The 72,089-nt window shown below is 41.5% G+C and overlaps 1 long non-coding RNA gene across 1 annotated transcript; it reads left to right on the top strand.

Annotated features, from left to right (window-relative positions):
• Positions 1-22,330: 22,330 nt before the first annotated feature.
• LOC125452314 (uncharacterized) lies at positions 22,331-32,685 on the top strand. Its single transcript, XR_007247526.1, has 3 exons — positions 22,331-22,425; positions 25,744-25,790; positions 32,584-32,685. It is a non-coding gene; the product is annotated as an uncharacterized LOC125452314 (long non-coding RNA).
• The last annotated feature ends 39,404 nt before the right edge of the window (positions 32,686-72,089 follow it).

The following is a 72,089-nucleotide window of genomic DNA, read 5'->3' as shown; positions in this document are numbered from 1 at the left end:
AGGAGATCTGATGGAAATATTCAAAGGAATGAGATGTCTGGAAAGAGCAGATAAGAAGAAAATGCTCCTACTCAAAAAAAACGAATCAAGAATTGTTTAGTAATTAGTAAAAGAAATAAGAATACTATGAGAAAAAATATTTCCACTTCAGTGGTTAAGGCCTGAAAAGCACTGCCAGAAGGTGAGGCAAATTCAGTCAAAACATTTAAACGTTAGGCCTAGTAGTATTATCGCCAGACTATAAATCCAGAAACTCAGTTAATGTTCTAGGGACCTGGGCTCGAATTCCTCCATGGCAGATGGTGGAGTTTGAATTCAATAAAAATAAATCTGGAATTAACAATCTACTGATCACCATTGTCAATTGTTGTCCACCACCAACAGTAGCTCAGCAGCAGTTCTACTGATCGAGCTTAAGATTACAAAGTGTGAAGCTGGATGAACACAGCAGGCCAAGCAGCATCTCAGGAGCACAAAAGCTGACATTTCAGGCCTAGACCCTTCATCGGAGAGGGGCATGGGGTGACGGTTCTGGAATAAATAGGGAGAGAGGGGGAGGCGGACCGAAGATGGAGAGAAAAGAAGATAGGTGGAGAGTAGAGTATAGGTGGGGAGGTAGGGAGGGGATAGGTCAGTCCAGGAAAGACGGACAGGTCAAGGAGGTGGGATGAGGTTAGTAGGTAGGAAATGGAGGTGCGGCTTGGGGTGGGAGGACTGATCGAGCTGCCAGGTCCTAAAAGACATAGTTGCGAGACTGGGTCTGCAGCAGTTGGTGAGTGAGCCAAAAAGAGGGAAGAATATACATGACCTGATGCTTACTAATCTATGACTTGCAGTTGCATCTGTCCATGACAGTATCAGTAAGAGTGGCCACCTCACAGTCTTTTTAGGGATGAAGTCTTGCCATCACATTGACAATAACTTCCATCGTGTTACATGGTACTATCACTGTGCTAAATCCGACAGACTTCAAATAGATCTAGCAATTCAATACTGGGTATCCATGAGGCGCTGTGGGCCATTAACACCAGTAGAATTGTACTCCAGTACAATCTGTAACATCATGGCCTCGCATATCCTCCACTCAGCCATACCATCAAGCAGTGGATCAACTCTGGTTCAATAGAGAGTGCAGGAGGGCATGCCAGGAGTAGCACCAGGGATACCTGAAGATGAGGTCTCAACCTGGTGAAGCCACCAAACAGGGCTGCTTGCATATCAACAACATAAGCAGCAAGTGATAGACAGAGCTAAACAATCCCACAACGCCCACAACCAATGGATCAAATCAAAGTTCTGCAGTCCTGCCACATCCAGTTGTGAATGGTGATGGGCAACAGCTCACTGGAGGAGAAGGTTCCACAAATATCTCCATCCTTAATGATGGAAGAGCCCAGCACATCTGTGCAAAAGATATGGCTGAAGTTTTCACAGAAATCTTCAACCAGAAGTGCCAAGTGGATGTCCCATCTTGGTCTCTTCCAGTGGTCCCCAGCATTACAGATACTAGTCTTCAGCCAAATTGATTTACTCCACATGATATCAAGAAATGGTTGGAGACACTGGACATTGCAAAGGCTATGGGCCCTGACAACATTCCAGCAATAGTACTGAAGGCTTGTGCTCCAGAACCTGCTGCTCCGATAACCAAGCTGTTCCAGTACAGTTACAACACTGGTATCTACCCAACAATGTGGAAAATTGCCCAAATATGTCCTGTACATAAAAAGCAGGACAAATCCAACCTGGCCAATTACCACCCCATCAGTCAACTCTTGATCATTAGTAACGTGATGGAAAGTGCCATCATCAGTGTTATCAAACAGCACCTGCTCAGCAATAGCCTGCTCAGTGATGCCCAGTTTGGGTTCTGCCAGGGCCACTCAGCTCCTGGCCTCACTACAGCCTTGGTTCAAACATGGACAAAAGAGCTGAATCCCCGAGGTGTGGTGACAAAGACAGCCCATAACACCAAGGCTGCATTTGACCAAGTGTAGCATCAAGAAGCCCTAGCAAATCTGGAATCAATGGGTACTAAGGGGCAAACTCAGGAGTTGTACCTGACATATTGGAGGATGGTTGTGGTTGTTGGAGGTCAATCATCTCAGCTCCAGGGCATGTTGGCAACAGTTCCTCAGGGTCCTCGGCCAAACCATCTTCAGCTGCTTCATCGCTGACCTTCCCTACATCGTGAGGTCAGAAGTGGGGATGTTCGTCGATGATTGCGCAATGCTCAGCACCCATTCACAATTCCTCACAATCTGAAGCAGTCTGTGTTCGGATACAACAAGGTCTGGTCAATATCCAGGTTTGAGCTGACAGATGGCAAGTACCATTTTAGTCACACAACTGCCAGGCTATGACCATCACCAATAAGAGGCAATCTAATCACTGTCCCTTGGCATTCATCACTGAGTCTCCCACCATTTTTGCAGCAGCAGTGAGAGCAGTGAGAACAAAGACCAAGGGGCTGCCAGGAGGTAGGTTTCCCATTTAAACACTTACCTCATTCAATCAGCGGCCTCTATTTTTGCAGCAGCTGCGGGAGCGGTGAGAGCGATGACCAGGGGGCTGCTGGGAAGGTAAGTTCTTCATTTCGGCAGTGGAGCTGAGTGGAACCGGTCGAATTGCGCTCTGGGAAGGTGAGTGAACTGATATATTTGAGCAGTCGCTAAACCCGAGACACTACACGTGTTGTGTTTCCCAACCACCCTCCTCCTCTGACCAAAAAAAAAGACTCTGTGGTGCGTTGATAAGAAAAGGATTTTCTTTTTCTTTTCTTTTTATAGTGTGCTGGTAAGTAGAGTGATTGGTATTTTTTCATTTCATTTATCTATTATTCGATATTACAGTAGGACTAAGCTGAGCTTTAGACCAAAAATGGCAGGAGATCCCAGCTCCTCTTGCTCAATGTGGGAGCTCAGGGAGGCAGCTGATGTCCCTGACTCCTACACGTGCCGGAAATGCGTCCAGCTGCAGCTCTTCTTAGACTGCATGATGGCTCTGGAGCTGCGGATGGACTCACTTTGAAGCTTCCACGAGTAAGTCATGGATAGCACATTTAGCAAACTGGTCACACCGCAGATTAGTATTGCCGAGGGAGAAAGGCAATGGGTGACCAAAAGACAGAGAAAAAGCAGGAAGACAGCGTATATGTCCCCTTTGATCATCTCCCTCCAAACGGGTATACCATCTTGGATACTGTTGGGGGTGATGGCTCACCAGGGGAAGGCAGCAGTAGCCAGGTTCATGGAACTGTGGCTGGCTCAGCTGTACAGTGGGCAGGAAAAAGAGTGGAAAGGCTATAGTCATAGGGGACTCGATTGTAAGGGGAGTAGGTAGGCGGTTCTGTGGTCAAAAATGAGACTCCCAAATGGTATTTTGCCTCCCAGGTGGACAGGTCAGGAATGTCTCAAATCAACTGCAGGACATTTTGAAGGAGGAGCATAAACAGCCAGTTGTCGTGGTGCATATAGGCACCAATGGTATAGGTAAAAAACGGGATGAGGTCCTACAAGCAGAAGTTAGGGAGTTAGGAGCCAAGTTAAAAAGTAAGACCTCAGAGGTAGTAATCTCAGGGTTGCTACCAGTGCCACGTGCTAGTCAGAGTAGAAATGAAATAATAGGCAGGATAAGTGAGTGGCTTGAGAGATGCAGGAGGGAGGTGTTCGGATTTTTGGGACATTGGGACCGGTTCTGGGGGAGTTGGGACTATTACAAAGCAGACGGCCTACACCTGGGCAGGACTGGAACAATGTCCCAGGGGCTGCTTTTGCTAACACTTCAGGGGAGGGTTTAAACTAATGTGGCAGGGGGATGGGAACCAAATGAGGAGGTTAGTGGACAGCAAAGAGGTTGTAACTAAAGCCTGTAAGGAACTAGATAATGAAGTCAGTGTGACTTAGGGGAAGAAAAGGCAGAGAGCAGATGATGAACACAAAGGGACAGGAGGTCTGAGGTGCATGGGACTCCATAGTTAGGGGTACAGATAGGAGGTTCTGTGGGAGCAAGAGAGACTCACGGTTGGTGTGTTGCCTCCCAGGTGCCAGGGTGCGTGATGTCTCTGATCGTGTTTTTAGGATCCTTAAGGGGGAGGGGGAGTAGCCCCAAGTCGTGGTCCACATAGGCACCAGCGACATAGGTAGGAAGCGAGATGGGGATTTAAGGAAGAAATTCAGGGAGCTAGGATGGAAGCTTAGAGCTAGGACGAACAGAGTTGTTGTCTCTGGTTTGTTGCCCGTGCCACATGCGAAGTGGGCAAGGAATAGGGAGAGAGAGAGGAGTTGAACACGTGGCTACAGAGATGGTGCAGGAGGGAGGGTTTTGGATTCTTGGATAATTGGGGCTCTTTCTGGGATAGTTGGGACCTCTACAAGCATGATGGTCTTCACCTGAACCAGAGGGGTACCAATATCCTAGGGCGGAATTTCACTAAGGCTATTTGGGTGGGTTTAAACTAATTCAGCAGGGGGATGGGAACCAAAATTGTAGTTCGAATATAGAAAAGGTTGAGAGTAAGGAGGTCCGAAATTAAGTTTCAGGGATGCAAGATGGCACCGGCAGGGAAGAAGTTGGTTTGAAGTGTGTCTACTTCAAGGCCAGGAGCATCCGAAATAAGGTGGGTGAACTAGCAGCATGGGTTGGTACCTGGGACTTCGATGTTGTGGCCATTTCAGAGACATGGATAGGGCAGGGACAGGAATGGTTGTTGCAGGTTCCGGGGTTTAGGTGTTTCAGTAAGAACAGAGAAGATGGTAAAAGAGGGGGTGGTGTGGCATTGTTGGTCAAGGACAGTATTACTGTTGCAGAAAGGATATTTGGGGACTCGTCAACTGAGGTGGTAAGGGTTGAGGTTAGAAACAGGAAAGGAGAGGTCACCCTGTTGGGAGTTTTCCCGACATTGACTGGGATTCACTTAGCTTTAGGAGTTTAGACGGAGGAGAATTTATAAGGAGCATCCAGGAGGGTTTTATGGATCAGTATGGAAATAGTCCAAGTTGGGAAGAGGCCGTACTGGACCTGGTCTTGGGGAATGAACCCAGCCAGGTGTTTGAAGTCTCAGTAGGGGATTACTTTGGGAATAGTGATCACAAGTCCATAAGTTTTACAATACTCGTGGACAAAGTCGAGAGTCTATCTGATAGTAAAGGGGACTGTCGGAGAATGCAGCAGAATATAGATAGATTGGAGAGTTGAACAGAGAAATGGCAGATGAAGTTCCATCTAGGCAAATGCGTTTTGAAAGATCCAATTCAAGAGCAAATTAAACAGTAAATGGAAAAGTCCTGGGGAAAATTGATGCACAGAGAGATCTGGGTGTTCAGGTCCAAAGTACCCTGAAGGTGGCAGTGCAGGTTGATAGAGTGGTCAAGAAGGCATTCGGCATGTTTTCATTCATCGGACGGGGTATTGAGTACAAGAGTTGTCAGGTCATGTTGCAGTTGTATAGGACTTTGGTTCGGCCACATTTAGAGTACTGTGTACAGTTCTGGTCGCCACGTTACCAAAAGGATGTGGATGCTTTGGAGAGGGTGCAGAGGAGGCTCACCAGGATGTTGCCTGGTAGAGAGGGTGCTAGCTATGAAGAGAGGTTGAATAGATTAGGATTATTTAAATTAGAAAGATGGAGGTTGAAGGGGTACCTGGTTGATGTCTACAAAATCATGAGGGGTATAGACAGGGTGGATAGCAAGAAGCTTTATCCCAGAGTGGGGGACTCAATTACTAGGGGTCACAATTTCAACGTGAGAGGAGAACAGTTTAAGGGAGATATGTGTATAAAGTTCTTTACGCAGAGGGTGGTGGGTGCCTGGAATGCGTTGCCAGCGGAGGTGGTAGAGGCAGGCGCGTTAGCTTCATTTAAGATGAATCTAGACAGATATATGAATGGGCAGGGAGCAGTGGATTACAGAACCTTGGAAAACAGGTGACAGCTTTAGATAGACAATCTGGATCGGCGCAGGTTGGAGGGCCGAAGGGCCTGTTCCTGTGCTGTAATTTTCTTTGTTCTTTATCAACATCCTGGGGATTACCATTGACTAAAAACTCAACTGGATTCACCACGTAAACACAGTGGCTTCAACAACAGATCACTAGCTGGGAATACTGCAGTGAGTGACTCATTTCCTGATTTGTCAAAGCCTGTTCACCATCTACAAGACACAAGGCAAGAGTGTTGTAGAATACTCCCCACTTAACTATGTGAGCAGCCTCATCAACACTTAAGAAACTCAACACCATCCAGAACAAAGCAGCCCGCTTGATTGGCACTACATCCCCAAGCATTCACTCCCTCTACCACTGACGCTCAGTAGCAGCAGTGTGTACTACCTACATGATGCACTGCAGAAATTCACCAAAGATCCTCAGACAGCACCTTCCAAACCCACGATAACAAAATGTGAGGCTGGATCAATACAGCAGGCCAAGCAGCATCTCAGGAGCACAAAAGCTGACGTTTTGGGCCTAGACCCTTCATCAGAGTCTGATGAAGGGTCTAGGCCCGAAACGTCAGCTTTTGTGCTCCTGAGATGCTGCTTGGCCTGCTGTGTTCATCCAGTCTCACATTTTGTTGTCTTGGATTCTCCAGCATCTGCAGTTCCCATTATCTCTGATACTATTTTAATCTTCCAAACCCACGACCGCTTCTATCTAGAAGGACAAGGGCAGCAACCTTCCACCTCCCCTCCAAACGGCTCACCATCCTGACTTGGAAATATATCGCCGTTCCTTCACTGTCTCTTGGTCAAAATGCTGGAATTCCCTCCCTAATGGATTGTGGGTCAACCTATAGCAACTGGACTACAGTGGTTCTGGGAGGCAGCTCACCTTCTCAAGGGATCAGTCAGTCAGCAATGCACATGTCCCACAAATGAATTTTAAAAATTTCAAAGGAGAATTGGACAGTTATTTGAAAGGGAGCAATGTGTACATTTATGTGGAGAAGGTAGGTAGCTAGAGCAGATATAACTATTCGGACTGTTCAGTCTGCTCCACCAGTCATTGAGATAATGATCTGACAACTCTCACCACACTTTTCTGCCTTTTTCCCATAACTCTTGATTCCCATATCGATTAAAAATCAGTCTGTTTCAATCTTGAATATATTTAATAACTCAACATCCAGATATTTCTCTGCTTAAGAATCCATAGCTTCACTGTTCTCTGACAGAAGAAACTCCCCTTCATCTCCGTTGTAAATGAGACCACTTACCTTGCAAGTATGTAATCTGGATATAGAAATTGAATTGCAATGCACAGTTCTTCATTCAAACCTGGGACCCTGGTCAAAATCATTTGAATCGCAGATTCAGAAAACCGAGCGCCAATAACAATATGAAAATCAAATTCTTCTTTAAGGTAGGAGTGCTGCCTTTAAATGGAAGCAGCCCAGTCAGAAATCTATACCTATACATACTCCATATGAGAATTGTTGGATTTTCAATTGTACTTAACATAGACTTTCCCATGAAAATAGATCAGGCCACTCTCAAGCATGACGTAGTGGGCAACACCATGCTGCTCATAAAATTACTCCTGCAATCAGCGTTCACCTTTTAAATTTGACATTCTGGAATTATTTGACAAATTTTCGACAGACAAGATCAAAATTTAAATAATATGATTGACTGAGATATGGGATGTTTTCCTACATTAAAAATGCTACTTAAATATTGTTATTACTTTGCTATTTGAAGAAGTTAGTCCCTCAGGATAGTTGCATACTGACCTGTGAATCTGAAGTGAGATGCATTCTGTTAAATATATTGAAAAGGTTGTTGTTAATCCCAGAAACTGAAGCAAATGCAGCCTCGAGTTTGTGAGATATAAATACTTTTCATTCATTCTGTCAAAGAATGCAAATGTCTTTCTGATTGGGTGCAATGAGTAATAAAGTTGAATGAAGTGTGGGCATGTCTTTTTTCCAAAATAGGGCTGCTTAGATCATGAAAAAAACATATTGCCTCAGTGATTCTGCTCAGGACTATAGGACAGAAATTCACAGGCTTTATCCTCATTATGTTAAGCAAGTCCACCAAACAGGTATAATGAGACACTGTCTCTATTTTAATTGCTCCTACTTTGCTAACATGATTCTGCATAAAGGGTAAGGTAATTCCTGGAGAGTGGGCCATTAGGTTTTTGCTTTATGTTGCTTACTTTGATGCAATTTTATTCAAGCCCACAGATTGCACTTCATTGTAAAATAAAGCTGTCTAGAAATAAGCCAAACAATTATCTCATCTCATGTTAGTTCAGACTACCATATCAGATTATTTGCATGCACAACGCAATGGTCTGGCCAAGAGAGAGTTTCATCTTTTCCCAAATTCTAAAATATAACTTGCTGCTGCACCAAGCCCGATATTTCATCTACCTACCTGTTGCAAAAGAACAGTGTGATATTACCCCAACATAGAGCGAGGTAAATCCCTTCTAATGTCTCCCCCATAGGCAGTTCTATTTCTCAGCTAGAAGGTTGAAGGGCTAGAGTTTGCTGAACATTAACCTAGGGATGGTGAATATAATCTGTAACTCATGTACGTAGGACTATTTCCACTCTTGTCATCTGGCTACAATACCTCTGCATATCTAACGTTTTCTGTTTCATTTGTTTTTGACAATTGGTACAGAGGAAATACAGTGTCTTCCTCTCAGGTTAAGTAGTTATATAATGAAAATATTAAATGCAGGCCAATGTCAAACTACTGTTTAGTATTGACAGCTCGGGACATAAATATCAAAATAAAGCAGATAGTTCCCTGCAGCAGTGAATCTGATTCAATAGAGCAAGGTTATCCACATTTTCCTTCAAGTATAATTAAATTGGCTGTCTGTTGTAGAATTTGTTGACTTCTTTTGACATTCCATATTTCTTTTTAAATTGCCAACGCAGCATTGAAGAAGATAATGATGCATTCATCACTGTCAATATATTGGAATGCTTTTCTAGCTTTACACATAACTGAGTCCGTTGAAGCTTTCTATTATCTCTTTTTTGACATTGAAAACAATTGAACGTGTAACAGAAATGCAAAGGGTAGCTCCAATAAATCGCAAAATATGAGGCCTTTCCAGAAATTTACCCCAGTAAGCTTTATAATATGCATTCTTTACCTGACGGTTTTTTTAAATAAACTCGCATATCGTGGAGAAAGAAAAGCCTTTGCTTCAACCACCGAATTGGCTAAATGCTGTTCAAATTTACAACATTTTTTTAAAAATCTCAATCTTCCGGCTAATGTGTTCCATCAGTTAGTTACATTTAAGTAGGTTCCTGCAATGGATGAAATTTGGTTCATTGTGTGCAACAATTGGAAGATCAGGAGAAAACTCCAGGAGTTTTCCGGAGCCGTATTGTCATCTGTCAAAAGCTGATGCAGTAATGTGAAACTAATTATAGGTTACAAGAAAGAGCATAGCTTTCTATTATCCTTCATAGTCCTATTGTTTAGGATGAAAAAGCTTGTGACAATTGTTTCAGAAAAGACTTAACAGTAAATGTGCAACCCGCAGTTAGCGCGGCAATCTGTTCGTTTAGCTAATCAGAATTATTGGGATGAACTCTGACTTTTGGATGGCTGACCCACAGTGAATAATTACATGCCATAGACAATTGAGTCTCTTATAAGATCAACAGGAGAGAGAAATTTATTAACACTCCAATTTAATCTCTTAAGAGATAAAAATTATGAAGCACAGTGGGGTTAATGTAGCAAAGCTAATGGGTCCACCTAAAAATGGGGGCAGGTCACCTCACCATTCTTGCTGGGCACTATTGACTGCTGCAAGTCACACTTGTGATATAGAAGAGAGATGGTGCCAAGGGGATGAGCTCAGGACAGCAGCCTGTAAGTCAATTTATTCTCCTCGTTGTCAAACAAAAAATAATTTTAAGTTTACCTTCTCAGAGCCTCTTTCACTAAATCACCGCTGTAGGAGTTTAGAGAGTACACTATGTCCTAAAATAGCAACTTGGGTTTCATGTAGATTCTAGGTGAGATGTGAGTGACTGCCCTTCAACATCAAGGCAATATTTGACTGAGTATGGCCTCAAGGAGTCCCAGCAAAAATAAAGTCAATGGGAAACAATAGGAAAACTTTCCATTGGTAGGAGTCATATATAGCATAAAGGAAGATGGTTATGGATTTTTCAAGGTCATCATCCCAATTCTAGGACATCGGTGCAGGGATTCCTCAGGATATTGTGCTCTTCATCTGCTTCATCACTGACCTTCATTATATCACATTGTTCGAAGTGTAGGTATTCATTGTGCAATGATCAACATCCAGCGCCATTCACAACACTTCTGATTCTGAAGTAATATGTGTTCATATGAAGCAAGATATGGACAACAATAAAGCTTGGGCTGATAAACAGCAAGTAAATTACATGCCACACAAGTGTCAGGCATCTCCAGCAAAGGAGAATCTAACAATTGCCCCTTGAGGTTCAATGGGATTTGCATCATTGTATAACATCCTAGGGGTTAGCATTGACAGGAACTAAATGGGACCAGCCATTTATTCTTGAACTCCTCTCCTAACAACTCTGTGGGTGTCCCTATGCTACAAGGACTGCTGTGTTTGAAAAGACAGTTCACAAGAACCTTCTCCACAGCAATAAATTGGACAAAAATTGTTGGCTTAGTCAGTGACACGCACATTTTATAAATGAATTTTTAAGAAGTATGTAATTAGGTTGCGAATTGTGTCTTAGAAAATGAAATATTTGGACAAATTTGACACTGGTACCTGAGAAAATAAAAGTGGGTTAATTGTTACCTATTGATAACTTGTATCTTTAGGTTTTTATTGTTGGATACTGCTGAAGCAGCCACCAGAGGATCATAGCTCAATTAGACTGCTGCCAACAAGACTCTTTTCTACTATTTTAGTACTAAAACTAATCAACCAAATTAAGCCAAAATGATGATTGGAAGCCATTGTCAGGCATGGTGACAAAAATTGAAATGGCAAAAGAAATCTTCCAAACAGAAGAAAAAATTTATTTGTCCGGAATTGGAAAAGTTCATTGACTTTGCTTCCAATTTCCACCCTGCCCTCACTTTCACTTGGTCGATCTCTGACTCCTCCCTTCCCTTCCTCAACATTTCTGTTTCCATTTCCAGGGATAGACTGGCCACTAATATCCACTGTAAACCCCCTGACTCCCACATCTACCTGGACTATACATCCTTACACCCTGATTCTTGTAAAGACACCATCTCATTCTTTTCTGAAGAAGGGTCCAGACCCGAAACATCAGCTTTCCTGCTCCTCTGATGCTGCTTGGCCTGCTGTGTTCATCCAGCTCCACATCTTGTTTTCCCATTCTCTCAGTTCGTCTGTCTCTGTCGCGTATGTTCAGACGAGGCCAACTTTGACGAGGGAGACTCCAAAATATCCATCTTCTTCCTCAACCAAGGATTCCCCAGCACCATTGCCGTCGGGGCCATCAACTGGGTTTGACCCATCTCCCACACTTCCACCCCCACCCCCTCTCTTCCCTCCCACGACAGTGATAGGGTTCCCTTTGTCCTCACCTACCATCCCACAAGCATCCACATCCAGAAGATCTTCAGATGCCATTTCCGCCACCTCCAGTGAGATGCCACCACCAAACACATAGTCCACTACCCTCCCTTGTCCGTCTTCTGCAGGGACCATCCCCTTCAGGACACCGTAGTCCACACTCTCTTCAACCCAAACATCACCACAGCCCTACAGCACCTTCCCCTGTAACCAGCGAAGGTGCAACACCTGCCCATTTATGTCCTCCCCTCCGCACCAGTGTCCAAGGATCCAAACATACCTTCTAGGTGAAGCAACACTTCACCTGTACTTTCTAGAATTTAGTATACTCCATTCGTTACTCTCAATGTTGTCACCTCTACACTAGGGAAACAAAGCGTAGACTGGGTGATCACATTACAGAATATCTACATTCATCACAGAATTGCGACAGTGTGGAAACAGGCCCTTCAGCCCAAAAAGTCCACACTGACCCTCGGAGCATCCCACGCCCCTATAACCCTCCTAAGCTACACATCTCTGAACACTACAAGAAATTTAGCATGGCCAATACACCTAGCCTGCACATCTTTGGGCTATGGGAGAAAACCTGGAGGAAGAACCCGCAGACACAGGGACAATGTGCAACCTCCACTTGGAGAGATGCCCGAGGTTGGAATTGAACCTGGGTTCCTAGTGCTGTGAGGCGACAGTGCTAACCACTGGTCATCGTGCTGCCCTAAACCGGCTGGCAAAAAAAAAACCCTGAACTACCGTTGCCTGCCACTTTAAAGTACCATTCTGTTCCAAGGTCAATATCTGTGTCTCTGGCTTGCCACAGTGTTCTAGCGAAACTCAGCACAAGCTGGAGGAACAACACCTCGTTTTCTACTTGGGAACCCTGCAGCCCTCTGGACTCAATATTGAGTTCAATAATTATGAGGCCTAAACTCTCCCATATCCCAGCCCCCTACCACACACACAGGTCTTATTATCACATAACCTGCCATTACACACTGCCTATATTCAGTCACTAATAGACCCCATTAACAATTATGCACCCTCCTGGCCAGATAGTGATCAGCTTCTTTGTTTATCCAAATCTCTTCTCTCTCTTTGGGCTCTATCCTGTTGTTTACTCCCTGCCCCACTCCCCTCCCTATTTTCTACATATAAACTGACGTTTTCCCAGCTACCATCAGTTCTAAGAAAGGGTCAACAGACCGGAAACGTTAACTCTAATTTTTTCTTCACAGGTGCTGCCAGACCTGCTGAGCTTTTCCAGCAACTTCTGATTTTGTTCCTAAGAAACAAAATCGTTAGTTAATAATGCAACCAGGCCTCACCATGACAACTGTCTGCAGAAGGCCTCAAACGGAAAAAATGTGTGTCCCTTCTCTGTGGACACTATGTGGACATAATCACAGAAGACAGGAATCCTCCTTTTGTCATCTTTTAACTGGATGTTAAACAGGTTAACAGCCCCTGCTGAACACTGTAACAACAAAACAATTCAAGCAATCAATAGAAGCCTAGCACAATGTTACCTCAATATTGACACATGGGTGTGAGAAGGCACCCCAGTGGTGTATGTTCTTTCTCGGGACATTTTTAATCAAACTCTTCAGAGTTATTGCAACACAGGTCAGGAGCAGGTGGGACTTGAACTCTGATTTTCTGTCTCAGAGGTAGGGACATTACCATTGCATCACATTGCATCATAAAATCTTCCTTTCCTTTGAACATCAAATTTAGAAATGGAATTGTCCTTTCTATGTGGAGCCTGAGGATCCTTCTGATTGAGTGGCGGATAATACACTATTAAATCTTAGCGAGAAGACGCACTTATCTCAAATTCAAAATATATTTTTCTGTGTAATGGTAATAGGTAACATTTGACTAATTAGGTATACTTACAAAGATTATCAGGAGCAGAGACATCTGTCTCCATTGGGACCTTATACCAGACTCCTTCTCCATCCACGGGCTGTGCGCCATCATCAAACCTTGTAGAGTTTAATGGAGCTTCAAAATTAACTCTTTCGGAACAATTTTCTTAAAAAACACTTACTGCTGTTTTCATGCCAATGTTACAACAATGACACCATTATACTGTTCTTTCTATGTCGCTTTGGGAGTTAGATTGGATTTTTCATAAATCCTGACTTATTGGTCAGAGAAATGAAAGCTGATGTTTGGTGATCTAGTGGCATCTAATTATTAATGACCTATGTTACAAACTGCCATTCTGTGACTAGCAGTCTACTGGCGACGTGTATTGAGTAAGCATGTGGTGGAGAATGCAAGTATGGTTTCAGTATTGGGATATTTTTGACTTCAGCATCATACCTATTTGAATTTCATTGATTTAGAGCTTGTCGTTTGTTAGAAAAAGGATAAATCATGATCTGCCACCCCTTTCCAGTCTGTTGGCTCAGTGAACATATAGATCAGTCTGACATGATCGTTTCATTTTGATTTGAGTTCACCTTGGGGGCAGGGGTTTTTGCAATAATGTTTCTTCTACAAAAAGAAACATCTGAGTCATTTATGTGTTTAAAGAAGGACAGGAAAGAACTTTGGAGCTAGTAAATCCTCATACACAAGGTTGTCAGTGAGAAGGCTCTTAAGAAAAATCATTGGATTTTGCATCTCATAAATTGCATTTGTGATGGGAGGTTACCCAAATGACTTAGAATGAATTATTCTCAGCATGACTGCCTGTACAAAAAATACCAATGACAAAGTTACACATCACAGACTGATAAAAAAAAAACCTGCAAGGTTATTCAGCCTTGAGTTGTTGGCACTGGTGGTCTTGCAGAAGCACATAGAACAAACATAGAGCATAGAAGAGTACAGCGCAGTATCGGCTCTTCGGCCCACAATGTTATCCCGACCTATTATCTTACTAAGGTCAAAAAATTCAGCAATGTAATCAGCTAAACCAGTAAAAAAAATTACAGCATATTTTGCACAATCAACTCAGACACAAACCAAGGTTCCATGATTTCTTGAACTGGTTTGAAAAAAATATCTGTAGTACACAGCCTGACCACAAAGCTGGCCACCCTGTATTAGGGTTCATGGTGAATTTTCACTAATTTCAATCATTACAATAACCTCTTATCTGTTTACTTTGGTACAAGAACACTAAGAGGCAGCTTTTAAAAATTTTCTTTTTCTTTTAATATCCTCTGAAACCGATTATTGTACACCAATGCTGTGTCTCAGTCGGCAGCCCCGTTGCCTCTGTCATAGCAGGCACTGAGTTCGGATGTCACTCAAGAAGCTAAGTACAAAAATGAAGTCTAGCATTTGACTTGACTACTGAAGAAGTGCTACACTGCCAGAAATTTTAGATGAGACTAAGGTTCTGTCTGCCCTCGGGGTGAACTATAAAAAATTCCATGGCATTATTTTGAAAAAGTATTCTGGCAAATGTTTAACTCTCAATCCTCTTTCCCCACCACCACCACACCCCCTCAAAAAAAAGCCGATCTGTTCATTATCACAATGCTGTATGCCAGACCTTGCTATTTACAGTTTGACTGGCACCATTTTCAATATTACAACAATGGAAAAGTTAGGTTACTTACTTGTAGGGAATATTCTGATTGGCAGAGTTACTTTGAAGTGAAACCTGTTTGTAACCATATTACTGAAATTACAGCAGGAAGCCACTCACAAATCTATCACAAAACATTTTCTTCAAGCAATAAAGTAATATTTTACTGGTTTAGTGATCCACAGATGACTTTGAGCAGAAACGTTTTTATTTGTTCAGATTGTGGGTGTTGCTAGCTAGGCTATCGTTTATTTTCTAAATTGTTTTTGAAGAGGTGATTGAGAGCAATCTGCTTGAAACTTTGCAGTCGATTAGGTGTGGGCACACTTAGAGTGCTAGTGATAATGGGAACTGCAGATGCTGGAGAATCCAAGATAACAAAGTGTGGAGCTGGATGAACACAGCAGGCCAAGCAGCATCTCAGGAGCACAAAAGCTGACGTTTCGGGCCTAGACCATTCCTCAGAGAAGGGGATGGGGAGAGGGAACTGGAATAAATAGGGAGAGAGGGAGAGGCGGATCGAAGAGGGAGAGAAAAGAAAATAGGTGGAGAGGAGAGTATAAATGAGGAGGTAGGGAGGGGATAGGTCAGTCCAGGGAAGATGGACAGGTCAAGGAGGTGGCATGAGGTGGTAGGTAGGAAATGGAGGTGCGGCTTGAGGTGGGAGGAAGGGATGGGTGAGAGGAAGAACAGGTTAGGGAAGCAGAGACAGGCTGGGCTACTTTTGGGATGCAGTGGGGGGAGGGGACGAGCTGGGCTGGTTTTGTGATGCAGTGGGGGGACGGGAAGAACTGGGCTGGTTTTGGGATGCAGTGGGGGAAGGGGAGATTTTGAAGCTTGTGAAGTTCACATTGATACCATTGGGCTGCAGGGTTCCCAAGCGGAATATGAGTTGCCGTTCCTGCAACCTTCGGGTGGCATCATTGTGGCACTGCAGGAGGCCCATGATGGACATGTCGTCTGAGGAATGGGAGGGGGAGTTGAAATGGTTCGCGACTGGGAGGTGCAGTTGTTTATTGCGAATCGAGCGGAGCTGTTCTGCTTGGTTTCCCCAATGTAGACGAAGCCACACCGGGTGCAATGGATACAATATACCACATTGGCAGATGTGCAAGTGAACATCTGCTTGATATGGAAGGTCATCTTGGGGCCTGGGATAGGGGTGAGGGAGGAGGTGTGGGGGCAATTGTAGCATTTCCTGTGGTTGCAGGGGAAGGTGCCGGGTGTGGTGGGGTTGGAGGGGAGCGTGGAGCGGACAAGGGAGTTGCGGAGAGAGTGGTTTCTCCGGAAGGCAGACAAGGGTGTACACTTAGAGTGCTGTTCATATGGAAGTTCCTGAATATTGAACAAGTGATTTGGCAGTGAAGGAACCATTCCATGTCAGGATAGTGTGTGTTTTGGGGGGCAGATTGCTGGTGGTTATGTTCCCATGAACCTGCTGCACTTTTCCTTATGGTGCTATTTTAAGCACAATCTGCCCACAATGGGAACTCATGACCTTCAGTTTTTGAATCTATCGCTTGCAATCCCTACTCCATAAAATGAATTTGTCACCTCTTTCACGTATATCCACATCCCTCTTGAAGTAAGAGACAGTCTTCTAATCTTTGTTAGAGCTAATTTATATAAAACAGAATTCGAGAAAATTATTCATTAGGATTCTCCTTTCAAATTTTCTTGAGCAGTGCAAATTAATTTTATTTCCATGTTTTTGTTTAAGTAGTAGAATCCTGAAATTATTGGGCTTCTTGGGACCTAAATTATTTTTGTGGCCTTGTGGGCCTGGAATATGAACCAGATGTTAGACTTGTTTGGATTTGACCCATTTGGACACGATCTTTAAATTTCAATTACAGTAGCCATGGATCAGTTCCCCACCTTGACAGCATTCCTGAGCTCTTTTTTTTGGAATTCCCACCTTTTAAGCTCTGAAAAGACTGCAGTAAAATATATGCCAAATTAGGATCTGATATAATGTTTTTAAGGCTTTCTAAATACCTAAAACCATCACTAGCATGAAACAATTAATTTCTGTAATTGATGTGGTTTCCGTGAGAGTTAAAAATAATTTAAAATAAGTGTCAACTGATTTGGAGAAAGGTTGGGCAGTGTATCCAGGAGCTCCATTTCTCCTTCGTGCTTGCAGCCAAGTCCATTTTCCATGTTATAGAAGTAGCTCCATATGTTTCTAAGTCTGTAAAAGTTGATGCTCTACTTCAAACATTGAGTTAATGTCTACATTGGGCTGGAATATTGTGTATTTTCAATTAACAGGTACAATCCTAAATTTTTGCTAATGCACAGAACTCCAGAATATATTTTTAAAGGATATTATTTTTTACTGGATGTAAATGTCCTGGTGCCCCTTTACATACAGAACATAAACAGTGGTTGAAACATTTTTTTGGATATGTTCAAGTTACATTGAGTTTTTTTTGGAGGGATTTTGCTACAGGGCTAGTGAGCTTATGTTGTTAAACTCACTGCATTAACTACCGACCACATTCCTCTGAGGCCGTCACATCGATTCTGGATCCATTTTACCAGATGCCGTTCCCAGAAAAACCCACCACTCAACGGATATCTGTCAGAAGGTAAGAGTGCTTTGTGCCCCTCTCTTACCCAAACAAGCTTTGTCCTTCACCAAAAATATCATGGCACAGCAACTGCAAACAGACACTGGCCATAACACTTGGCTGCTATGATTAACATGTCTTCGCAAATACTCTCCCATTATCTCAACCCTTTTACTATTTACCCACCAGATCATACACTTTACCTGTCCATAGCTACATCCCATCTAAATACCCTATAACAACTGCCACCCTGTCCTTGATACCTACTATAGACGCACGTTGTCTTTGCCCTGGAGAGAACATCACACACAGGCATGCAATCGGACAAATGCAAGCACAAACTTTTCCTTACAGAAAGCAAAAGGGAACACAAACCAAACCAATGAATGTTGCCCTCACAATGCAAACAAAATTCTAGAATGATGATCATGACTATTTTATTGCCCATGATTGTCTGCTGCACCCAAATCTCATTGATTGGAAGCAGGTAGCAATGAATTCAATTGAATTGAATTAGCTTGATTGTCACATGTACTCAAATGAGCACAGTGAAAAGTTTATAGTTTGTCCAATGATGTCCTGTCTGGCTTGTAGACCCTCATGGAGTTGAGTTCTGTCATAACCTGCAAGCAACTTAAAGCTGCTTGGTAAATAAAAACCAAAAGAACTGCGGATGCTGTAAATCAGGAACAAAAATCAGAAGTTACTCGAAAAGCTCAGCAGGTCTGGCAGCAACTGTGAAGATAAAAATCAGAGTTAACGTTTCGAGTCTGGTGACCCATCCTCAGAACTGATGGTAGCTGGGAAAATGTCACTTCATTTGCAGAAAATAGGGGGGGAAGTGGGGTAGGGAGTAAACGATAGGATAGTGCCTAAAGAGAGGTAAGAGCAGTTGGATAGACAAAGGAGTTGATAACGAACTGGCCAGGAGGGTGCATTCTCATTAATGGGGACTCTTATTGACTAACAGCAGGTAATGTTTAATGGCAGACTATGTGATAGCAAGGCCTGGTGTGTTGGGTAGGGGCCTGGGAAATGGGAGAATTAAGCCCTAAAATTATTGAACGTGATATTGAGTCTGGAGGACTGCACGGTCCCCAAGCGGAAAATGAGGGGTTGTTCTTCCAGCTTGTACTGAGCTTTGCTGGAGCACTGCAGCAAGCCTGAGATAGAGATATTGGCCAGGGAACAGGGCAGTGTGTTAAAGTGACAGGCAACTGGTAACTTAAATCTGCATGCAGAGGGCAATGAAATGGTTATAAGTTAAATGTAATTGGGGTTTGCAAAAAAGCCTACTTCAGTTTTTTAACTGCTCAATGTCCCAGCCTCCAGCAAACACTGAGCCAGCACTTTCACCTCTCAAAATGATACTGACTGTGCCTACGCTGGGTACGGTCCCAACTATTTTCTCAAAGCATTTTGCATCTAGAGAAAGACAAATGATGGCAGGAAACATAGCTGATGGTGGTCACTAAAAACACTAAGCCTTATCCTGTCACCAGAAACTCCATGTCCACCAATCCCTAGCATGGAGATTCTCACATAGAACTTCACCTACAAATGCCCTCCTGTCCCCTGAACCATGGCCTTACGCCTTATCAATGCTCACCCTGCTTCTTTATGTTCCATCTGTAACGACGTGGTGGTGGCGTTCACTGCCACTCCACCACCCCTCCCACTCCCTGACCCCCGACTAAACTGTGAATTAGTTCCCACTAGTTTACCACAAGGTCATTTGGTTGCAAAAGCATGCAGTGTGTTTGCCACGCATTCAACTACCACATGCTGTGGTATAACAAACAGGCTGATTGCACAAAAGGACATGACAATATGACAGTATTGACAGCTTTTAGCTCAGGTTGGAAGTCCAGTGTGCTAACAGGCATAGCATGGCAAGGCCACCATACAGCCTGATCCCTTTGAGAGCGTGTCCATGTGCACGAAGTGTCCTTTCAATGCTAGCTGCTAGTGCACCTAGCAATGCATTTGTGCTTCCTGAGCATCCTGTAAGCACATCGGAGAGGTGCCATGATGGTGGTGGGCACTTGGCCAATGCCAGATGCCAATGTCCAACACAAGTGATGCATGTGGATTATCCCTGAGATGCAGCTTGACATGTACAGCCTGGATGTCTTTTGAAGCAAGCACCAAAATGATTTTACCATTACCATTCTGGTTTACAGGTGGAGTTAACATAGTCTCTAGCTTGTTTGATACAGTTGGCAAGGAAGGAAGGTAAATATTAATCAGATGTGTTGAGTCATTAACAAGATGTTTAACAAACAATAATCCCCTTAATTGGCAATGTGTTGCTGCCTAGTGAGAAAGTTGCTACACCACTTGTCAAAAAATAACGGATGGAGCGAGATACTCCCAATGTCAAGGTCAGCCTTCCCATTTGTTTCTACCAAAAATTGCATAGCACAGTTTTAACACAGCCCATGTCACTCAGGCCCCCATAAGGTTCTACCCATATTGGAAATCAATTGTTTAGGGGGTTCAGTTCGCACAGTTTGCTGAACAACCAGTTTGCAGTAAGTCACCAATATAGCAGCTTTGCTTTACATCTAATAAATGAAATGCATGTTGATGACCAGTTATTTTATCTGAACTCAATTCTTTTTCCTACACTTACAAGATAAATCACCATATCTGTCCAATAACATTGATATTTTAACACTTTTGTGGAATTACCTTTGGCTCTGATTCCAGCATCTGCAGTTCTTGGTATCTCCAGGTGACTAACGGCCCCACTGCAATACTCTTCCAGGATGCCCATCTTGCCACACTGAGTTGACTCTGACTCCAGCATCTGCAGTTCTTGCTGTCTCCTGAATATTGGCCACTTTTAGAATAACGTGTACAAATCTCATCACCTTTCTGTAGGAAGGATATCTTTAAACTTAATACAGTGCAAAAAAGATTTTTAAGGATGTTGCCGAGACTGGAGGGTTTGAGTTATAGGGAGAGGCTAAAAAGGCTAGGGCTTTTCTCCCTGGGGCATCAGAAGCTGAGGGCTGACCTTATACAGCTTTATAAAATCATGAGAACAGCCAAGATCTTTTTTCTTGGGATAGAGGTGTCCAAAACCAGAAGACATAGGTTTAAGGATAATTTTTAAAAGGACCCGAGGGGTAACTTTTTCATGCAGAAGATGGTGCATTTTTGGACCGAGCTGCCAGAGGTGGCAGGTGCAATTTCATCATTTAAAAGGCATCTGGATGGACATATGAATAGGAAGGATTCAGAGCAATATGGACCAAACGCTGGCAAATGGGACAAGGTCACATTGGGATGTCTGGAGGTGACTTGGACCATAGGGTCTGTTTCTGTGCTGTATAACTCCATGCCTAAGTATAATCAATGAATTAATGAATCACTGAAACTTGTTACAAACACATTACAAATTGTTTTATTGGATAGTTACATTTGAAACTGTCACACAAGTTAAAAAGGTTACGCATGACATTCTAGTTCTGCATGGCAATATGCCAATTGGGCCTGGTTACCATTGAGTCTGGGGACCCACGTAAGATCTTGTTAGAAACCAATGCGCCCAGATTTAACACAGCGCAGCTGGCAGCTTACTCTTAGGTTGTCTTATTTAAAAACCCAGGACAGAGAGAGATGGAGATAGAGTCTTAAAGAGAGAGACTGGAACATCTGCTGTTGTGGTCAGCAAAGGGAATAGCTCTGTTTTAGCTACCATATAGAAAGCAAGTGGGAAAGCATTCCTAATTCTATTGCTGCCCATTGCTTTCTCAAGGTTATGTGGCAGCTAACCAAAATCGACCTACCAACAAACTGGCATCATTTTCTTCTGTCCGATAAAGAGAGGCGATATTTAAAATTTGGCACTATTGCATTTGCAGTGAAGAGTGCCGAATGTAAAGCTTTTGCAGACAATATGCCTCCATTGCATCAATGTTTATTTCTGCACTATCAAATAGATAACTTAAATTTTAACAGCTCTGCAGTGGGATTTGAACCTATGCCTCCAACACATTTTCCTGAGCTTCCTTAATTTTTAGGCAGGTGATATTATCGGTATACCATTATAAACCCCAAACAAAAGGAATCATCCTGATACTTTAGTTGCCTACTAAATAATGTTAGTGAATATTGACTTTGGATTCTTTGTTATCATTATAATCTTAAAACATAAAACCCTGTTGTGTGGTCCTTTGGGTTGGTAACCAAGAATTCATTTCTCTGATCAAAACAACTGGGATTCAGTAGAAACATCCCTCTGTGGTCACTCTTAGTTTCACTACTGTTGTATCAATTATACTGTCCATCAGTGTAAGGCTGTTATGATGAATGGAAGTTCTGCTAATGGTTAGGACAGTTTTTATGCACAATTTGACTGAATCGTTCACATCAACTTCCAAGCTAGAGCTAAGCACTACTACACTGACAAGGCATTTGCTTATATCAGTGGAGGTGGAATAAGAGTCAGCTGTTGAATACTGCAGTTATTGTGCAGAATCTGGTATTAATTTAGCCTAAAAAATTGCGGTACAACACAAGCATATATGTTGTTGGATTACATACTTGTTGAGGAATTTCACAGCCACTTATATCTGCCTTGACAAGAAATGCTACTGATATCATACCATGACTAATGGTCATGTGTTCTGAAAACTTCCAGTTAAAGTTTCCTGGCTGTCTGCACTACCCATACAATGGGTAAAGAGACATATAGTTTAGGCATTGTTCCTCAAGTCTACCTTGCAGCATGAAGAAGGAAGAACATAAGTAAAGAAGGTAAAAGAAAATTGACAGTGTTGAAGTATTTGAAAAAACAGTTGGAAATATATTGTGAAACACCTCTTTGAAAAATCTGTTATGACCATGTCACAAGCCCACAAATTTATAAAGGTAAGACATTTTACATTTAAAATGTGGGATGGAATATCAACAATTCACTTTGACAAGATAGACTCCAAGGGGAAGGGTGACCTTCCACATTGTCTGCAAAGCCGTAAAGCTGCCTGAGGTAGGAAGTAGATGCTTGCTGGACAGACCATTAGAAAGGAATTATACTTCTGGAGTGATCCAATTAACGAATCATCAGGATGCAACATCTCATGTGGGTGATTTATAGTCACTTTTCTCTATATGTTTATAGAAACTGAAATACATTATTCAGATTTGTTGTTTATAAATTAAAATTCTGTGAAGAAAACCACTTTATTACAAAATGGTGCAAATTCCCTAGAAACATGCCCTGTTGTGTAACAACTGCTTAACTCATTTGTCTGGACAATTGGCATTGTCACGTGGTTTTGGTCACATGATAGAATCTGACAAGGACAGCCTAAAAGTGGCAGTTTGGCACAAGGATAACAGAGGGAATTCTCTTGCCCAACATATAAAATAGCTCTGCCTGGAAAATCCTGCACAGGCAAATAAGTAGGATTAATTCATTTTATCTGCAGAAATATGTCTTCACTACAGGAGCATAGTCACAAATTTGAGCAGAAAAGCCTGAAGTCTACCATTGCTCAGACTAAGTCACTTTGAATTTACTGCCAGAAGTTTCAACCTCCATTGTCTTCAATCAACTAGAGTCAGACAAATAATAATTCCACTTGCTATTGTGACGATTGATAATAACATCTTTTTTTTCATTATTTAAGAAATCAGAGTGTTTGTTTCAACACTGTGCGCATGAGTAAGTCCATGTTGTTGTGCTTTCATTTTTGTTGTTGAAAAAAATGAATGTTTATTCTTTCTTTTAAGGATGTATACCTTGCCAATGCTCTTGAGAATACAGCACTCCAAGAGTTAAAACAGTTTTCCGCTAAAATCTTACTAAGATGAGTTGACTGATAGAGCTGGGGCAAACTTATCACATATCTCTCCACTGTCTGTGATATTTCAAAGCAAAAGAAGAATTCAAATGGAACCTGTAGTGTTGTGATCAGGCACAACACTAAATCTATTACTTGAGCCTAGAAATGTCTTAAATATCAATTACCTTGATTTAAAAATACGGAAGATTGAAAACTTAAATAAATGAGCCAAAGTAGCTTGATTTATTTCCAAACAGCACAAAGTTTTATTGTTCAGAATTTTCATTACACCAAGAAAGGAATTCCAGAGGTAAGGTGAGAATGACTACCCTTCACATCAAGGCAGCATTTGACTGCATGGCAAGGAGTACCTGCAAAACTGATCAGTGGAGATCCAGTCAAAAATCCTTCATTGCATGGAGTCCTACATGGCACTTTGGAAGATGATTGTGATATTGGATGCCAATCGTCTCAGGGAAAAATTCAAGGGTAAATTATTTTAACCTGCTTCATTTACAACCTGTTCTCTATTATAAAGGTCAGAAGTTTGGATGCTTTTGAATGATTGTAGTGTTCACAGTTCCATTCACAAGTTTTGAAAGAATGAAGTAGTCCATGTCTGCAATTAAAATAATTAGGACATCCTCTCTATCATAATTGGACAACTCCTTACTTGGTAATTATGCCCTCTGTTCCCATACTCTCCAACATGGGGAAACAACCTTTTCTCTGACAAGCCCTCTAAAAACCTTAATTATTTCAATAAGATCTCCTATTATTCTCCGAAACTATTTTGAGGAAAACACCCGCATTCTTGATCTCGGCTCATATGAAAATCCCTCTGTACAGAGAATCATCCTACTGAACCTTCTCTAGTCTGCTTCCAGTAAATCCTGCCTAAGGTAAGGGGACCAAGCATAAAGTAATGACCTTTTCAACAAACAAGAAGCCAACAGCCTCCCCTTGGCATTCAATAGCATTACAGGCATTGATTCTGTCATTATCAACACCTTGGACATCACAGTTGATCTGAAATTCAATTGCATGAGCTATATAAACCCTCTCTGATGAAGGGTCTAGGCTCGAAACGTCAGCTTTTGTGCTCCTGAGATGCTGCTTGGCCTACTGTGTTGATCCAGCCTCACATCTTATTATCTCAGCTATATAAATACCATTGCTTGCCTACCTTCAGAGCAAAAGAGCTCTGAAACCACAGCATGCAATAACCAGGCAGAGGAGATGTACAAGAGTAGCCAGCAGTAACACTCTCAAAATATTTCTGTCTACGGTCTGGGGAATTGTTTTGCCTCAGTTCACAACTTCTCCCGAGAAACTAGTCAAGGGAGGAAATTCATTGTTGTGATATGAGAATCTAATGGTCACTAGCTTACCCATCTTTTCAGGGATACTTACATGCTCATTTTCATGCAGCAATAACAAGACAATTTGCAAATTATAACCAATTACAACCAAATTCCTTGTTTTCCACATCATAAAAAAGTAGTTTCTTGCTGAAATCTACTTATTCTCCAGTAAAAGTTCAATTCTCCATTTATCGCTTTTTCCATCTCAGGAGTTCATACCCACTTAACAGAGAACACAGTGATGGATTAGAATTCTCACTACTGTTTCAACTCACTAGGGTATTGTGCTGGAAATCAAGGTGCACTTTTCCTGGAGTTGTCACAATTGTTAATGCATTTAAAAAATACATTAAGTTTCCCAATTTAGCTGACTTTGACACGCTTAGGTTGATAACCAGTTTTCTGTACTGACCAATAATTGCTATTTATTACAAGTAATTATCCTCTAGCGACAGTTAAACAGTAATAAACTGTTGGCACGTAACATTACTAGTTAAAACTCTAATCCCATTACAAATGCACCCTTACACACACAAACATGCATACACACAAACACAGACAAATAAGCAAGGTTAAATAGTCTTAATAGGTTATAATCAGAGAGAAAAGATGGGCAAGATGGTGTAGTAATCTTTGATGTCCAATACCGTTTTTTGAGATGTTCTTTATGACTTTTCAACTGGCCCACATTTTGCTCCAGATATCTTTCTTTGGCTCTTCCATTTGTAGGTGGGAAACGCACGGCAACAGTTTCCCTTATAAAACGTCTTTACCTTTTCCGTTGGAAGTCACTGTATACAACAAGTGTTTGCTGGAAAGATAAACTAGTTTTCTTTAGGTTTACAGTGACTTTTGGCTGCAGAGAACAGAGAAACTGTTTCCAAACTAACAAAGAACTGAACACGTCTCTCTCTTGTTTCCAGATTCAAGCTGAGCAGTCACAGACATCCAATCATACAGTTGTGGGCAGGTAAAAAGATGTCTGCTTTTGATTATTGTCATTTGGCCTTAGACCAACTCACACCTTGTTGCCAGGAAAATCTGCATCAGTAAGCTCTCTCGGCTCTAAATTATCTGCAACTCCATCTCAATTATTGCTTGCTCATACGTCTATTTTGCAGAATATTTGCATATCAGATTACTTACTTTCAAAACTACTGCCACTTTTTCAAAACACCATTTTTTAAAATTCAGCACTTTCTCATTTCAGTTCCTCAAAACAAAAAAATAATAAGGCACGGTCCTGCACCAGTGGTCAAGTAAACGCTGGGAACCACTTACATTTGAGTGGCCGTTTTACTTATACTAGTATTGCATATATGGTAAAAATCACTACAGAGGAGAACAAGAGTAGAAAAACAGGATTCCTTTTTAATTATGCCTACTTGTTATAAATGAGCAGGTGTTTACATACAGCAGATGCGTTTGACGATAAGGCTCTGGTAATAGTCTGATGGGCATGAACTCTAATACAACAAATACAGCTTGAAAGAAAGAGAGATATAATAATCCAGGGACTTTGCAAGGCTGTGTATAATTTTTTTCCTTTGTTTCACTATAAAATGACAACATTTCTATTCGAGTGACTGGAAGTAGCTTAGGTCCTGATTGATTAAAAAACAAACTGCACATTGCACGCAAAATAATAAATGTGGAAATAACAGTTGGAGACATAATAATATCAACGTTTAAAATACTGAGCTGAAATATTTTTCCTCTTTTAATCGTGAGGATTTTGACCAAGCACAGCTGATGTTCTTTTGAATATGTCAACAGTAATTTATTACCTGTACAAAAGCCCTTTCACTGTGATCATTACTGCAACAAATTCTGGCCAACAATAAATAACAATGCCCATCAATGGTGTTTTATATATTCTTTCAACACAAGGTTCTGCAGAGCTGCCTGTATATGACGGCATAGATGAAATCTTGTTGATTAGTTCTAACGATGGAATTTCAAGCACCAGTGTGTCGTCCGTAGCAAGTGGAAAATAAGAATTACACCCTTATTTCTTCAGGTCTAAATGTAGAATTTCATTAAAATTTCTAATTGTTTGAATGATAATTGTTTACTCATGCTAAACACTGGCTTTTGAGATTTTGAACAGCCACAATGACAAACTTTAAAGTCAAATTAAAAATTCTACCAGGTCATGGGAAGCATGAAGGAGGAGATGAAGAGTTTGTGAACTTTCGCCTGAGGGTGAATTAATTCTTGTATGTGTTCCTCACACCCAGCTGGGCCAAGCCTATTTTCTAACAAAAACAAACGATTGTGATATTTTTGCCAGGACTTTGGTCACTGGAAATAAACACAACTCAATCAACCAATGTGTGACACAGCTTAACTAACTGGGGTCATGACTTCCAATCAACAGAATTCCATAGCGAACATCTTTGACTTGCAACTTTCAAAAAAGCCACAGACAGGGGATTAACCAAAGAAGAATAATTACTCCTAAAAGCGCGAGGTGTTTTTTTTTCACTTATTGTGTGAAAATTATTTACTTAACTGTGATAAAAAGAAACATAGGTGTATTCCAGCACTGAGTGGCATCTTTGTGAAGCCCAGCAGGACATTTCAAATCACTGAAACACAAAAGAATGCCTTTTCGTAAACAATGTAATTGGCAGCAAGACTCTGAGCATTCACTTCGGGAAGGTTTCACTGCTGGATTTTATACATAGATTATTTGAGCATAGCTGTGACAGCAAATTTTCCTCATCCTGGATTTACACTGGAGGTTGCTGTCTTAACGATTATGGGGTATTCTGCAAGGAGACCCAGTATTGATTTTGAATCAGCAGAAAACAACCCTTTTTCAAAGTGGTATCCCCAATTCCCAGAATTCAAAGAAATAAGAAAAAATATTATTAAGCTGGAAAGGGTGCTGAAGAGATTTACTAGGAAGTTACCAGAATTTGAAGGCTTGAATTGTAAGGACAGGCTGGATAGGCTGGGATGTTTTGCACTGGAGTGTAGGAGATGAACCTTATAGAGGTTTAAAAGAACACAAGGGGTATAGATAAGGCAAATGGCAGGTGTCTTTTCCCCAGGGTGGGGGAATTTAAGACTACAGGCCATGTTTTTAACATGAGAGGACGAAGTTTTATAAAGACATGAGGGGCAATCTTTTTTCACGGAGGGTAGTTCATGTATGAAATGAACTTCCACAGGTAATGGCGGTTGTGGTTACAGTCACAGCATTTAGAAGGCATTTCATTAAGTATATGAATAAGAAAGGTTTGGAGGGATATGGGCCAAGCACAGGCAGGTGGCACTAGTTTAGTTTGAGATTATGGTCAGTATGGATAGGTTGGACTGAAAGGTCTGCATCTGTACTGTATGACTTTACAAATCTATAAAATATTTGAGTAGAAACTTGTTACTTATAGCATAGTTGTGAGGTAAGTATTACATGATATTGCATCCAAATATTTAGGGCACAGCTATCCTAATGGGGCCACAACAATCAGTCACCACAGTGGTTCCTCCCATCCAGCGTGGATGGAATCTTCCAGCCCATGTGGAGCTTTCAGAAGAGCAAGAGGGGAATTGGTTTGAACAGGAAGCAAAATGACAATTTCTGGCATCGAGTTTAAGTTTTGTTATAGGTTGTCAGAAATTTTCGGTGGGTCAGGAACTTCCTTTGCATTCAATGACATGTGATAACAGTCATTAACATCCCAGCCCACTAGGATTACATTCATGGGTGGAATCTTTTTAGACAAGGCTGGGAAGCATGTTCATAAACCTGATTATAAATATAAACATACACATATCTGAAATAGGAACAGAAGTAGACCTATTCTGTCATCATGGCTGATCTGCTTGTGTTTTGAATTGTATATTCATATCCATCCATAATAACACTTCATTCTTCACCTGACAAAAATACTATCCACCACTGACTTAAAAATATTCAGTAACCCTACTTCAGAAGCAAACAGTTCTAAAGTCATACAATCTTCTGAAAGGAGAAGAAACATTCTTCTCATGTCTGTCTTGAAAAGTAACCCCGAATTTTAAAACACTTCTTTTTAGTTTTGGATTGACCACAAGAGAAAACATCCTTTCCATGTCCACCTTGTCAAAATCATTCAAGATCTTATATAGTTCAGTAAAGTCACTGCTCACTCTTTTAAGCTCCAACAGAAACAAGTCCACACTGTATAACTTAACCTTATGAGGCAACATACTAATTCCAGATATAAATCTAGTAAACCTCTTCTGAACCACCTCCACTACACTTACATCCTTCCTTAACTAAGTAGACCCATAACTGTATACAGTTTTCAATATGTGATCTCACTAATACACTATATCACTAAAGCATAACGTCCTTAGTTTTACATTCAATTCCTCTCATAATAAAAGATTGCATCCCATTAGCCTTTATACTGTAACATCTGTGAGTCATGCACCAGAACACTTAAATCCCTCTGCACTTTGCAATTCTGAAGTCATTCTCTGTTTAAATAAGATAATAAAGTGTGAAGCTGGATGAACACAGCAGGCCAAGCAGCATCTCAGGAGAACAAAAGCTGACGTTTCGGGCCTAGACCCTTCATCAGAGAGGAGGATGGGGTGAGGGCTCTGGAATAAATAGGGAGAGAGGGGCAGGCGGACCGAAGATGGAGAGAAGAGAAGATAGGTGGAGAGGAGAGTATAGGTAGGGAGGGGATAGGCTGGGCTGGTTTTGGGATGCAGTGAGGGGAGGGGAAGAGCTGGGTTGGTTTTGGGATGCGGTGGGGCAAGGGGAGATTTCGAAGCTGGTGAAATCCACATTGAAACCATTGGGCTGCAGGGTTCCCAAGCGGAATATGAGTTGCTGTTCCTGCAACCTTCGGGTGGTATCATTGTGGCACTGCAGGGGGCCCATGATGGACATGTCATCTAAAGAATAGGAGGGGGAGTTGAAATGGTTTGCAACTGGGAGGTGCAGTTGTTTACTGTGAACCGAGCGGAGGTGTTCTGCAAAGCGGTCCCCAATGTAGAGGAAGCCACACCGGGTACAAGGGATACAGTATATCACATTGGCAGATGTGCAGGTGAACCTCTGCTTAATATGGAAAGTCATCTTGGGGCCTGGGATAGGGGTGAGGGAGGAGGTGTGGGGGCAAGTGTAGCATTTCCTGCGGTTGCAGGGGAAGGTGCCGGGTGTTGTGGGGTTGGAGGGCAGTGTGGATCGAACAAGGGAGTCACGGAGAGAGTGATTTCAAGCCCACCGACTGCCACAGATACCTAGAATACACCTCCTCCCACCCACTCTCCTGCAAAAATTCCATCCCCTATTCCCAATTCCTCCGCCTCCGTCGCATCTACTCCCAGGATGAGACATTCCACTCCCGCACTTCCCAGATGTCCAAGTTCTTCAAGGACTACAACTTTCCCCCCACAGTGGTCGAGAACGCCCTTGACCGCGTCTCCCGCATTTCCCGCAACACATCTCTCACACCCCACCCCAGCCACAACCGCCCAAAGAGGATCCCCCTCGTTCTCACATACCACCCCACCAACCTCCGGATACAACGCATCATCCTCCAACACTTCCGCCATCTACATTCCGACCCCACCACCCAAGACATTTTTCCATTCCCACCCTTGTCTGCTTTCTGGAGAGACCACTCTCTCTGAGAATCCCTTGTTTGCTCCACACTGCCCTCCAACCCCACCACACCCGGCACCTTCCCCTGCAACTGCAGGAAGTGTTACACTTGCCCCCACACCTCCTCCCTCACCCCTATCCCAGGCCCCAAGATGACTTTCCATATTAAGCAGAGGTTCACCTGCACATCTGCCAATGTGGTATACTGTATCAATTGTACCCAGTGTGGCTTTCTCTACATTGGGGAAACCAAGCGGAGGCGTGGGGACCGCTTTGCAGAACACCTCCGCTCGGTTCGCAATAAACACCTGCACCTCCCAGTAGCAAACCATTTCAACTCCCCCTCCCATTCTTTAGGTGACAGGTCCATCATGGGCCTCCTGCAGTGCCACAATGATGCCACCCGAAGGTTGCAGGAACAGCAACTCATATCCCGCTTGGGAACACTGCAGCCCAATGGTTTCAATGTGGACTTCACCAGCTTCAAAGTCTCCCCTTGCCCCACCGCATCCCAAAACCAGCCCAGTTCGTCCCCTCCCCCTACTGCACCACACAACCAGCCTAGCTCTTCCCCTCCACCCACTGCATCCCAAAACCAGCCCAGCCTGTCTCTGCCTCCCTAACCTGTTCTTCCTCTCACCCATCCCTTCCTCCCAGCTCAAGCCGCACACCCATTTCCTATCTACTAACCTCATCCCACCTCCTTGACATGTCCGTCTTCCCTGGTCTGACCTATCCCCTCCCTACCTCCCCACCTATACTCTCCTCTCCACCTATCTTCTTTTCTCTCCATCTTCGGTCCGCTTCCCCCTCTCTCCCTATTTATTCCAGAACTCTCACCCCATCCCCCTCTCTGATGAAGGGTCTAGGCCCGAAATGTCAGCTTTTGTGCTCCTGAGATGCTGCTTTGGCCTGCTGTGCTCATGCAGCTCCACACTTTATTATCTTGGATTCTGCAGCATCTGCAGTTCCTATTGTCTCTGTTTAGACAATACTTTTTGTAAATTCTTGCTACCAAAGTGAAAAACATCAGATTTTCCCATGTTATATTTAATCTTCTAGATTTTTCTCCTACTCATTCAACCTACCTACACCCTTATTAACATCCTAATGTCCTCTTCACAGTGTACTTTCCTACGCTATTCTGCTGTCTTCTGCAAATTTAACCAAATGCCTTTGTTCACTTGTCTAAGCCATTGATGTAAATTGTGAGAATTTGAGGATCCGACACAGACCACTGCTGGATACCATTCATCATGTCCTGATGATACAAAAAGTTTAGCATAGAGGGTGAGGGACGCAAAGGAAAGGTTTTCAACCGCCATTTTTTTTCTCTAATAAAGTCTCTCAGAGATTGTGCAGTGCAAATTGAAGGAGTCCCAGATCTGCATGTATTTCTGAACAGCACAAAAACAGTCAACTGAGGGAATTAAATGAAAATTGAAACACACTATTTGTGCATGCACTCAGCCAATCAATTTTGTGCTGAAGGAAAGCATTTTCTCCAGAATAAAAGTGAACAAGTGCTTACAGCTTCAAGTATCAACATTCCAACCATGTCTAAATATTCAGTAACCTTTGACAAGAAGGGCACCTGAGAATTCCTAGCAGTTGTGATGGATCCATGTGAAGCATGCAGGAGCATTCATTGGCCCATGTGTTTGAAGGTTAAGGACACGAGAATTAAACTGTTATGTAAGACATATATTCCAAGGTTATAGGACCACATTGAAGGAAATAATAAGTGCCACCAAGAGTCAGATTGAGTTAATTATCAAATGAGTGAAAAGAAATGTAAGGATCAAGGCTACAAAGATCTTGCACATGGCATAATGAGGAAGTGGAAAACCACTTCAGGGTTATGGAGGTGATGCTTCACTATCTAGAGGTGGCTGTAAGACAGGCTTTCACCCAACTCAAGGGTAGCCAGATAATCTTAAAGGATAGATTGGCTATGCCAAGGTCTCAACTGGAAAACAAACATCTCATTCCTGATAGGGTTAAAATGGCAGTTTGCATGTTCCTTTGATGCTGCTTGGCCTGCTGTGCTCTTCCAGGTCTACAACTTGTTATCTCATTCCTGATAGTTTTTCATGGATTGCATACTTGATATTGTTGAAGATAACCCAGCATTTGTGTTATTTTTACTAAGGTTAAGAAGAAGAAAAGAACAGAAATATCACCAACAAAATCAGAGTCAGGACTGTTCGGGGTTCCTGCTGTGGATGAGCAAGCAATGCCTGAAGAAAAAAACCAGGTTCTTCTGAGCATCCACTGCTGAGTGGTCTACTGGCAGTGGGTTTGCCAAAGGCGTTATGTTACCTTAAAATGGATGGAAGGCAGAGCTAGAGGTCATTACATGCCTAGGAAGGCCAGCACCTGATTTGGTTTGTGCCATCTTTCTCCCTCATGGGAATGCAACCTGTCTATAACCAAACAAGATAACAAAGTGTGGAGCTGGATGAACACAGCAGGCCAAGCAGCATCTCAGGAGCACAAAAGCTGACGTTTTGGGCCTCGACCCTTCATCAGAGAGGGCTCGAAATGTCAGCTTTTGTGCTCCTGAGATGCTGCTTGGCCTGCTGTGTTCATCTAGCTCCACACTTTGTTATCTTGGATTCTCCAGCATCTGCAGTTCCCATTATTACTATAACCAAACAATTTCCTCTTGAAAGACAGCCTTTTGTTCTGATATGGTTACAAGTGTTGAAAAGGAAGAATAAAAGATTATTAAACATAGAATCTTTTTAAACGTCCTCTTAGAATAGCTGGATAACAATGCACGTAGTGGGCTGAATTTTACTCTCTGCCAAGGTAGAGGGGAAAATGGCAGAATGGGCTAATAGTCAGGAGATTGGAAGTGGAGACATAGCAATTCCATCTTTTCTGCCACCTCAACAGTCAAGTTCTGGTTGGGGAGGTTGGTGGGTGAGCTTTTCAACGTGCCAGGAACTAAGGCCCGTAAGTGGTCATCCATTGATCATTTAAAGGCCTCAACCCAGCATTCACCCGGTAACATCTTTCCAGTAGGCAAAAAAGTGGCTGCTTTCCCAACAGAGAAACTATGGTGACGACCCTACTGGATTCAAGCAAGAAGACTTCCCATATTCACCAAGAGGCAATTGAGTGTATAAATAAAGAAGCAAGGACGTGCCCATTAAAACTATCCATTTGTCCTTGCCACCTACCCCCTGGATCTCCAAATCCTGCACTAACTATGTGATCTTCCACAAAAGAATTGCCATTTTGTCAGTGTGGCTCTTCATTGCTGTGCAATCCGTGCCTCCACCACTGGTATTCAGCTCTCTAAGGTTTGCATCCTGGGATTATTAGCAGCTTCAAGTTCAATGGGTCTTGAATAGGAAGGCTCTTTAGTAGCTGGGAAGCCAACTGGACAGCAATTAAGTGAATGGTCGTTGCTTGGTCTGGTGGGTTTGCTCACCATTGAAGACAAGGGTGTGAGGGGGTGGCAATGGTTAGTCACCAGAAGAGATGCATGTTACTAATTTAAATCTGGGCAAATGCCTTGTAAATTAGGGACACAATCATGAATTGGAATGGGATTAATTGTGATCAATAAAAGGCCAGCTCATGAAAAATCCAGAATTGGGAATTAAACATTTCAGGGCAAAACATAGTTAAGAAATATAGAGATGGAAAGATGGGATGGAGTAACTGTATTTATTGTTGATAATCTAAGAGCAATGGAAACAAAAGGGCATAAATTCACCAAGATAAAAATAGAATCCACATAGAACGGAAAAAAAAATGTGAATAAGGGAGCTATCTTTCTAATCAACATTTCCTTTAGTCTATCAAATTTTCATAATTCTAATACTCATGGATTACTTCTCTTATACCTGTAGCTTGTTATACGCATCAAAATAACTGTGGTTATGAGACAGGGTGTCACATCTTTGCCCTTTATCACTCAAAAGAAAACCATTGGCTACAATTAGCAAAATCTGTTATGCATAGGGGATAGAAATAAAATTACACAGATTCATGGGACAAGATGTTGATTTAAGAGGCTGGGGTTCTCAGTACCCTGTTGAAAAAACATGGATGACCACAACTTTCAAGTTTGCTGCTTGCAGAGCATTCTGGACATCTCATGGAAGAACAAAATCATGGATGTGGTTGTCGCCTCAACTGAAACACTCCCAAATAGCTAGTACTCATCAAGCAGAACTCACTGGATTAAACACGTGTTGAAATATAGTTTCATATCCAAGGATTTTCAGTGCTATATGGTACCCAGAACCAGAAGAAAAGTAACAAGCATCGAGTTTCACTTCAAGGATCCCGGCAAACATGACACGAAGGCTTTAAATATTATTGTGCCTGGAAGAGGCTAACCAAAACTAGACAGAAATAACATTATAAATGATCATGATGATCAGTGACCACAGAGATTTGGCAACAAGCCACAATGCCAAAAACAACTGATATCTCAACCTGACCACCACTTCACACCTGATACTTGTGACTGAACCTGCCTATTGTGTATTGGTCTCTTCAGCCTTAACTGAAGGTACGCTTAATGAAGCCACCGAATTACATTAGCCAGCCTGTACATGTCCCATCTACCACAGAACCTACCCCTAAGTCCCAAGAATCAGTGTTTCCTGTGCCTGGTATTCAGTTGCATGTTGTCTGTACAGTAATACCCAGATGCATACTGGCAATACTTGGCTGATCTAAATCTAATTGCTTGATGCCAAAGTAGGAAGTGACCTATAGCAAATAGTGGGGGTGTGTGGTGTCCTACTGGAATGGAGGTCTCTAACACTTGATAAAATTGGAACACGGTTGGCACAGCAGGCCAGGGAGTGTAAACAGTAGAAGGGAAAGGTGGGCGAAGAAGTTATTCATTCAGTTTAAATGTGGGTTCAAAACATTTCTGCTTTTCTGTACATTTCGTTCGTCTTTTTGCAAAGTATGAAGTCTGCTTCAAGCTAACTGCATGATAAATAGAGTATTCTGATGTAACTGTTAATGAAAGTCAGTGCATCGTGCTAGGAAGACATATAGTTTCATTTAATGCACTTGCAGCAACTTTGAATATAAGCCATGTATGATGACTTTCAGTTTTCATTGCATGCAGCTGAATGTTTGGAAACAATGACTGGAACTTTACACTTTGGAAAGGATGGCGACAATACAAAAGAAAGGGAAGGTTGCGGGCATTTTAACTATTGTTTTAGGTAGTTTAAATCAAACAATTCTCATTGAACTTTGGGAGCTATTCTGTTTCATTAGTGGTTCCTAATTTCCAATAATTTTGGGTTATAATATTGGGATTCACAGAACAGTTTGGATGGGAATAAAGGTGGGTGTCCATTGTCACTTTAAGTATGTTTAACCCTTCTTATCTATGGTGGGAGTGAGTAGGTACGGCAGGTTATGTTGGGAAGGATGCATTGGTAAAGCATCGGAAGCAACAAAATAGTATGCCAATATTGGCAATACAAAACTTTTAAGTATTTCCTATAATTCATGACAGATTGTTGCTGATATTTGGAGTCCGTAGAATCCTGTACCCGACTTTACTTGTGAGTCCAATTTAAGAAACAATGCATAGCTAAAAAGGGGAAAAAGCTTTCACTTATAATATGCATTTCACATCCTCAAAATGTCTCAAAGTACTTTGCAGCCAATTAAATGAAGCAGTTTTGAAATGTAGTGGAGATAACAAGAATTACAGATGCTGGAGAATCTGAAATAACAAGGTACAGAACTGGATGAACTCAGCAGGCCAAGCAGCATCAGAGGAGCAGGAAGCATGACTTTTTGGGCCTAGACCCTTGGGCCATCCTTCCTGCTCCTCTGATGCTGCTTGGCCTGCTGTGTTCATCCAGCTCTGCACCTTGTTATCTTTGAAATGTAGTGACTATTTTAAAATCAGACCAATGTATAAATTTCACAAATGTCTGAAATACTGCATTTTTTATAGCACATGCTGATTGCTGTATGAATCTGGAGCATAAAGGGCGGCCTTGTATTCATTCCCTGACCAAGAGTGACCTTCCATAGATAGCTAGCGAACTACATCTTCATGGTAACAGGGTTAGCAGGTAATATAAGGATGAGATAGGCCTGGGTTTTGGATCTGTCAGGGAGGGCCGAGGGACTGTTTGAAGAGATTGAAGGGATGTAAGAATTCACTTCAGGGAGGATGAATTGCGTGATAAGAGGTTAAAACAAGGCTGCGTAAATATTACTTGGTGTTCTGCTCATGAGTCTAAGTTAAAATTTCTACTGCTTCATTCTTTCTAAACTGTTTCAGGCAGAATTGTTCCAGATCAGAAAGGCAAGAATATCTTTAGAACGACACTGGCTTTCCTTGAAATTGCTTTCTAACTCTACACATATTCCCTGCAGCTTCCCTTAGCTATTACATTTGTTTGCTGATGGAATCTCTTGTAAATCTTTCTCTGAGCTTCACTGACATCAGTTACAGCTTTCTTTTTTCACATTAAACATGTTCTCATTAATGCATTCAGTTTGTGACCTTCTTCCACATGATGTTTTGCTGCTTCCACAGTTGTGCTCACGTGCAAACAGAATTTATCGCAAATTGTAGAACAAAGGCTGTCTTCATCAGGGATGTGTTCACCAAAAAAGTTACTTTGACTGTGCAGAGACGTGGCTGAGAAATTTGCTCTTGAAAAATCCATTCACTTGTTGGACGTTTTAAAATCTGGCTTCTTACTTCGTGCTGTATCATGGCTCAGGGCAATTCAATCATGATTTAATTGTCAAGATCTTGGGGAAATTCATGGGTGGATTATAGGGAAATATTGATCAGACACCTGTTAAATGAAAAGGGCAATTTTGAACCAATAAGCTGAGTAGAAAATTGATGACAATAAGAAGCATATCCCAGGAAATGGCAGGCTGTGCATAGCCTAGTAATGATTTCAATTTGTTAGTTTTAATATAACTTCCATTGATATTCATTTTAATCATGTTGGAAAGAAATGTTACTTTCACATATAGAAACTTACGAAACTTTTGAAGGAGGAAGAATAAGTGGAGATAGAGGTGAAATAGTTTATGGAGGGTGTTCTAGAGAATGTGAATATGGTGGTTAAAGGCACTTGTGCTAATTAGAAGCTAAAGGTGTAGTGGGAGAAGACTAGGGGGGAATTAGGAAACCAGATAAGTTTGTATAACTTGAGACAAGGTGATGAAGACAAGAATAAGAAGTTTAAATAATTCAGAGAACAGGAGTAGAGTATAGATCAACATAGATGGAAAATGGAAGCAGTCAGTGTAGAACAGGCTAGATGTAGCTACATTAATGCAATACTGTGTTTGTGGCAAGTGAAATGTAATCATGAAGAGCTTCAAAGTTGTCAATTCTAAGGCTTCATAAGTAGAGAAGCTGAGAAAAAGGCACAAGGGAATAATACTATACAGGTGAAAAAAAGTAGTGAAGTGATGGTCAGAAGCAGCACCTAGGGCTCCCTTGTGGCACCATGGTAGTGTTTCCTTCACAGAGTCAAGAACTATGGGTTCAAATCCCAAGCAGCTCAAGAGATGTGTAACAGTATCTCTATACAGGCTGATTAGGAAGAATAGGTTCCATTTAGTGTTCCTAGCCAAACAAAAAGTGCTGGAGATCACAATGGGTCAGACAGTATGCATGGACAGAAAACAACTAATGTCTTCAAGCTAGATGACCCTTCATTAAAGTGGAGGGGGCTGCATTTATGCGATAGTTTGGGGGAGGGTGTTGGTGTGGTGGGGCAGAAAGGATGTTGATAATTTAGAAGGACTTGAATTAGAGGCTGCTCCAGGTCATTTACCATGACAATCATTTTAAGTGTACCATATTGCTTTACTTTATTAAACCAACCAAATCAAACTCTATAGCATGCTACATGTCACAACAATCAACTGTAATGCATGCATTAACCATTAAACAAAACTAGTGCCATCAAGACTACACGTCAGTTTATACATCTGCATTCTACCCTGGTACCCGACGGAAAGTGCTCATCACACTTGGCATAAAGCTGGATCAGTTAATTATCCTAAACATGATATATATTATAGAAGGGCAGAGTCTTATTATCCACTGGGCCGGCCTTTCCAATGATCACTTCAACAATAGGCAAGATTTCATCTTTTTGTTCTCTAGTCCTCCTTGCCTGACACTTGGACTTGGGTCCACTTAGGCACGATTCACCAGTGTACGGGTCTCTGTTCTAGCTATTATGACTGATCTGGCTCTATCTGTGTGGCAATAGGTACTTATTACATGGTGTTACGACTATACTTTTGTGGGAATGTTGTCTACTGGGTTGCTCCCAACCGGTTAGGTACAGCTCAATGCGTCCCTAAGCATCTCCCTGCCTGCTTTTTTTAAAGATTGATGCCCTAACCAACTTGTTCACATATTCTGAATCATGTAATTTGAACTATCAACATCCTTTCTCCCTCAGCACTCCAATTTCCTCCCTCCCAAAACTACAGCATAAATGCTGTCTCCTCCATACTTCACTAGGCTCAAAATGTTAGCTTATTTCTCTCTGTGGATGCTGCCTGACTCCTATGATCTACAACATTTTTTGGTTTCCATATTGATTTTAGTATTTGCAGTACTTTGTTCCTACATAGAGTTCTGTAGGTGCCCTCTTATAGCACAGTAGTAATATCCTTACCTCTGAGCCAGGAGGCCCAGATTGAAATCCCATCTGCTCCAGAAGTGTATAATAAATTGCTGAATAGGTCAATTAAAAATAGCTAGACTACGGTGAGGTAGTTAATAAAGGCAATAAAATACCATGGGTAATTTGATGGTGGGCAAAAGCAGAGTATGGAGGGGGACACTCGTGTTTCAATGGTAGTGTTCCTACCTCTAAAGTAGGACACTCAGGTTCAAGTTCCACCTGCTGCAGAATTGTGTGATAACCTCATTGAACAGGTTGAATCAAAAATATCTTGAGTACCATCTGCCTCAAGTGTTTGATCACTGAGTATGCCTCACAGAATCAACTTGGTTGCAAACTTCCACGGTTGCATGCAATGTTAACTGATTATTGAGATATTATGCAACATAAGAAAAGGTAGGAAGGCAATGTTTGTATCCAGAATGTTATCATGAGACAAGGATCTCCACTGTACTTCTTGCTGTTAACATTTGACAAATATGACATTTCCTCTGGTTATTATTTTACTTTGAATTTATTTATTGATCCAATGATTATCCAGTTTCAGTTTATATTTCTTCTTTGGATTTTCAACTTGTGCTTGTTTTCCATATATTCAGCATATCATTTTCTCTGGCATTCTATTATGATGGATGTAATTTTTCACAAAGGGTCATGTAAGATTAGTTGATAGTAGTAAAATATATTTTATGTCTCAGTCCCACTACTTAGTAATCCGTACAGTACTGACATGTTATGGAGATTGAAAGTATGCTGTTAACTCAGACAATACAGTAAATATTTGTATCTTTGGCTGTAATGTGATGTTGATAATCAAAAGAATACGCCCTTGAGAGTCTAAGTGTGAAAAGGTAGAAAATATTGAAGATGTTACTTGAAGTACACAGGGATCAATCAAAAAGAATTAAGGTTTAATGGCAAATTGTTACAATGAAAAGATAACCAGTCTACAATGCACGACATTATATTTTCAAGAGAGGAAAATAAAAAATTGTATTTATGATTTTAGGATATCTCAAAGTAATTTACAGTCATCTGGAAATACGGCATGTAATTAGCACAAGTCAATGTGATTATTTTCAAGGTGTTCTGTATTTTTACATGTTTTTATTTTTATTAATTAGATATTTTTATTACGACACAAAGCGAGTTCCTGTGCTCTTAAAGGACGGGTGGGGATCTTAGGTCACAATTTTTTCGAAAGGGCAGTATCACCATAGCGCAGTACTGCACTGAGATCTTAATTTAGATTGATCATTAGATTAGAATTAGATTTAGGATTAGGATTATAAGAATCAGGTTGATAGTATTGTCATGTGTACTCAAGTACAGATGTACGAGTACAGTTAAAAGTGTACAATATTGTCATTCCTGGCACCATCTTATGTACAAAGGTACCTTGGTATAAAATTTTCTTTACAAAGTAGAAAAGTAAAAAAACAGTGTTAAAAATTAAATAGTTTCTCTAGAGTGAGGCTTAAGCCTTCTGCTTCAGAGAGAAGAATGCTACTAATAACCGAAGGTCAACACTAGAGAATTTGAATGTAGAATCAAGGCATCACTCTATGGTAAGTACTATCATCCAAACATTTTGGGAGTTTGCAGAATGTTCAACATTTAAATGATTTACAAAAAAGCCCTTTTCTGATGAAGGATCTGGGCCCGAAATGTCAGCTTTTGTGCTCCTAAGATGCTGCTTGGCCTGTTGTGTTCATCCAGCTCCACACTTTGTTATCCCTACTAAAAGAGATATTGTGTTTTAATGAGCTGGTGAAATGGTTTGCACACAAGGTGAAAAGATTTGCTGACTTTAGTTAGTTCTAGTATTGGCTTGCATAATCATTGCTTACACCTTAGTCCCCCTATTAGAATGAATGGAATAATGAAGGGATGCAATTCGTGACAAATATGCCTCAAGTACAGGTGACAGTCCAATTGTTACTATTGTTGGGAGCTACAACATAGTGTACAAGAAAAAAAATTGAAAAATAACCTCAACAAAATTTTCAAACCCCACAAATTTTCACGGTATCAAGTCATATAAGCATGAGCAATGTCCCTAAATTCTAAAACTGCACACAGAAATTGTTACATTATTCATAATAAAGTGTTTACAGAGAACAAGTCTGGCCTGCTAGTGCCTATTTCAGTATTCTTGTTAAGACTTCAGCTGGATCATATAAAGTGTATTGATGGGCTGATAAATTCTACACTCCAGAGGGTGTCTGTCCCAGATTTCTGTAATGCTATAATCAATTACAATCTTAGCTTCTAATCTTCACTGGTAATTCCCTTTTCAATGTTGCCTTACTCAACACTCTTAGTAGCATGGAGTGTCTCTTCTGAATCTTCATACAGAATAGACCCCATGTAATTATCTTGTGGGATGTTTTTTGCAAAGATATTTTGGTAATCATCCCCTTCACCTTTCTCAGTATGATAGAAACATTTGTTTATCCTTTCTGAGATAAAACAGTGGCAATGAATACAATGTGTCCATCTTCAAACAACTTTTTTTGATGTTCATTGGTCTATGATTAACAGATCAAAGATACTGTTGGTGTTCTCATCATTGCTTCTTGTTGTTATAATTAACTTTATCACCATTGTTACCTGAAAATCATTAAGTTTTGTTTTGTAACTTTGTTACAGCCGGGTGTGGAGGAGGAAATGGGTTGTCTTGTTAACCTCTTCTTCGTTGGTCAAATCAAATATTTTTATTTCTTTTTAGCAAGCATCTGTCACACTTCAATTAAAACGCAGTTCACAAGAAAATGAAGGTATCAATAACCAAAGATTTCTTGAGTAAAAGAAAGAGAAATTTTAGAACCAAATAACTCTAAGAAAATATAATAAAGCTATAACAACACAGATATGGATAATAAATTTAAAAGGAAGGCTATCTTGTACAGACAGAAAAATAGGGGTTAAAAAAAGGAAAACACTGCAGATGCCAACAATCTGAAATAAAACAAAAGGGCATTGTTGGGGGGACACAATGCTGGCAGTGTCTTTCATACTTCTCTCTCCCCAAATGCTGCCAGACCTACTGTATTTCTCCAGAAATAAGACAACACAGATTAGAAGTTTTTGAAGCTTTTGAGTTGTTAGCTGTTAAGCCTGAGACCATAATTGATATATTACTGACTTGCATCCAAAGCAGGAACATAATCTGTAGTCATGGGAATATAAGAATTTAGGAACAGAAAAGGCTATTCTGCCTCTTTAACATGCTTTGCCATTCTAGATCATAGCTTATCATGTAGCTCAATGCCAAATTCCCAAACTATACCCAGATTCCATTTGTAACTAAAAATTGGCCAAAATCTGTCTGAACATATTTGTTCATTGAGTTTCCATGGACTTTGAGACAGAGAATTCCAAAGATTTACCATTGTCTGAGAAAAGGTGTTCTTCCTTATCTTAGTGTTAAATAGCTTGCCTTTTATGCTGAGTCTGTTTCTAAACCTAACAACTGGGGAAACATACTTTCTACACCTACCCTACCTCTTTAAGAATTTTGTATGTTTCAATGAAAACATGTATCATTTTTCTAAAATCCAGTCTCCTTAGCCCAGCAACTCTGCACTGACGCTCCAAAGGGCATCCCACCTAGATGCATCCCTAACCTATCTCTGTAACCCTATATTTACTGCTGCTCGTCCACTTAGCCCACTATGCCCCAACCTCTACAGGACAATTTAGCATGGCCAATCCACCTAAGTTGCTCATATTTGGACTGTGGGAAGAAACCGGAGTGCCCGAAGGAAACCCCTGCAGATGTGGGTAGAACATGCAAAGTCCACACAGACAGTCGCCCAAGGCTGGAATCAAATCTGTTCCCTGGTACTGTGAGGTAACAGTGCTAACTACTGAGTCATTGTGCTACCTCAATGTTCAGAGAATATTCTGTTCTCAAGGTACAGTATTAATAATGTTCAACAGAATTTAAGCAAAGCAATTTTGATCTTGTGCCCATGCCCTCTTATAATAAAAGTTAATATATCATTTGCCTTCTGAAGTGCTTGCTATTCTAGCTTTGGGTAGTTGTTGAACAGGGTCACCTAAGCCTCTATGAACCAATTTTTCCTCAAGGTTGTATGTCTGCTTGACCACTTAGCGGTATGTACAGTAAAGAGAAAAAAAAGTGTGAATATAGCTTTGGACAAGAACATTCTAATCATCACCATTTAAGAAATATTCTGCACCTTCATGCCACCTGTTAAAGCCAATAACCGTACACTTAACCACATTGTATTCTACGTGCAATGCTGTTCCTCACTCACTTGGACTAACTAAATCCCTTGAAGTTTCTTTGTATTCTCTTGTTAACTCACATTATCACCACCTTGGAAAATTTATTATTACCCCACCCCATCAAATCATTGATACAGATTGTGAACACATGGATCCAAGCACTGATCTTTATGGTATTATATTGTATATAGTCTGCTGAATTGAGAGTGCCCCAATTATTTCTCCTTGCTCATTAATCAATTATTAATTCATGCTAGATCATAAGCTCCCAATCCCATGAGCTTTACTTTTGCTTATTAACCTCCTGTGTGGGACTTTTGCAAAAGCCTTCAGAAAATCCGAACACATCCACTAAATAACGCTTATCAACTCTGCGAGTAAAAAAACCTACATCAGGCATGTCAAACCTAATTTCCCATTCATAAATTAATGTTAACCTTATCAAATTAACAATTATTTACTAAATATGCAGTAATTATGATGTTTGACATAGGTTCTAGTATATAGCCGATATGAGGCTAACATATTGGTAATATCTTGTTTTCTCCCTTACTCATTTTATAAAGAGTGCAGTTACATTTGCAAACTTCCAATGTGCAGACACAACTGCATAATTTATCAAACTTTGGAAGATTATCACAAACAGAATCACTTTTTCAAAATAATAAAGTGTGAAGAACACAGCAGGCCAAGCAGCATCTCAGGAGCACAAAAGCTGACGTTTCGGGCCTAGACACTTCATCAGAGAGGGGGATGGGGTGAGGGTTCTGGAATAAATAGGGAGAGAGGGGGAGGCGGACTGAAGATGGAGAGAAAAGAAGATAGGTGGAGAGGAGAGTATAGGTGGGGAGGTGGGGAGGGGACAGGTCAGTCCAGGGAAGATGGACAGGTCAAGGAGGTGGGATGAGGTTAGTAGGTAGATGGGGGTGCGGCTTGGGGTGGGAGGAAGGGATGGGTGAGAGGAAGAACAGGTTAGGGAGGCAGAGACAGGCTAGACTGGTTTTGGGATGCAGTGGGTGGAGGGGAAGAGCTGGGCTGGTTGTGTGGTGCAGTGGGGGGAGGGGACGAACTGGGCTGGTTGTGTGGTGCAGTGGGGGGAGGGGACGAACTGGGCTGGTTTTGGGATGTGGTGGGGGAAGGGGAGATTTTGAAGCTGGTGAAGTCCACATTGATACCATTGGGCTGCAGGGTTCCCAAGCGGAATATGAGTTGCTGTTCCTGCAACCTTCGGGTGGCATCATTGTGGCACTGCAGGAGGCCCATGATGGTCATGTCATCTAAAGAATGGGAGGGGGAGTGGAAATGGTTCGCGACTGGGAGGTGCAGTTGGTTATTGCGAACCGAGCGGAGGTGTTCTGCAAAGCGGTCCCCAAGCCTCCGCTTGGTTTCCCCAATGTAGAGGAAGCCACATTCAGTACAATGGATACAGTATGCCACATTGGCAGATGTGCAGGTGAACATCTGCTTGATGCAGAAAGTCATTTTGGGGTCTAGGATGTGGGTGAGGGAGGAGGTGTGGGGGCAAGTGTAGCAATTCCTGCAGTTGCAGGGGAAAGTGCCGGGTGTGGTGGGGTTGGATGGGAGTGTGGACCAGACAAGGGAGTCCCGAAGAGAGTGCAATCGCAGGAAGTGCTACACTTGCCCCCACACCTCCTCCCTCACCCACATCCCAGACTCCAAAATGACTTTCCTCATCAAACAGATGTTCACCTGCACATCCACCAATGTGGCATACTGTATCCACTGTACCCGTTGTGGCTTCCTCTACATTGATAAACCAAGCAGAGGCTTGGGGACCGCGTTGCAGAATACCTCTACTCGGTACACAACAGAAGACTGCATCTCCCAGTATCGAACTATTTCAGCACCCCCTCGCATTCCTCGGATGACATGATCATTCTGGGCCTCCTGCAGTGCCACAACGATGCCACCTGAAGATTGCAGGAACAGCAACTCATATTCCGCTTGGGAACCATGCAGCCCAATGGTATCAATGTGGATTTCACAAGCTTCAAAATCTCCCCACCACCCACTGCTTCCCAAAACCAGCCCAGCTTGTCCCCGCCTCCCTAACCTGTTCTTCCTCTCACCTATCCCCTCCTCCCACCTCAAGCCACACCTCCATTCCCTACCTCCTAACCTCATCCTGCCCCTTGACCTGTCCGCCCTCCCCAGACTGACCTATCCCCTCCCTGCCTCCCCACCTATACTCACCTGTACAGGCTCCATCCCTGCCCCTTTAACTTGTCTGTCTTCTTTCCACCTATCTTCTCCTCTATCCACCTTCGATCCACTTCCCCCTCTCTCCCTATTTATTTCAGAACCCTCTCCCCATCGTCCTTTTCTGATGAAGAGTCTAGGCCCGAAATATCAGCTTTTGTACTCCTAAGATGCTGCTTGGTCTGCTGTGTTCATCCAGTTCCACACCTTGTTATCTCGGATTCTCCAGCATCTGCAGTTCCCATTATCTCTGATTCACTTTTTCAAAAGCCATCTCTTTCAACATTCTAGAGTGAAGGTCATCAAGGCTGGGGATTTGTCAACTTTCAGTCTCATTAATTTCTCCAACAATACTTTTTATTCGGACCAGTTTATCTCAGTCACACATACTTACGAATAATTGAATCTCAACTATTTGAGGATGCATCTTGTGTCTTCTTTGGTGAACATAGGCACAAAGGACTGAATCTTACACTTTTTTGGCTAATCAGCTTCACTGAGTTTTCAGCTAGTTTCTCACTGTGAGTTGTAGAGAAATCTCGTGCTGTACCTCACCAAACTCACCTCATTGACTGCCTGCCCTGTCTGCATGATACCGCCTTGCTGATATCTAAGCATATTTTCCCATGAACCATTCCTGAAGAACTCATCATGCACCAGGCATCTGTCGAGAAACCGGCATTCCAAGCCACTCTGCCACTATGCAGCTAGATGAGTCTTGGAATATGAAGCTGTCACACTCAGTGATGGACTTTGATCCAAAATATGTCAGAAAACTCTCACAATGTTCCTCTAACAGAAAAACTGGAGGACCTCATGGACATGGTGGTACAAAGCAGGACTTTCCTTTTTCTAGAGGACTGACAGAAGAGGTCATGTCACCTTCATGCAGTCCTATAAATTCTGTGTCTTATAACCTCCCTCTCCTGCTATGCCTGAGAAAGGAGCTGGGCTCAGAAAGTTTGCATTTTCAAATTAACCTGTTGGACCATAAACTGGTTTCGTGTGATTTTTGACCCAGTCCACATAATGCAGAGGAATAGGCTAACAGGACCAATGCTCTCTTCTGTTCTGCCAGGTTAGGTGTCTCTCCATTACATCGTACTCACTGTGTCTCTGCTCCCGTACCTTCCACCACCACCTCACAGCCTGACACTTTCCCTTTTGCCTTCAAGTCCTTCCCTCACTTGGTCTTGTTTGCCTTCAACACATCCACCACTAAGTCTGCACCAAGCTTTCAAACTCCTGCACCAACAGCATAAACAACAGTTCCCTCTTTTATTATACTCAATGCTGTTTTTCCCTCATTCATGGAGAAGACAGTCCACAACATAGAGAAAAGGTAGACGTTGCCTGAGTTCAGGCTTCCCAGTAATAAGGAGAGAAACCTCACAGGAGAAGTCTGGGATCAGTCCTTTGGAATGCTGAAACATCATGTGCCAACCGAGTCAGTATCAGTCTTCATTCTACTGCAGCTCTCACATTAACACCACTGTCATTTTTATCCGTTGCACATCATTTCTAATCATTGTTCATGGCTCATTTTCTCTTTTGTCCCTTACAAGTACAAGTAAGATGTTCAAAATCCAGTAAAGAAACAATTGGCTCCAGCAGAAGGCACCTCCTCGACGTTTGAGGATGAGAGTACTGAGATCTCAGAGGGAACATGGGCAAGGCTATTACCTTCACCCCCCATCATCTGGGACACTTTCATTTCACTGGGAACATCGCATGTAAAAGTTTGGGAGCACAATCCGGTGAGCACCTCACTGTGACAGCTCAGCAGTTGGCCAAAGAATAAAATCCCTGGGCTGCTGGCACTAGGAGGACTACTGAAGGCCAGGCATCTGCTCAACTCCAGGCAAGAGGCGATTTTCTCCACATGCGCAGGGAGGTGCAACAGCAGCAGACAGGGATATCAGAGGCTATCATAGCCCAGAGGCTGCAGGTGTATAGCTATACATTGAGAGCTTAGCTGCCTCAAGAACGCAATCATCCAGCTGTCTCCGTGAGCATGTTAACAGCTGCCATAAATGGTCAAGTTCAGAACCCTCAGGGTCTGCTGGAGACAGACACAAATCTGCACTCCATCACAACCAACCTGCACTCTATCAAACCCAGATGAAAATGGCAACGGGGTAGGGGCGAGTTAGAACTTGGAGCACACTGCAATTGACTCTTCTTCACAAGGAGATGGGTGGTGCCAGGAAGTGCCCAGCCTGAGAAGTTACCATACACAGGCCGTTCAAAAGTCTCCCCTAACATACTCCACTGGTGGGCAGACCACCCAGTTCCCTATCCATTGGAAGTTCAAATTAATTGGAGTCATCTCAAGTGTTCTTGTCAAAAGTTATTTCTCAATAAAAATCATTAAAATAAAGTAACTGGTCATGACCAGATTGCTGTCTGTTGGAAACCAGTTGAATTTAAATTATCTGTCACATTTCTTAAATTACAACAGCTACTACAGCTTTAAAAGCACTTTGTTGGATACACAATGTCGAGGGCATTCAGTGTCCGTGATTAAAGGTGCTTTTTTTTTAAGGTCGTTCCTTCAACATGTTGTAGACATCAATTCTGTCCCAATCTGTCTCTAAAATAAACGCATATTGAGTAAACAAGAAACAGGCCCTAAATGACTGTGTGTAATGTCTGTTAGCTGATTTTAGTTTATCTCATTGGTTCCATGTAGAGGCATGAAAAAGTTATCAGAGGATAAAAAGAATAATTTTACTTTGTTCTACAAATATTATATCTATTGATGCATTACACCAAAGTGCCTAGGGGATTGGTTTGCCCAGTAAGCTAGACTATGGGTTGTAATGCAGAATGACACTTGCAACATAGCTTCATTACCTGCTCAGGCTGAGCTTACTACAAAGACCTCTCCTTCTCAACCTTTCCCCGTGTTGGCAACATAGCAACCCTCAGGTCAAAAAAAAACACTATTTGGTCCTTGCTCTAATGGTAATGCTATCTTTTACTTTTACCAAAGCATCACCAATCAGTGTTCTGGCCACAACAACATAATATACTCATTTATGAACAATATAATGACATGATCAAGATATCTAAGTTTCACTCTTTAATGGAATGAGTTATCCAAAGAGCATGGACAAGATCTGTGGCCAGGAAGTTGAGATTTCTCTGAATACTGTGATGAGAAGGCTCCTTTTCAACAAGATCTCCAACTGAAAATCAACCTGATTGACAGTCTTAGCCCTCTCATTGGATGTTGAAAGCCAAAAGAGAGACCCAGAAGCAGGTACATTTATGCTGCTTGGGTAGAGATCTCACTGGTACAGGCAGGTGTAGGATGAACTGCTCAACTGATGAATTGACTTCTGGGACTTAAGGATAGATTAGTGACTGAAATAGGTGTGCAAGGGATCTGGTGATTCTGATCAGGTACGTGATCTTTGAACAGGGTGGAATCAGTGATTGGAAAGGAAGATCAGTGAAATTTTGTTGGGATTGATCAACCACCGTGAGTTTAGACGTTTAGAGAGCTTGTGGTGGTAGTGTATGGGTATGAGCAATGCAGTGCTTGGGAATAGAGTCATGCGGATAGTTGCTAAATTTCCTGAGCACCTGGAAAACTGGTTATCCAGTATTAACTTGGAAGAATGACAAAATCAGAGGCATACAGTCTCATTAAAATATTTAAATTAAGAATACTCTTTTCTCCCGGTGGACTTGTGTCCCATATTTGACTAAAACTGGAAGTAGATGCTGGTGAAGCAGGTGTGGTTTAAATTGTAGCTTTCTAAAAACCTGTTGTGCAGGTTAAAACTCCCCTCTTTGACATTGAATAATGATGCATTTTTTGGAAAGCAAAATTGTAGTTCTCATCCTAAGGAAACCACAAGCAGAACCAGGGACAAATCTCTGAAGGATGGAGAAAGCTTTATTTTCTGAGGCTATGTAGTTTTTCCAGAGTCATTCTTTTCAGCCAATAATCTGCTTTCCCATGTAACTCCTTATTTGGAACCCTCCATTACATTGCCATCACAACTTCGCTACATTTAAAACATAAATAAAGCTCATCTAACTCTTTGTAGGTTCTTCGGCCTCCACAGAAATTAGGTTTAGGGCATTTATTGACCTAAATTTGAATATTGGTAGGATAATAATGCAAATTATTCAGTCATTTGTCTTTTGGACATTTGAATGGATGATCTTCAAAGAGGATTTTCCATTATTCAACATTGACTTTTTTTTTGTAATGCTATATCCTGCCCATGGGAAATAATTCCTGAAGATAAAGTACTCCAATGTAATAAACAACTTTTTTTTTCAAACTAATAGGTCTCCAACTGCATTTCCTCACACTCGGAAGTAAAACCAAATATGGATCTCTTCTCCTATAATAAAATGCTTGTTTCCATTGTAAAATGCTATTTTTCACCATCTTTACATATCTGTTTATCTCCACTTTATCTTGTTCTTTCTCCTTTATTAAATAAAATAGTTACGTAATCCATTCAAGATCAATTGATATGCTTTTCCTGTAATTCGGTAGAAACTTCAGTTTTATTAAGTATGTGTAGATATGATATGTTTGTGTATATATATCGTGTGTGTGTGTGTGTGTGTGTGTGTGTGTGTGTGTGTGTGTGTGTGTGTGTGTGTGTGTGTGTGTGTGTGTGTGTGTGAGTGTGTAGATAAACAGATATGGATATATAGAGAAACCTAAGGGCTTCAGGAACATAATTCTTTGAAATTTGCGGTGCAGGTAGACAAGTGGTTAAGACGGTGTTGAACACGCTTGCCTTCATTGCTCAAACCTTTGAGTATAGGATGCTGGTGAGGCCTCTTCTAGCATACTGTGAGTAGGTCTGGTTGATCTGTTATGGGAAAGGATATTACTACACTCGACAGGGTCCAGAAAAGATTTACCAGGATGTTGCTGGGAATGGAAGGTTTGAGTTATAAAGATAAGCTGGATACACTGGGACTTTTTTTTCACTGGAGCATGAGAGGTTATAGCTATATTTGTCAATTGAAAGTAATGTGGATAGAAGGATTCTCTGTACAGTCACATTCAAATGTTTGACTGTTCTAAATCTAAAATAGTTTCATTTCAGATTGAGCAGATTTCCATTTGCCATTACATTTGTATGTGCAAACAAAGCAAAATAATTATAACCTTATAGAGGTTAATAAAATCATGACAGGCATAGATAAGGTGAATAACAAATGTCTTTTTCCTAAGGTGGGGAGTTCAAGACTATGTGAGAGGAGAAAGGTTTTAAAATTACATTAGGGGCAATGTTTTTTACACACAGTGTATGGAATGAACTGCCAGAGGAAGTGGTGGATGCAGGTACAGTTACAAAGTTTAAAATTTGGATAAGTACATGAACGGGAAAGGCTTGGAGGAATATGGGCCAAATTCATGCAGGTGGGGTAGTTTAGTTTCGGAACATGATTGGCATGGATTATTTTGACCATGCTGTATGACTCTGTGGCTTTATGAATGAACGCTTCTTGCCTGATCTTACTCATCAAAATGGCGACCAAATGTAACACAGAGCAGTTTATTCTGCAAATCAGATTAATTGCCATCAGATGCCATTTCCGCCACCTCCAGCAAGATACCACTGCCAAACATATATTCTCTTCCTCTCCCTTGTCCACCTTCCGCAGGGACCGTTCCCTCCAGGACACCCTGGACCACACTTCCTTCAGCCCCAACACCTCCCCACAGCCCCACAGCACACTTCCCCTGTAACCAGCGAAGATGCAACACCTGCGCATTTACCTCCTGCCTCCCCAGTATCCAAGGGCCCAAATATACCTTCCAGGTAAAGCAACACTTCCAAGAATCTAGTCTACTGCATTCGCTGCTCACAATGTGGTCTCTTCTACATTGGAGCAATGAAGCGTAGACTTGGCTACCGTTTCGCAGGACATCTACGCTCTGTTCGCAAAAAAATCCCTGAATTAGCTGTTGCCTGCCACTTCAATGCACCACCCTGTTCCCTGGCCAGCTTCTCTGTCTCCGGCTTACTACAGTGTTCCAGTGAAGCCCAGCGCAAGATGGAGGAACAACACCTCATTTTCCACTTGGGGACCCTACAGCCCTCCGGACTCAATATTGAGTTCAATAATTTAAGGGCCTAAACTCCCACATGTCCCAGCCCCCTACCCCACACACCAGGCCTTACTACCACATAGCCTGCTATTACACACTCCCTGTTGTTAGTCACTAACAGTCCCCATTAACAAGTATTCACCCTCCCAGCCTGATCGTTAGCAACTTCTTTGTCTGTTCAACTGTCTTTCTCTCTCTTCAGGCTCTATCCCATTGTTTACTCCCTACCCCACCCAACCCTCTATTTTCTGCATATAAACTTATTTTTTCCCAGACACCATCAGTACTGAAGAAGTTTCATCAGACCTGAAACATTAACTCTGTTTTCTCCTCCACAGATGTTGCCAGACCTGCTGAGCTTTTCCAGCAACTTTGTTTTTATTTTTGACATTAATTGCCAGCATGTCTGAGCAAACACAAAATAAAACAAAGATCTATAAATGCTGGAGATCTGTGAAGAAAATTCAAAGTTAAGGTTAAGAAATTTCAGTGTGAAAAATTACCATTTCCCTTCTAGTTTATTTACCAATTATTTTACTTGGTTACTAACTCATTTGTCAATTGACAGTAATGCAGTTTAACATAATTTGACAAATTTTCTGCTGGGCCCAATTTCTCTGGCTGTGGGTCTACAACAATGCCCAATTTTGAGCCTGTGGTCACTTGACTACAGTGTCCACACCACCCAATATCTAATTATCAATTGGCATAACAATGTTACAAGAAAGCCTCCTGCGAATTGAATATGAAATTGAATAGAAAGTTGCTGGTTTCCACTTTCCAAGTCAAAGTACACACTCGAAATGGAAAACACAAATCTAACTCAAAAATTAACTTTGACCTTTCTCTGAACAAGAATAAGATATTGGAGCCCGATTACTCTCTATAAAGAGATTAGCTGAGCCTCAGATAAGTGTTCTGGAAGGACATATGATGTGGCAGATAGCGAGTCAACAGCTGTTCAGAAGTCTATAGAACCAGGAGCATCACGCTTGCTCCTTGTAGCTTGATTTAGACTTTAAAAAGAAATCTTGTAGCCTTTTTCATGGTAGCTATTTGCCTGTCTTGACTCCTACTCAAAAATCGAAATAGAGCAGCTTTGAGACTACTACACCATTCAGTGTAGCTTAAAGAATCTAAAAGCAGGAATTAGTTTCCTATTAGCATAGGGAATGGATCCAGTATGCGGTTTAGGTAGCTGCTCTGGTTACAAGAAAACTGTACAATAACCCTTAGTGACCTGGATGTGGCATTGAATTTGGGGGTGTGGGAGGGTTGCTGGGGTGTGATAAAGAGGCAGTAAGGCTATAGTTTTCTCTTATCCCTGGAAGGAAAGTTGATTGCATGTCAACCAACTTTTAAAAGACTGCCGTGTGTTGATAACACACAGGGATTGCCTAAACAAACTGAAGGTGGACTGCTGTCCCTCAATGGATGGGAAAGCTCCACCCTCAATTACTGCCTGATTATTTGATTGGGTAGTACCTCCAGCATTCCCAGCGGTGTTGTGGGAACTACTTGGCGATCTGCAAGGGCCACCACAAAAATGGCACTGGGACTGAGGAAAGTCCCAAACTCCTAGAGCAGTAGGCTATCAGGCATCCTAGGGATGAACATTTCACCTTTGGGATGGCTCTTAGAGGCCAAATACAGAGAAATAAAGGGGGACAACAACTTGGGGAGGTGTTGCCCTCATTTTGCACTGGCCACATTCTGAAAAAGGCTCTTCCTTCTTTCTACCTTTTCAAATTGTTAGAAAAATAAGTCCTGCCATTCTCAACCAATTGACACTTCTCATCATTTTATGGAAGTGGGCGAGTATTTACTTTGTTAAGTAATATATACATTGGCACCATATAGCCTGCAATAGTCCCAAGGGGAGCCATTACTTGCCCGCATTCCAATGGGTTTGGTGGGTAAGCAATGGACTGATCATGTGACATATTTAAAGTGCACAACATTAGCACAACCTTATTAAAGTGCACTGGGCAGGTCAGTGAGGCCAATGCATATTTCAATCCAGAAAAATATTTCAATTCCAAGCCACTGTTTTTGTGCAGATGTCAATATCTGTTTTTCTAGCATCTGTGTAGGTCAACCATAATCTACAAAGCTTTTATTGAATTGGACAATTGTAGTTGCAACACTACAGAAATAGCAAGGAAAGAACCATGTCACTGACAATTCCCCAGTGGCATTTCCAAAAGTGTGCATGTCCTCTGTGAAAGTTGAACGAGAATAGAATGGATCACAGTTTTTCATATTGCCCATAGTCAAATAGGCCAATGACATTATGGTGTATGCACAGATCTAAAGGGTAACAACTTTCATGTGGCATCTGAAAGTTCCCACCATCCATAAACTATATCTAGACTGTGTCAGAGAATAGATGGGCAAAGTACTGGGAATGAACAGAAAAGGTCTTTTTTCTCCCAAAATATAAATTTCAGATGGGGATTTTTCAAGAATACAAACAGCTCATGTTCTTTCTTCAATCCTCTTGAGTAAAATTCTTGCACAGTGTGCCACCAATTCTGTTGCCTGGAGTTTGAATATGTCTGAATACACTTGCATTTTTATACTTCTCACTCCTGATGTCTTCCTTACATATCTCTTTCTTTCTGCCTTCAACATTGCACTTGATTTATTACCATGCTGCCTTCTTAGGATGTGACTAAATTATGTTCATCTATTTCACAAGCACTTGGTTCAGTTTTTCTATTGTTTTATCAACATAATGCTGATTTACTCTCTTGTGTCTGTCATTGATTTCAAGCAGTTATTTTCAAAATATTTCCATTACTTTCTAAATATTTTGCAGCATTGACAGCATTTTTTTTTTCGGTTCCTACATTACCCTGTAGGGTTTCCATCTCATTTGCTTTGTTGTTATCTTGCTGGTGTTTGCATCTCTTGTGACCAAGGGGGCAGGTAGAGGCGGTGGGTGGGTTGGGGGGGCGGGGGGTGCAGCAGTAAGTGCAGTCTGCTTCTAGGCATCTGTCAATGCTGCTTTCTTTTGTCTGTTAGGAAGTGTAAGTTTTTGACTGGTTTAATTATACAATTCTTACCTCAATTAATCAATTTACCCTTGATTCAAAAGTGATGCAGTAAACCATTTTAATTCAGGCAAGTCTTCACTAGGCAAAATGCAGGGCGCAAAAAAAACAATTTTATTAAAGGTATAAAGTATATATGTAAATAAAAGATGGAATTTTACAATTTTATTTGATCCTCAGGCCAAAGAGTAAGCCTCTCAAATGTCTTCATTGAAAACAATCTCTTCTGGAGACCTGCTTTGACAGCTTTCAGTAAGTGGAAAGCAAAAACAAAACAAAAGTAGCCAGAAATGTGAACGTTCAGGCCAAAGTTGGTGAGCTATGTCAAATTTTCTGGAGGAATATCCACCATAAGACCTAATGCATTTCCTCAATTATCAAACACGCCCCACTACTTACCTAAACAATCCCTCATGTCCGATTAGGGCCCTTCATCTTAGCACATGTTTTTCCCGGAACAATTTGCTATTCAGTGGATATCTTGGAATTTGTTGGCACCCTTTGTACCCACTCCATCTTTAAAAAGTTGTGGTGCACCGGGCAGGCACAGTCAGAACAAAGCTTCCCCACATGGTTCTGGAGATTTGCCCTGGACATGGCAGAGAGGTGCATATCAGTGTCCTATTCAGTAGGCAGAAACTCAAAGCTCCTGTTGGGCCTCTCGCTGTCACCCACCTCAATCCTGACACCACCAAGCCTATGTGCCCTCTGTGGTGCCTACTCTCTTGCTCAGAGCACATCCACGCCTTCACCAGAGATAATAGCTGTCGACCCATTTTCATCCCCCTTAATATTTGCCTCTCTCTCATTCCAAGAAGATAACAGCCCACACTAGGGCAGAAAGAGTCAAAACGGACAGTAGCCTGTCCAATTTAACTCCTCGGTCTTTACGTGAGTATTCTAACTCTGACCATGTCTCATGGCTGACTGACCATTTCTTAGCCTGAGATTGGAATTGGAGGCTGCTCTTGACTTACTGCGCCAGGATCTCTTGACAGAAGGCTATCTCCTTTGACTCAATGGAGGTTTGCTGGCAACTGTGACAATATTTCCTGACTTTGTGTCTGCACTGTGATGCACCTGTGCTAACCATAGTGCCACCCAAAGCCCAGCCCCTTGTTCACCAAGAATGTGTCCATCTCCTCTTTAAAAGTATACACAGTCTGCTGCAACCATTTTTTCAGGAGGTCAGTTAAACAAAAAAAACTCAGACCCTTTCTAGAAAAATTGACACGTCTGTTTTAAATGGGTTACCCATGATTTTTAAACAGTGACGCTTGGTTCCAGATTCTTCTGTCAGGACAACTCAGGATTTTACATGGTTACTCAAGAAACGTCTTACTTTTTCAAAATCCAGTGGATACAAGTCAATACTGACCAACCTTTTCTCATAAGATAAACCTTCTTTGAAGTGTTTCCAACACATTTACAACCATCCCCAGAAAAAAGTATCCAATAATGTGCACTGTGCCCTATATAACTGAAGCATAAACTCCTACTTTTGCATTGAATTTCCCTTTGTAATAATATGTAACTTTCTATTAGCTATCCTAATTACTTGCTGCACATGTATACTAACCTTTTACATTTCATGTACTTGAAAATCCTGCCATCATTTTAATTATAGGCATTATTTTTATATTCTTCTCGACAAAATTGACACTTGTATATTTTCTCTCATTATACTTCATATATTTACCAACTTACACAACCTATCAAAGTATTTTTGTACCATTGTATGTCCTAGTCACCATTTATTTTCCCACATATCTCTTTGTCATCTGTAAATTTGGCAAACATTGCATTCAGTCAGTTTAAGTCAGTTGAGATTTCAGCATTGATCAGCAATGGCACATCATTGCTACATATTGTAAGCAGTAATTGACCCAGTTATGTCTAGTCTCTGCTTCCCAGTGGCAACTAATTTTCCATTGGTGAGAATATGCTACCACCTACATATTGGCTTTTATTTTCTGCGATAACCTTTGCTGTGATACCTCATCAAATGCCTCCTGAAAATCAAAGTACAATAAATTCACCTTTTACCCTTTGTGCATAGCACATGTTACTTCCTCAAATAACTCCCTCAGATTAGTTAAACATGATTTATCTTCCACAAATTCAAGCCGACTCTTTCTGATTACTTAAACACACGAAATTTTCCTGCTATAAATTCTTTAATAAAAACTTCAAACATTTGCTGTATGACAGATGCTAAGCTAACTGGCCTATAGTTTCCTTCTTTCTGTCTCTCTCTTATTTTGAAGTAATCAGTTACATTGTGCTTTCACCCAACTGAAGGGAACCATTTCCAAATCATTTATTTGAAGATTGAGGATGAAATCCATCAGGGTGCAAGCACTTGTAAGCTGCTGCTCCAATAATTTTCCCAATGCCACTTCTCTCGTCACAAAATCCCCTCTAAGTGGAAGGAGGACATTGGGCCCATTGGGTACACACCAACCCTCTGAAATGTATCCCACCCAGACAGCATCCCCATCCCCATTCTGTTCCTGTAACGCTGTGTTTCCCATGGCTAATCCACCTAACCTGCACATCATGGGGTAATCAGCATGGCCAATCCATCTAACTTGCAAATTTTGGGACTGGAGGAGGAAATCAGAGTGCCGAGAAGAAAATGACGCAGACACGGGGAGAATGTGCAAACTCCACACAGACAGTCACCCGAGGCTGGAATCAAACCCAGGTCCCTGGCACTATGGGCAGCAGTGCTAACCACTGAGTCATCCAAAATTAATGATTGTCATTTTCCTGTTCCTTCCCTGCCTGTCATTTCTTGATTTATCACTGTTTTTGGGATATCAGTTGTATCCTCTCTAGTGAAGACAGGCACAAATTAAGGGTCAAATTCATCCATTACCTCTTTATCTTCCATTTTTAGACTTACTTTCTATCATACCAATGCTCACTTTGTTAACACATTTCTTCTGAAAATATCTATAGAAACTCATGCTATCTGTTTTTATATTTCTAGCTGGGTTTCAGTGGTACTCTAAAGTTCACTGCTCTTTTTAAATTTTTATTCATGTTTTGCATTATATTCTGTCTAACTTTCTGATTTTCCATCTTTCTTTTCACAATTATATGCTTTTAATTTAAGCTTGATGCTATTGTTAAACCTTTTAGTTAACCATGGATGGTGGGTGGAATTCTTCTTAGTTTTTGCGATACACTTGTTCTGGGGATTCGGAAATATCAACTGACAGCTGCTGTATCTCTATTGACTTAACCTGTCACCTAGGTCAGAAATTTACTTTAGCCAACTCTGTGTTTCTGCCTCATAATTGCCCTTATTTTGGTTTTAAAACATACTTTCAGGACATAGTCCCACCTCTAAAACTGAATGTAAAATTCAATCCTCTTATGTTGCTGCTGTAAAAGGGTAATACCCTGCTTTAAGAAATTACTCTGAAATTATCTATGAACTCCTCACCTAGGATGCCTTTGCCATCTGAATTTTTCTAAAATCTCTCTTCGTAATGGCATTTTGGATCTACCAGATTCAAATAGATGATGTGGTTCAAGAAGGCAACTCACTGCCATCTTTTCAAGGGTGACAAGGGATAGACAATAAATTTTGGCCAGCCAGCAATGCTCACATTACATGATTGAATGCAACAAAATACTAGTTGAGGTCACTTTGCAGCCATCTCTCCTAATGACTACCAGATTGTTCATATTTTTATTTGTGTTCCTAGGTCATCCATTTTGTTTGAAAAGTAATGCACATTTAGATATAGAGTCTTACATTTTATCTACTTAACCTTCTTGTAAATTTAGAATTATCTATTGCATTCTGCTTAGATTTTCACTCTCCATCCATTTCTTTCAAGGTCTGTTTAATATTTTTTATATTAAGACCTCTCTGTTTCCTATCTCTAAACTTTAACTTGCTACATCTTCCCAAGTTTAATCACTTGTCCCTGCTATTTAATTTAAAGTACTGTTTATTTCCCTAGTTGTATGACTTGTAAGGGAACATGCTCCATCGCATTTCAACTGAAAACCAACATGATAGTTTAGACATAACAAGGTGTAGAGCTGGGTGAACACAGCAGGCCAAGCAGCTAGGCCTGAAACGTGAGCTTTCCTGCTCCTCTGATGCTCTTGGCCTACTGTGTTCATCCAGCTCTACACCTTGTTATCTCAGATTCTCAACATCTGAAATTCCTACTATCTCTGATAGTTTAGATTCTACTTTCCTTAACACTGGTGCCAATTCCCAACAAATCAGAACCTACTTCTTTGAGCTAAATATTCATTTCTCTAATGTGATTTGCCCTATGCCATTGTGCATTTGATTCAGATATTATGACCTTTGAAATTCACCTCTTAATTTGGTACCTCACTCTTCGTTATGACTATGCAGAAACTCCAACTTTCTCCTGTCTTTATTATTAGTACAGACCACACAGATACTCCCTCTGTATTCTTAGCTCCTCTCCATCTCTAAGCACTTATCCTGAGCCCTGGCACTAGAGGGGCAACACTAACGTCAGAATTCACACTGTTTGTAACAGAGAACAATGTAAATCCCTTTAACTATATTATCCCCTACCAACACTACAATTCTTTTTGTTTCTCCACTTTAATTGCTTCCTATATCAGACTGTCACAGTCAAATACCTTGTCACTCTGCAGTTGCCATCTCATCCAAACAAGGTGAAAAAAACTTGATTGTTTTTATTAACAATTGTAAAGGCTGCAGATCCTATGTTTCGTCTCTATGCATTCCCTTACCAGTTTCACTGGAAGTTACACTCTCTTGTCCCTGAACACTAACCAAATCAGAAGATCCTGTTCCAAATGGCGAAAATTCACATCATGCTGCTGTGCAGAGGGGCCTGGGTGTTCTTGTACATAGATAATAAAATGTTGGTTGCAGGTGCAGCAAATAATTAAGAAGGCAAATCAAATGTTGTCCTTCATTGCTAGAGGGATGGAGTCTAAAAATAAGGAGATTATGTTGCAGCCGTACAGGGTGCTGGTGAGGCCACACCTGGAGTACTGTGTACCATTTCAGCCTCCTTACCTGAGAAAGGAGAGGGTGTAGAGGAGGTTCACTAAGTTGATTCTGGAGTTGAGAGGGTTGGCTGATGACAAGTGATTAAGTTGATTGCGAGTATAGTCATAGAGATTTAGAAGAATGAGGGTGGATCCTAGCGAAATATAACAAATTATAATGAGAATAGATAAGCAAGAAACAGAAAAGTTGTTTCCACTGGTGGGTCAAACTGGAACTAGGGGACACAGCCTCATAATAAGAGAGAGCAGATTTAGGACGGAGTTGAGAAGGAAATTCTTCACCTAAAGAGTTGTGAACTTGTGGAACTCCCTGCCCAAAGTTGCAGTTGAGGCTACCTTATTGAATGTTTTGCAGGCAAAAATAATTAGATTTTATGAACAGTAAGGGATTTAAGGGTAAGGGTGAACATGTAGGTAAGTGGACCTGAGCCCATGAAAAGATCGGCCATGGCCTTATTGAATGGTGGAGCAGGGTCAACAGGCCAGATGGCTTTTTCCTGCTCCTATTTCTTATGTTCTTAAATTCTTATGTAAATGGTGTGACTGTATCCTGGTACAAAGAATCCAGTTCATGACGCATTGTCATATCTGTAGCTCAGCCTCCAACTTTTGATTCTGTTCAAATATTAAACACTTGCTGTGGATGTCAAAGTTTCACCCAGCAGTCCCTAAATGAGCTAGCAGTGATGTACCATCTATTGCATCAACTTTAATATGTTCTAACTAATTATTCAGTTATGGTATATGTAATAAAGTTACATTTACCTACATGAGTAGTTTTTCAGATTTACTTCCACAGGCACAGCCTAATGTTTCCTTCAAATATCTCTACCTCCTGTTCGAGAGGAGATGATGTACTCAAAGCTTCCTTATAGTCATCTTACTGATGCTTGTTCTACCATTTTATTTCTGGTAAACTGTGAATTTATTTTTTAATGAATTCTGTTCCATATGTTTTCTTAAACTTTTTTTTGCCTCTTCACTATGCCTTTTGAAGTTAAGGCCTATAGGTTGACTTGCGATCAGTTGAAAACTGACTCCAGAGATGTTTACAACCAAATAAAGACCAGATATTTACAAATTGATAAAGATTGACAACGTTGAATGTAATCTCTTACATTAAGCTAACATTGCTTATACTGAGCTTATCTCTTTTGCATTGCCATTGGTGGAACTGCATCAAAAATATTGCAAATCAGAAAAGGTTAAAAGGGTATTCTTACTATTTTCTCATCTGCAACCTTGTCAGTTTGATGTCATGCTGTGAAGACATATCTTTATTTCCACTAATCATTTTCCTTACAAATGGTAGAAAGGAAATTACAGATGATGAGAAGCAAGTAATAAGTTTTCAATTTAAGCAAGAGCTCCAGATGATATCAAAAGCAATAAAAGCAAATTCTGATTAATTTACGAGCATCATCTGAAGTTCTCAATTAAACTATATCGATATAGTTCCTTTTTACAATTTAGAAAAACATGGCAACGAATGCACAGCAGCAGTCAAATTTAAAGAATGCTAATGGAAGTTAAAGGTAAACTACATTGACATTAACTAAATATGGAAAGATTGTTGGGGCATCAGCATTAAAGGATAATAGTATTTAGTAGATTGTAAAGCACAAAAGGCTGTTACTTGCAGTTGCCCATGCAGATTTACAAGTTAATTAGGAAGGCATACTATGATCCTGTTCACCGGGTTACTTGGGCTGTACATTATTATACTTGAATTTGTATAGTGTCATGTTTAGCCTAGACTGAATAATAAGATGCTAATCTAATCAAAAACAAAGAAAGTGCTACCCTGATATAATGTTTTTTCACATCCTTTGTTTTGACTTCTTAACCCAGGTTAGGATGGAAGTGTAGACCTCTGGGAACATTTTGGCTGGAATTGAAATGTCAAAGTCCCACAGCACCATTAAAAAAGAGGAGTTCCAGCCCCCCTGAAATCTCACAGCCATAAACTACTTTTGAAATATATACACTGTTGCTTTATGAACAAAATAAGAGATGAACTTGTGGGAAGGTTTATTAACATCAGTGAGAAACATTTTCTGAGAAAGGGTCACTGGATTCCAAACATTTTTCTGATTTCTCTTCACAGAAGCTTCTGAGACCAGCTGAGCCTTTTCAGAAACTTCTGTTTTTGTTTCAATTATCCTATTCTTCATGGTGCTGGCCAGGATACTGACAGGGTTCAAAGCTGCACTTCTAAGTAGTAATATTGTACCTCCGTTCAACATCTTACCTAAAGGGCAACAGTTCTCACAAAGCCATATTGCTTTAGTCCTCCTCTGAAGTCTTAACCAAGATTAGTTCATTTGGATTAGAAATAATAAAAACCTCAATGTGTTATTTCTGAAGGGAAAGTCATACTGAACGCAAAACATTAACTCTGTTTCTTCTTCCATAAATACTGCTGAATTTCTCCAGAACAATGTCACTTCTTTCTCATCCTCTTTCATGTTATCTGCTTTTGGTCATTCATCAGTATCAGTGGCCATTATTCAGGGAAGGATGATTGTGTCTGATCTTGTCGTTTCTCTATTTCTGCATACTATTGCACTTCCATTAGAGACCTCTGAATAGTAATGATGGGAACGAGTACTCTGCTCTGAGACCGACTCTTATAACACCAACATATGCATTCCAAAGTGAATTACAGCCTCGGTGTAAGTCACGTATTTAATTTAAAAGCAAAAATACAGTTGCTAGTATTTTTAATTCTGTTTTGTAGTTTTCTTTAAAAACTGTCACTGTTATGTTTAACACTGGAGCCAAATAGTTTTCCACCAGCATTTCTGCCACCTCCAGCAGAATGCCACCACCGAACATATCTTCCCCTCCCCTCCATTGGCAGCATTCTGCAGGGACTATTTTCTCTGTCACATGCTACTCCACTCCTCTATCACTTCTAACATTTGCGCATTCCCTCTTGGCACCTTCCCATGCTATCGCAGAGTGTGTAACACCTGCCCATTCTCTTCCTCACTTTGCAAGGACCCAAGCACATCAGCCAGACCAAGCAACGTCTTACTAGTGCTCCTTTCAATCTCGCCCATTGCATACCGTGCTCAGAATATAATCCCTTTTATGCAGGTGAGGCCAACCACAGACTTGGTAAGCATTTTGCAGAACACCTTCATTCTGTGTGTAGGAATGACCCTGACCTCCCAGTTGCTTGCTGTTTCAATAAGCCACCTAGCTCTCATGCGAACATTTCAGTTCAGGGCCTGATGCAATATTCCAACAAAGTGCAACACAAATTCAAGGAACACAGTGATAATGGGAACTGCAGATGCTGGAGAATCCAAGATAATAAACTGTGAGGCTGGATGAACACAGCAGGCCCAGCAGCATCTCAGGAGCACAAAAGCAGAGACCCATTGTACCTGGTGTGGCTCCCTCTAAATTGGGGAAACCAAGCGGATGCTTGGGGACCGCTTTGCAGAACACCTCCGCTTGGTTCACAATGAACAACTGCACCTCCCAGTCGGAAACCATTTCCACTCCCCCTCCCATTCTTCAGATGACATGTCCATCATGGGCCTCCTGCCGTGCCACAATGATGCCACCCAAAGGTTGCAGGAACAGCAACTCATGTTCCGCTTGGGAACCCTGCAGCCCAATGGTTTCAATGTGGACTTCACCAGCTTCAAAATCTCCCCTTCCCCCACCGCATCCCAAAACCAGCCCAGCTCTTCTCCTCCACCCACTGCATCCCAAAACCAGTCCAGGCTGTCTCTGCCTCCCTAACCTGCTCTTCCTCTCACCCATCCCTTCCTCCCACCTCAAGCCGCACCTCCATCTCCTACCTACTGACCTCATCTCACCCCCTTGACCTGTCTGTCTTCCCTGGACTGACCTATCCCCTCCCTACCTCCCCACCTATACTTTCCTCTACACCTATCTTCTTTTCTCTCCATCTTCGGTCCGCTTCCCCCTCTCTCCCTATTAATTCCAAAACCCTCACCCCATCCCCCTCTCTGAGGAAGGGTCTCAGCTTTTGTGCTCCTGAGATGCTGCTTGGCCTGCTGTGTTCATCCAGCCTCACATTTTATTTTTAAGGAACACACCTCATTTTCCACTTAGGCACTTTGCAGCTTCTAGTACACAATTTTTGTTCTACATACTCCAAACCTGACTGCATTTATTTGTTTTTGTCCATTTTTTTCTCACATGTCACCACCCCTAGCCTCCCCAACCTGCCTCACCTGTTCTTGCTTGTGTCTTGTTCACTTTGCACTCAGTATAGAGGACTCATTCTCTCCCTTTCACACTTTAATTTACACCCAGTTTGCATTTTTTTCTTTCACTACCTTTAAGAAGCCCTTTTATTTTACCTCTGAACACTATCTGTTCCCTTATCAGCTTCTGCCTCTGTTAAAAGTATACAAAACAGCATTTTCCAACTCCTTTCAAGCAAAGAAGAGTCATACTGGACTCGAAATGTTAGTTCTGTTTCACTCTTCACTGATGCTGCCTGATCTGCTGAGTTTCTCCAGCATTTCTGGGTTTGTGTTAGTTGGCAGTATTCCTATGATAATGGTTGCCATATAAATTGTTAGATGTTATTTCGCCCCTGTAAGCTTATAAAAATATCATTTGCAGGAAAATAACAGTTAAATTTGGGGAAAGTCTTGACATACAGAAGAACCTGCTGTGGGGTTTGAAAATAAAAAGATTTAAAAAAAAGAGGTTCCCAAAGAGCCTGCAAATTCTTCTTAACAGATTGCGGTCTAGACCAGACAGCTGACGTCGGAATCTGGTTATGAAATACATTTACTTCAAATGCTGCAGAACAGGAAAGGAAAAGGAACATGCACGTCACAGACTGGAATGACAATCTGAAACCAATGAGTAAGTGAAAGGATTTTGACAAGTGACATTTGGACAGGTACATGAATCGAAAAGGTTGAGGGGAATATGGGCCAAATGCAGGCAAGTGGGATTCTGGTAGTTTGGGAAACTTGGTTGGCATGTGCGCGTTGCACTGAACGGCCTGTTTCTGTGTTGTATGACTCTACTCGTGAGAAAATCTGATTCAAAACAAGAGTATGAGCCTTATTGCAATATTTTAATGAAGCTTTATGTCACAGGTTTATGTATATTTCAGGTAGAGTTCTGGCTGGCCATGTTTCCCATCGCATGGAAACCCACCAGCTGAGGAAAGGCGAAAGGTCCAGGTTGAATAACATGGCAGCCCAGACGTATATTCTGTTGACATTCTCTTACCAGCCCAAAGGAACCTGATTTCCAAGCCGCTTCGACAGTCAGATTACTTACAAACTCTCTGAAACCTTGCCCCCTGCAACATCAATGCAGTAAACTGTGCCCTCGTACTGCTGGCCTACCTACCAGCCTGACAGATAGACAGATAGCTAAAGCAAAACCTTACGGTCTGGTTGGCTGTGAATTGGAAACAGTGTCCGAAATAATGAAGGCATTCTGCAGTTTGATTTGAATACACTTCCAGGTAAACTGTTTTTTTCAGGATTTGCAGTCAATAAACCTCCCACACATCCCTCTCTAACTCCCACACATCCTTACTCCCATTAACCCATTCCATCCCACATACTTCCCGTGCCTCCAGAATCGATTCTCGGCTCCATGCTCTCTGCTATGTATTGGCACCTTCTCTCCCTGTGTTTGGCCTTTCCCTAGCTCATGGCCTTTCTCCCAGGTCTGCAGAGAGCCTTATTGTTCTTTGTTCTCAGAAGGGCCAACACTCTCAGCAAACAATTTTCCTCCACTCATATCAGAAATCAAAGACCATAAGTACGCCGATTCTTTCATACTTCCCAACAGACACAAACTTACTCAAATATTCAGTATCCTAACCCCGTCTCCAATCTTCTCTGGGATCAGCCCCGACACCATGGGTGCTTCAACCACTGTTATAGATCACGTGACTGCTGCTTCCATTGATGTAGAAGACCATATTACTGCCGACATCATTGCTGACCGATTTCTTCCACTTCTGCCTACATGGCCACTTCAGTGCATACACCCACTTCTGCTGAAGTCTCCATCCCACTCCTGGATCCAGCTCTACACACAGTCCATCCTCAAGACCTCGACATGTATTCACCATCACCCCAGCAATGCACAATTCGCCGCACCCCTCATGGGGTGAGGGGGGTGTTATCTTTCCCTGCAACTGCAAGAAGTGCTACTACCCCTACATCTCCCTTCTCACCTCTGCCCAAGGCCCCAAATGATTCTTCCAGAACTGGTAGAGATTCACCTGCGTTTCATTCAACCTGATCTATTTTATCCGTTGCTCCTGCTGTGGTCTCCTCTATATCGGGGAGACCAAAAGTAGACTCAGGGACTGGTTCACAGAGCATCTGTGCTCTGCATGCACCAATCAACCTGACCTTCTGGTTGCCATCCTTTTTATATCCCCTTCCCACTCCCCTGGTGACTTGTCCATTCTTGACCTCCTCCAATGTCAGAGTGAGGCCAAATGTAAACCAGAAGAACAACACCTGATATTTCACCTTCGGAGCTCACATCCCAATGGCCTTAATATTGACCCCACCAGCTTCAAATTCCCTCTACTCCCAGCCCTATCCCATGTCCAGCCCTCACTGTCCTTCTCGCCTCCTTGGCCTGACCTAATTTGTCCATCTTCCTACTCACCTATCAGCTCCAACCTTCCAGCTGACCAGTCACAATAACCCTGTACCTGCATCCACCCATTACTTTTTCACCTATGCTTCCCCCAGCCTCACCCACCTCCCTCTATTTACTTCTGGGGATCCCCCCCCGCCCCCACCCCAAGTCCTGAAGAAGTGTTTCGGCCTCAAACGTTGATTTTTCCGCTTCTTGGACACCATCTGACTTGCTGTGCTTTTCCAACTTCACATCTATGGATTCTGGCTTCCAGCATCTGTAGTCCTTACTGCCTCCATTATTAGAATTTTGATTTTATTTAGTATATGTTGCATGCAATAAATTGAAATGACATATTCTGGTACCGCTATGCTACGTTTCTTTCTGATAGGACGTGGGCTTGCATCAATGATTTCCCCTGTTGGCAGGTATGTGATTGCCATTAAAGTCAGTCACAGATGAAAATGCAGATGCTTTCCTGAAGACAGACCAGAAAAATTGGTTGGACACATAACGCAGGCCACAGGTGAACATCATCCAGAATCTCAGGACAGAGATCTGAAGATATCCTCTTTCCAGTGGGAAAGAAAAAGGTAGAAAGTGAAGAACATTAAATATAGCTCCATTACCTTTATGGATAATATGACTGAGGCTATTTAACCTGCAGGGATTTAGCGTGAGGAATATTAAAGGCAGTGTTCCGTAATGTAGCTGAGTGATTGACACTGAGGGGAATTCTCATTTTTACTGTGTGATTGGTAGTCTAGTGGAGTGAGACTCGCCTGTTTGTTTTAGAACCCATCTATTGAAATCAATGGGGTGAAAAGCAAACAAGTTCTATTGTGAGAAAGTGATAACTTTCACCAGAATATCAGGCAGGCAATGAAGATGAAAATTTACCACTGAATTTCATTATTTCTGTTACAGTGAGTTTTGCAGGAATCACAAATCAGCCCTATCCACAGACATGTATTCCACCCAGGTAGTTTGGAGAAATATAAAGCAAACGATTTGTGTTTTACAGTAACTGATGGCATAACAAATTATTGAGAACTTTCATTGGAAGAGATGTAAGATGGGTTCAGAATAATTACCAAGAGTGCAATTGAATGTTTGTTTCTATAATTAATTCTTCATTCTCTGTTTTTTTTTAAATTGAATCTCCTCATGTCACACAATGGAGGGAGAGACACAGGAGCAGACCTCGGAGACAGCACATTGATTTTTTGACGTGCCTTCTAAGAATATTCATGATGCACTATTGAATGAAAGAGCTGTGGCTAATATTTGTGGAAATTCTAAAGTGATCCTTTATTTGCGTCATCATCTGTGATCATGTAATCATTATTGGCATTGGTCTTTATCTGCTAGGTCAATAGTTAACCAGTTACTATCTATTGCCAAGATAATAAAATGTGAGGCTGGATGAACACAGCAGGCCAAGCAGCATCTCAGGTGCTCCTGAGATGCTGCTTGGCCTGCTGTGTTCATCCAGCCTCACATTTTATTATCTTGGAATTCTCCAGCATCTGTAGTTCCCATTATCTCTGATACTATCTATTGCCACACTCCCAAAGCCCTGTCTTTGGCCCTGAATTTACATCAGGACAGAAGGCATTCTCCACCATGATGAAAATATCAGAAGTTGCTAGGAATCTCAGCCAGATCTGTCTTTATGGGGCAGGAACAGGAGCTGATCATAATTTATACATGTCCAGTTCCTGGACTTCACTGACCATTCAACTGACTAGCTGCTTCCTCTGAAATCTAATTCTGAAGCCCTCAGTTTCTGGAAGTTGAAGTACAGAAATATGACCAGGTGACAGCAGGCCTGCTCTCAGTGATATTGCTTGGCCTGTTGTTTCATCCAGCTGTACACCTTGTTATCTCAGATTGTCCAGCATCTGCAGTTCCTACCATCTCTGTTCTCAGTGCATTGCTTTTGGATAGCCAGGGTGTGTCCCTTTGAAAAACTGAGATACCACACAAAAATTGCTACAAGGGGCAGCAAGTTGGATCTGCTTGTCTTGTACTTAGCAGGGCTATGACACAAGAAATAAACAGAGCTACTCCATGGACGTGGTCCCAGGCCAGAGTGCCATTCAGGAGGGATTCCAGGATTTGTATCCAGGGACATTAAAGGAACAATGATATAATTCTAAGTCAGATGTTGTGTGACTCGAACTTACAAATACCAATATTACAAAAGCTTCCACTCCCTTTGTCATTCTACATGATAGTGGGTATGAGTATGGAAAGTGCTGTTGAAGGATAGCCTTAGTAAATTATTCCAATGCATTTTATCAACAGTGCACACTGCTGCTATCATGTATAGAGTGTTGTAGAGTGAGTGAACATTGATTGTTATTAGATGAGTTGCCATCAAACAAGTTTTTTTTTACTTTTGATGGTGTATAGCTTCTTCAGCATCGTTGTAAAAGCATTAATCCAGGATACAGAATGAGTTATCATGGTAAGTAAAGGGACAAAATGTGGTATGTAACACTAAGTTTGCACTCCAAAATCAGAGCCCAGTGGGATGTGTGTAGCGCATTAGGTGGCATGAGCTGAAATGGATGTGACATTGGTTTTGTGTTGGGACAAGTGCTGGAGGAACATTATATATTTCACCTTGTTGTCAAAGATAAGCTGCCTCTTTAGATCTGGCACTTGGAAAACTTTATTGGAGGTAAGGCAACCTTGGGATTATGAAATTGCATGCTTGTTCACAAAAAGTACAAAAACTCTTTGGATTGACAAAATTGTCAAGAAACTGTCCAAAAGAGATGTGAAATTTAAGAAAAAAACTCATTTTAAATGCTTGGTTATATAAATCTACTTAGGATTTGTATTGCATGACCGATTTCCCAAACTATTATTTTCACAATGCGGTGCCTACTGATCAACATAGAACATAGAGCATTACAGCACAGTACAGGCCCTTCGGCCCTTGATGTTGTGCCGACCTGTCATACAGATCTTAAGCCCATCTAACCTACACTATTCCATGTATGTCCGTATGCTTGTCCAATGACGACTTAATTGTACCTAAAGTTGGCAAATCTACTACCGTTGCAGGCAAAGCATTCCATTCCGTTACTACTCTCTGAGTTAAGAAACTACCTCTGACATCTGTCCTATATCTTTCACCCCTCAATTTAAAGCTGTGCCCCCTCGTGCTCGCCGTCACCATCCTAGGAACACCTCTAACAGTATACTACATCAAAATATTTATTGACATAAAACTGTAAACATTTGATTGTGACATATATTGACATAAAATATGAAGCATTTGAGCAAAGTGTTTGCTCATACAAAGGATTTGTTGAAGCAATGTCAATGCATTCGGTTCTTTTTGTATCAAAGAGAGTTTATCTTTTTCAATGGTGATATCATCAATTGATTGGTAACTTTCAGGATGCCCTTTGATTAACTTCTATTCAGGATAGTAGTTGAGTTGTTGAGACAGAAGGGCAATGGATGGTGGTCAGTGATATGAGTTGACATTGAAGATATACATGACCATAGATATGGTAAGAGGCATATGAGGGATGAGGCACAGATTGGTTTAGGGGTAGGAATGAAGGGAGATGGATAAATTAGCATTTTGGATATGAGAAGACATGTGAGATGATGGGTGGGAATAGGCAGGCAGAGAGGTTTAAGTTGCCAAGGGGGAGACATAGTCTGGCATAGGTGGCATGGGTGCCCTGTCTTTCAGCACAGGTCAATAGGTCGACATGTTTGGAGTTTAGTGGTGAGAACAGGAGATAGTTTATTATTTTCAAACTTTTTGCCCAGTCTCCCTTAGGATGTTCCTAGGTTGCCAGGTCCAAATTCCAACCCAGTGTACCACTGCACTGAAAATCTGAAGAATAGAATCTGAGCCTGAATCTGAAGTGGCCATTTTTCAAGTTCAAGGTCATGGAGCTGAGATTGCCCCTGACTGTGCTTCTGTCCCTCTGAAAATCAGGGCTTTTGCCTCAGGGCAATATAAATGTAACATCCTAGGTTTTTTCTCAAAGTCTGTCTTATGGGGACAGACACTGCTGCATTTTCATCATTTATTTCAATCCCATATGACAATTTCTTTGAGGTTGCTGAGGATTTGTTTTATCCAAATTTGTACTTACACTCTCTCCTCGATCTTCTTTGTCTTCTTCCTTTCTTCTCACATCAAAGTGGAAAGTTGTATCTTTTTTGAGTTAATTTGAAATTCAACCACTTTCTGGAGGCATGAGCCAGCTTCAGTTGAAATGTGCCCATTGGGTGGCTATTCTGATGACTCTCTGCTGTTATGCGACATACCTGCACATTGAGAACTTTTTTACAGTCTGTTCGAAGGTCACAGTTTACATACTGTTGGGCAATATTTTCTTAACACTTTTTGGTAGTTTTGAGGAATGTACACTTCTCATTTAGTGTTCATCAAGTATTTTATAGAGTTTGTAGGACATCACTTCCACCATCTGCCTCCGAACTCCCAAATTATCCATTGACCTGATCTGAATCTCCAACCCATCTCATCCACGAGCTACTCCACCACCTTACCCATCATGCCACCCTTGGTCACGCATGTATGTTATTCACATGGTACCTCATGAAATTATCTACCTTACCCTGCCTCCTTACCAAAGTAACTCACCCACCTTATCCATTTAAATATCTAGTCAACCATATGTTCAGCTTAATTCAGTGAGATGCTGTAGAACAATAAAACTTTAATTATTAAGTACAGTTTAGCATGTTTTGGAGACCATCCCATTTCCTTTCATCTGTCCCTCTGAATGCCCAAGATGGCAGGAGTTGGAGGCATCTCCCTCAACTTGCCAGGCTGGTCGCCACAGTTTCCCGGTCAGGGAAATTAGCCAACTTTCTCACCCACTGAGGAGGCAGCTAACCAAGGCGGAGATGAGTTGAGATCTTTTATTAAGTGCCAATTGGCTTCCTAAGGTCACCTACGGACCTTTTTTGATGGGCACTTAACTGCTAAGATGGTAGAAAAGAAGGTGAGTTTCATCCTGAGCCGACATAACCCATTATTTCTGCTTCTCACTATATCTCTCACCACCTCTAGTACAGGGTTAAGCATGTCCATTTCTCTGCTCACAACTATAGATTAACAAGATGGAAATTATTTTCAGAAAATCTTTCTTTCCTGTAAAATAATGAATGAATTGACTAAATATATAGCACATACTGGATGTAAAAGATCGTACCAGCTATTTAGTGTTGTTACAATTATGAAATGAAATATTAATACTCAACTTCCAATAATTGACCTTAAAATCTGAGACTTTCATGGGCTGAAATTGTTTTATAAATGATGGTGCCAACCAAAAATGGCTGCGCTACTCACCTGACAAGCCCAGGCAGCTCACATGAAACATACAAAATTACCTGCTTTGGAATTGCTCTTGTAATCAGGAGGCCCTCAAGATCAGTAGGGCATAGAGACATTTGCATTTTTTGTTTCCATCATACTTACATGCTAAATTCACATTTTAGAAGGTGAATGATTGAAATGAAGCAATCGTACAGACATGAGAGTCCACAAAGGAACAAAACACAACAGCAGCCTTTGAGCAACAAGGAGTGAGAAAGCAACATGAACTGAGAAAAGCAGGTGTACTGAAAACTCTTCTCTCTCTTTCTCCTGCAAGCTCAAATACCATTGTCT

Source organism: Stegostoma tigrinum, chromosome 4, assembly GCF_030684315.1.
Source record: "Stegostoma tigrinum isolate sSteTig4 chromosome 4, sSteTig4.hap1, whole genome shotgun sequence".
Taxonomy (NCBI): Eukaryota; Metazoa; Chordata; class Chondrichthyes; order Orectolobiformes; family Stegostomatidae; genus Stegostoma; species Stegostoma tigrinum.
This window is presented reverse-complemented; position numbering and strand designations above follow the sequence as displayed.